Source organism: Callorhinchus milii, unplaced genomic scaffold (genome assembly GCF_018977255.1).
Source record: "Callorhinchus milii isolate IMCB2004 unplaced genomic scaffold, IMCB_Cmil_1.0 Scaffold18, whole genome shotgun sequence".
In the NCBI taxonomy this organism is placed as follows: domain Eukaryota; kingdom Metazoa; phylum Chordata; class Chondrichthyes; order Chimaeriformes; family Callorhinchidae; genus Callorhinchus; species Callorhinchus milii.
Genome location: NW_024704759.1, coordinates 4,259,434 through 4,331,522, shown reverse-complemented (window position 1 = coordinate 4,331,522; position 72,089 = coordinate 4,259,434). Strand labels below are relative to the sequence as shown.

At 40.4% G+C, this 72,089-nt stretch overlaps 2 protein-coding genes and 1 non-coding gene across 6 annotated transcripts; 2 read left to right on the top strand and 1 right to left on the bottom strand.

Annotated features, from left to right (window-relative positions):
• The first annotated feature begins 8,744 nt into the window (after nt 1-8,744).
• On the top strand, nt 8,745-8,816 carry trnag-ccc. Its single transcript has one exon. It is a non-coding gene; the product is annotated as a tRNA-Gly (tRNA).
• Nucleotides 8,817-18,650: 9,834 nt separating this feature from the next.
• On the top strand, nt 18,651-39,116 carry LOC103171935 (EMILIN-3). The gene is made up of 7 exons (XM_007884735.2): nt 18,651-19,212; nt 20,163-20,288; nt 26,129-26,292; nt 27,878-29,737; nt 34,746-34,826; nt 37,513-37,644; nt 38,337-39,116. Exons 1-7 carry the CDS (start codon nt 19,064-19,066, stop codon nt 38,672-38,674), a joined length of 2,850 nt encoding a protein of 949 aa, XP_007882926.1. The 5' UTR covers nt 18,651-19,063; the 3' UTR covers nt 38,675-39,116.
• Nucleotides 39,117-41,844: 2,728 nt separating this feature from the next.
• On the bottom strand, nt 41,845-69,351 carry LOC103171943 (phosphatidate phosphatase LPIN2). 4 transcript variants are annotated; one of them, XM_007884754.2, is made up of 20 exons: nt 69,275-69,351; nt 56,470-56,670; nt 55,576-55,671; nt 54,879-55,183; nt 54,118-54,225; nt 53,913-54,033; nt 53,117-53,624; nt 52,410-52,509; nt 51,677-51,864; nt 51,373-51,466; nt 50,746-50,815; nt 50,180-50,272; nt 49,739-49,818; nt 49,328-49,472; nt 48,646-48,794; nt 48,373-48,459; nt 47,675-47,827; nt 46,749-46,863; nt 45,921-46,024; nt 41,845-44,711 (listed from the first exon to the last, which is right to left on the bottom strand). In XM_007884754.2, the coding sequence occupies exons 2-20, from the start codon at nt 56,659-56,661 to the stop codon at nt 44,546-44,548; spliced, it is 2,874 nt and encodes a 957-aa protein (XP_007882945.2). In that variant the 5' UTR covers nt 56,662-56,670; nt 69,275-69,351; the 3' UTR covers nt 41,845-44,545. The 4 variants fall into 4 exon arrangements, with proteins under 4 accessions (XP_007882945.2, XP_007882935.2, XP_042197686.1 ...); XM_007884744.2 differs by lacking the exon at nt 69,275-69,351 and adding an exon at nt 60,916-60,960; XM_042341752.1 differs by lacking the exon at nt 69,275-69,351 and adding an exon at nt 60,916-60,960 and having other exon boundaries at nt 48,646-48,791.
• Between the last annotated feature and the right edge of the window lie 2,738 nt (nt 69,352-72,089).

The window sequence follows — 72,089 nt, the reverse complement described above, 5'->3', positions numbered from 1 at the left end:
TTCCACATCCCCACCACTCTCTGGGTAAAGAAGTTTCTTCTGACTTCCCTATTTGATTTATTGGTGACTAATTTATATCGATGGCCCCTGGTTTTGGTCTCCCTCACAAGTGGAAACATCTTCCCTATGTCTACCCTATCAAAATAATTTTAATAACCTCTATTAAGTTAACTCTCACCCTTCTCTTTTCATGAGAAAAGAGTTTAAACTTGTTCAGCTTTCCTGATAGGTATAACCTCGCAGTTCCGGTATCATCCTTGTAAATCTCCTTTGCCTCGCAATCAAGCCATGGAGTGAGTGACCATTTTATCTGGGGGACTTCTGGCTATGATATGTAGAGAGAAACTCCCTTCTCTTTTCCAATAGTGCAGCAGTCACCTGAACAGATGCTGCAAGTGCTAAAGAGATGCTATTGTAATAGACTTCCTTGGTGGAAAGAGAGTGAGATTTTCTGCTCAGTCTTCAACCACTGCTCAGGTGATTGGGCCAAAGTGGCTTTATACAAGGGTGGACTCTGAGTAAGTATTCGTTGATGTGTGTATAATTTCTAAGTGTATCGAATAATACAGTGCACATACGAACCCACAAGTTAAATGTTATGTAAATTATGCATGAAAATCAGCTGCATCAGCTGCAGACTGATGTATGCCAAGACGCAAGTGAAATAATGTACAGGTTCCATTAATTAACAGGCTTCAGTTCTGCCATAGAATACTTTAAAAGTATTTATTCCGATTTCTAAATATTTTGTAACATTTTCTGAGACATCTGGCTCGTGCGCTTGATTTGTTGCCTGTGGCAGCACAGATGAGACAAGCAAACAGGCTGTTCCTATGGAGTTGTCACAAGGCTTTCCGTCTCCGTCAGTCACTCAGTCAGTCTGTCAGTTGGGCTCAGCCATGTGTTGTTGCTACTCTCCGTTACTAGGCTCTAAACACCTCCCCTCCCTGTCATGCTCACTGGATGCCATGTCTCAGGCTCCACACTCAAACAACAGGGCTCTGTACATTCATCTGAACATCCATCACCCAAATTACAGAAAGTACTTCTGGAAATGTTTCAAGATTAGCAAGCGTCTGTGTTTCTAAGACGCCAAGCGAGCCAGTCAGTCCTCAGAGAGGGCTTGCACCACTTCACGCAGTTGCTGGCTGGGCAGCAGAGGCTGAAATTGCATTTGCTCCTGAAGGAAACAGGGAAGTTTAATATTTTTTTTGTGGAAAAATTGCTATGAGCAAGCAGATCACGCAAAGAAAGAAATGAAACCTGATGTCTGTTCAGGTGGATGTTAAAGATCCCCAGCGCTGTTGGGAAAGGGAATGGAGTTTCTCTCTCTCTCTCTCTCCCGGTGTCCTGGCCAATGATCCCCCGGATAAAATCAGTCAACCTCTTCAAAGCTTCATTGCGATACATTGCTGTACGCAAAATTGGCTGCTGGATTTGCTTACCAAAATACACTTTTAAGATGCTTTTCAAACTTTATTAAACAAGTTTGAGAAGCCCAAATGGCGGACTTTAGAAAAGCGACTTTTTGCCTGTGATTGTCCCCTTCTTATAGATTTACATTGATTCCACCGTACAGAAACAGGCCGATCAGCCCAACCAGTGTTTATGTGTTTATACTCCACACGACCTCCCACCCTCTCCTTACTCCCTCCCATCCCCTTTCTTAATTTCCAGATCAGCTTCCCATGTCATTTTTTTCCACAAGCACAAATCACAGGTATATCATGGCAAGAACATACCCGCGTTCCCCCCCATATAAATAGGCCTGAGTCAGCCAGCAATAAATCTCTTTCCCACTTAATGCATACTTGCCCTTGACGTGCACATTTTTAAAGAAAAAAACAAGATTAACTGAAATACAAATTTAAGAGACAGTTTGCCTTTTGTTTCTCCTACGAAGTCTGTTTTTATCAAGATTGCCGTAAATAAGCCCACACAACATACTCATGAAATTCCAAAATAATTTGTTCAAAATTTATCTTTCAAGTGAGTTCCCCCCAAGAAATTTGTTACATTCCCAGTAAACAACACAAATCATTTTTTTTAATGGGGGGGGTATTTCGAAACTCTTTTCTGGGACACTCTGAGAAAACAGGTAGATTTACTCTTGCTTGAGAGGCACTCGCAAGTTTCCTTGCTCCACATGCCTCTGTTTACCGAGCAATAAGTAGGAGGTTGGCGGATCACTTTTCCGGGTGTGTTTTTTCCTGTGTGTTTCGCCCACAAAATATATTCAATTCACTTTAGAGCATTTTCTGTGAAGCGCTATGATTCATCTCAAAGACGTGATAAGGCACTATATCAAATGAAAGGATTATTATTATTATTATTATTTCTTTAGCATCCCGGATCGATCAGAATATGGCCATTACATACAGCCTTAATTGCATTTGCATTTGCTGCTGAAGGAAACGAAAATTTAATGGTTCTTTTGTATGGGAAGAAATGGTACAAGAAATCATTTTTCTCAAATTTTCTCTTAAAACCCACAGAAAACAGCTCCAAAGTTAAAGACCGAAATTCAACAATTTTGTTAAGCGCTCGACACTGTGAAACGCTAAAGAAATAGAGTGAAACTAAACCCAAGTGCAATTTTCCCTCAAAAGGTCTGTAACAGAGCAATACCCAAGGCAGCTGCCTTCGGCATCTTATGTCCACATTTGCTACAAAAACTTGGTCACTCACTCCATGGCTGTTTGTGGGACACTGCTGTAAGCAACCTGGCATCCACGATCGCCTACAAATGCACAGTCACTTCACTTTATAGCAAATCCTGTGAAGTGCTTTGAGCCGTTTTGACGAGGTGGTAAGGAGCTGTATCAGGTGCAAGAATTATTACTATTAATAAGGCACATCATACAAAATCATTCAAATTATCCTCAATTTTAACTTGAGCTCAGCAAATGTCATTCTAAACATCAAACTCAAAACACCTTAACCTAACACGATTGAAAGACCCCTAGAAGCAGAGAGCATTAAAAGGCTTTGTGAAAAAACGTTTTGGGCTTATGTACCATAAAATTAAGTGCCTAGTTCACATCAAACTAAGCCTTTTATGATCTGCAAATGACTTGCAAACCCGAGAATGCAGTTTATACAATAGTTCAAATGATATTTCCAACCACTTGTGCATAAATGTCACAAAAAGCACTATTGCACTGGTAAGACCAATACAGCAGACACTATGGGAATATGTTTTATTCCTCTTTACGTATATCAAAAAAATAAAAACAAGTCATACAACAACAAATTGCATTTATATAGCGCCTTTCATGTCGGTAGGATGTCCCAAGGAACGGGACAGTGAAGGGTTTGTACCCGAGGGGTGCAGGGCAAGGGGGTGGAGGTGGGAAGATGACCGAAGACGCAATCAATGAGGAAAGTCTTGAGATTTAAGCTGATCGAGGCAGAATACACAGCCATCAATAAAAGATGAAACTGATGTATCTTTTAGCGACTTCAGGACGTGCTGCGTGATAGTAAAAAGATGTATTTTATTGGAATGACCAATGAAAGAACATTTATTTTACTCTGAAATAAGGGGCACGTTACATGCGAATCTGAGAGAGTGCCTACTTTGTTTAGATCGAATGCAAAAGGTCTGATAACGGATGTTTTAATCATCAAGTTAGTGCCTGATACAAAAGAGAAATTGATAATTTGGTGGGTGTTTAAGTGCCTGAGCAACGATTTTATGCAAAAAGTTTGCAAGAGATCGAAAAACATTTTTGGGCAGGAATCAGACACCCTTGTAAAGTTCTTGTTGGAATAAAAACACAGAAACCGTTTGATCGAATCTGAAGAGCCCAGTGACTATTTAGCCCCATTAAAAACAGAGAGGAAAGCATTGGAGAAGGGAACCATCAGAGACACTTTGGTTTATTTGAACGAGAATTGCTTTAGCTTGTGCGGCAGCCTCCCATTAATGGAGATGTTGAAGGCGTCGACCAAATTCTAGGGCAGACGAGCAGGTTTAATTAGATAGGTCGCAAAATATAAGTTTATGATATCTCAAATGGAAACCATCTGTGAGAATTGAGGTGGCACACTATCCCACACACGTTGTGACAAATGCACTGATCTCACAAGAGGGCTCATTCCAGGGCTCAGCATCTCCAGTCTGAGCGTTAAATCGTCGAGCTGTGTTTTACCCTAATTTTGGAATGAGTTGTAATAGGTTGAAGTAAAATCCGTAATAGCTTCTAAAAAGAGAATTGGACAAATGAATGAAAAGGGAAGATACTAAAAGGGTGCTGGGATTAATAAACTTTATAATACTTGCATTTGATATCGTGCCTTATCACATACTTGAGACACCGCAAAGCAATTCATAGGGAATACTGTAAAGTAGATTGACTGTGCATTTTGTGGGTGAAACTCTAAGAGGGTGCAGGGAAGAGAGTAGGGAGCAAGCGTGGATGCATTGAGTTCTGTATTAAATGTATTGTTATTGTTATTCTTTTTAAAGAAAGCAATGAAATATGATGGTGCTGATGATCTGATGTCAATAAACATACTCAGACACAGATGTATCATGTTTTACTTTGGTGAGTGTTTCAGCACTCATCTTTGCCAAGTACAGAACAATTACTGTAACAGTAAAGCTTCCACCACACCCGTTGTTCACTGCTATCTATTGTATCATACAATAATCCTTACATTTGACATAACACCCTATCATGTCATTGAGACGTCTCGACAACAACAACTTATATAGCAATTATATAGCGTCCAACAAACCGTGCAAACCCAGTTGGACTGGGTTGCTTTGAAACTCCACATACTCCCGAGTCCCCAGCTAGCTAACAGAGGGCTTCATGCCTTTTTAGTCTGAACTGGAAAAGCTTTCACCAGGTTTCTCGGATACTTTAATTACGCTCTGCAGTTCCACAGTGGTACAATTACACCTCATTTGGAGTTACATTGCGAACCATCTCCAGGGCCAAAGTGACGTCACAGCAAGCAAATCTTTACTTCCATTGCCCATTCTGAGAAACCCCTTGTGTGCTCGTAAAGTAAAGGGTTGACCTTGTTAGAAAGCTGTGTGCATGTAAATGATGTGCATTAGCCCAGCTAACAGCAAGCAAGGGACATCAGGCCTTTGTAAAGCAATGATGGATTTGGGAGGGTGGGGAATGAGGAATTACAATACACCAGTCAAGTGCTTATTCACAAATGATGCAAATATGACATACATTTCTTATAAAAACTTGCCATAATAAAAACCGATATGGCATGAAATTCATTTTAAAACGCATAACGGTATTTTAAAATCCAGCGCGAGCGTGGTTTGGGAAACAGTGAAGCCTTTGTCAGACCACTGAGGCCACAATTAAAACTGAAAGGCAAAAAAAACACAGCTCCTTAGATTTTTCCCCCCAGATTTTATAAGTCTGTAACACAACCTATCATAGTACAGTATGTTGTACCATGCCCATATTACGAACATATTTAGTCTCACTCAGTTTTAAAAGGTAATACATTGGCCGCGCTGGAACAATCATAGTATCATAGGATTATACAGCACAGGAGGAGGCCATTCGGCCCATTGTGTCTGTGCCGGCTCTTTGAAAAGAGCTCTCCGAATCAATCCCACTCCCCCGCTTTCTCCCCATAGCGCTGCAAACTTGTCCTCCCCAAATAATTATCTACTTCTCTCTTAAAAGTTGTTATCGAATCGGCTTCCACTGCCCTTTCAGGCAATGCATTCCAGATCCCAACAACTCGCTGTGTGAAAATATTTCTCCTCACTTCCCTCTGTTGCTTTTAACAACTATTTTAAATCGGTGTCCTCGGGTTACCAACCCACCCATCAATGGAAATAGTTGCTCCTTGTTCACCCTATCGAATCCCCTCATAATTTTGAAAACTTCTATTAAGTCTCCTCTTAACCTTCTCTGCACCAGGGGAATAATCCCGGCTTCTCTAGCCTTTCCTCATAACTGAAGTCTCTCATTCCTGGTACCATCCTGGTAAATCTCCTTCACACCGTCTCCAATGCCTTGACATCTTTCCTAAAGTGTGGGGCCCAGAACCGAACGCAATCATTTTCTTTGCTTTCGTTTTTAAACTGAAAATGAACAGATGATATAAAGTGGAACTGCACTAAGTGGGTCATTTTTTTCCCTTAAGGATCACTGATCAAGCCGCTTTACTCAATACTGGCAAATCGCTTTGCCGGGGGTAATAATCTCTTCCAAAAAAAATAATAACAATAATTCGATCCCTCAATCCACAGCTGTTTGTGGAACACTGCTGTGTGCAATTTGCTGCCACGTTTCGCCCACAAAAATACAATCAATTCACTTTACAGTAATTCTGTTAAGCGCTGTGCATAACTTTGGTCAGTCGATTGCCTGACACATGCGGAAACCCAGCACTGTGGCTTAAGAGTATCCAAACCAGACAGAGTTCCATGTATGCCACCAAGATATGGAAATTTACTTGTCTGGAAATGGAAAGTGTCCCCTGCTTGTCCAATCCTGGAATAGTATTAGACGCAGGTTGGTGAGAGCCAAGGCTTGGCCACCCCAAGACATAAGAACATAAGAAATAGGAGCAGGAGTAGGCCATTTGGCCCCTCGAGCCTGCCCTGCCATTTAATAACATCCTGGCTGGTCTTCTAACCTAATTCCATTTACCCCCCCTTTCCCCATGTCCCTCAATCCCTTTAGTTTTTAAAAATCTATCGATCTCAGTCTTGAATATGTTCAATGACTGAGCATCCACAGCCTTCTGGGTTAGAGAATTCCATAAATTCACTACCCTCTGAGTGAAGAAATATTTTCTCAACTCAGTTCTGAAAGGCTGATCTTTAATCCTGAGACTATGACCCCTATTTTTAGATTCTCCAACCAGGGGAAACAGTCTCACACTATCTACCCTGTCAGAATCCTTAAGAAGCTTATAGGTTTCTGTAAAATCACCTCTAATTCTTCTATATTCTAGAGAATATAGGCCTAGTCTACTCAAACTCTCCTCATAGGTCAACCCTCTCATCCCAGGAACCAACCTAGTGAACTTACGTTATACCCCCTCTAAGGCCAGTATATTCTTTCTGAGATACGGAGACCAAAACTGCACACAATATTCCAGGTGCGGTCTCACCAAAGCCCTATACAATTGTAGCAAGACAAGACTTCCCTACTCTTGTACGTTAACCCCTTGGCAATAAACGCTACATGCTATTAGCCTTCCTAATTGCTTGCTGTACCTGCATCCTAACTTTCTGTGATTGGTGTACAAGGACACCTAAATCCCTCTGAATACTAACACTGTCTAGTCTCTCCCCCTCTAGAAAATAATCTGCTTTTCTATTTTTTCTACACTGCACTGTAAAAAACACTTTTTTAAAAAAGACACTGCGTGCTGGGGTAATTGCTGGAATTTAACCAACTAAAACTGCTTAGCTTCTCATTGAACTTCCCAGTCTGAGAGCTGCATCATTTTGTTGCACAGAAATAACCTGACCAACATCTTTTCAGTGGAATGGTCACACCCTTTCGGTACATATTGAGCGCTCTGGGACGCAACCCTGAGTAAGAGGCGCTATATAAATGCAAGTTGTTGTTGTTTTGGAATTTTCCCCCCAACCCCATTCATACCCAAAGCAGGATATTCCCTGGTGAAAAAAGTGACACTAAACCACAAATTCAAACCATCTCTCCAAACATTCTGTCAGGCCAGCATTCTATTTCCTCGGCTGTGTGCGTCCATTTAATTTAAACAAATGTGGGTTTGTTTACGACAGCTTGGCGATCTGTTTGCGCAACAGTTCAATTTGCCTGTGCCTAAAATCTGCTTCCCATGTGTGTCAATTCCAGTTAGGGTTGAGTAGGGAAGGGACATTAAGCACAATAAATAGCTTGATCAAATGCAACCAAACTTCAGCTACTTTTGGGTCATAATAATGAGAAACTTTGCATTTTGGATTTCATCTTTCATGTCAGGCGAATGTGTCGCAGTGTTGTAGACTGTAAAACACAGCTACCGTATTTTGTAGACAAATATAGGAGGCGAATAGCACTGAAATAAATTGCTTCATTAAAGCAGTCGGAGCAGAAATAAATGTGAACGAGCGGTCCTTAACTCTACCTGAAAGCGTGAAAGCGTCCACAAAAGCTTTGAGTCACAGTCTCCAAATTAAAATACGTTATTCAGGTGACTGGTATTTCCATTTTATTACAATAATTTGCTCCCTCTAATAGATTTTCACCACCATTCGCTTCACTTATGTTTTGTTGCCTTTCCAGGTGATATATTGGCCTAAAAGGATTGAGTGAAAGATCTGGTTTTACTATCTAGTTTGAACAGGCATTCTGTTATCATGCACTGACCTTATGGGTGTCAGTCTGGCTAAGTTGGCAGCACTTGTCTCTGAGTCAGAAGCCACATGAGGATTTGGGGCTCGCAGTCCAAATCAGTCCAGTTCTTTCTTCAAACTAAATGTTAAGAAATCATTGAATACAATTACTCACCCTCTGGGGAAGAGGAGGTAAAATTGAACTTTCAGCCCTCCCCACACATGATCTTGGGATTTCAGGAAATTGTGTTGAGTTGGTAAATCTATGAATTGTCAGGTAAAAATCTATTAAAAAAATGCGAAATCCAAGGATCTACCAGAGGACATTTTTTTTAAAATACTTGGAGGTGGGGGATAGGGTAGAGGAGAGAAAAGAAAATGCCTACATTTTATTTTAACCTGTTGGCATTTGGGTTGTGCCTTGTATCCCAGCAATAGGAGTCCTGTGGCTCAGTGGTTAGAGCACTCGCCTCCCAAGCAAGAGACCTGGGTTTGATTCCCAGCAGGATGAAACTTTGGGCAAGTTTCTTTACTCCACACACCTGATAATAATCCCTCAAGAAAAAAAACAATAATAAATTGGTTATTTCGATCCACGACTGTTTGTGGGACGCTGCTGTGTGCAATTGGCTGCCACATTTCGCCCACAAATATGCAGTCAATTCACTTTACAGTATATCTAGAAGATGTGAAAAGCACTATATCAAATGCAAGGATTATTATTATTATAGTCTGAAACCAAACCTGACACTGCTGGGAGATAAAAAGGCATCTTTCCACCCTTTGGCACCACTTTTACTGAGGAAACTCCATTCCCTTCTGGCCACCTGAAATGAGTTTTGCCTGTTTAGTTCAGTGCTGGGAAAATGAGCTGTATTTTCATACACAGTGATAGCAATTGTGTGACACAGAGTTCAAATCTCTTCAAGAATCACAAACACCAGTGGCAGTTGAACTAGACAAAAAAAGGTTACTAATTCATTATTAGATCAGTCCTTGGTTCCCCTGGAAGAGTTTCTGCAGCCAATCCCCATCTGGAAGTCATTTGACTTTTTCATTCTCTCTCCTGTCTCTCTCTATTGCCTGTAGGCAACAGCACAAGAGATGTTATTCTATTGCTGCAGGATTCAAACCCTGAGGCAGTCTCCCAATAATTTCCTATCCTTTCTGGGCCATATTGGCAATCAAACTTTTAGTAACTATTTAGCCAGTTTCCATTACTTTACAAAACTTCTGTGAGGGCAAGTGAAAAAAAGATATCCTGGAAAAAAAATGGAACCAATGAGGCTTTCGCCTTTGAGTTTTCTCGTGTAAAAGGGCAGCTTTGTTTTGGACAGAGTGGGACTGCGTTCTGCACATTATGAGGCAGACAGACTTTCTTGTTTCTAACAATTCGAACCTTGTTATAATCCTTAACAGCGGTTTGAATTCTGCACTCATTTACTTCAAAGCAGCTTCACGATGTGTAATGTTTGTGCAAATTCAGCCAGGCTGGTCCGTGCCCAGATTGTGGTTGTGTGTGAAAAAAGGGGGGGAAAGGGAAAATAAACAGGTAGAATGACCTTTTTTAAAAAAAAGCCATTTCTTACATGTTTTCGCTGGAATGGTGTGCTACAGAAAGACACCGTTGTCAAATATTGCATTATTTGTTTTATTTTATTAATTTGTAAGAGTTTTACGAAAGTGGCAGAGACCAGTGGGCTGTGTAAGTTGCTGTCTGTTTTGAAGAAACACTTGCTGTTCAAGAGAATTGCTCTGCTGAAGCATTCAATCCAACTGGAGGAATCGACCCCAAATCAGTGTAAAGACAGTGCAACACACCTACAGGGATTCCATTCATATTTCTTCTCTCATTCATCCATCACTTCTAATTATTAACTTAACACAAAATTAAGCACTCTGAGACACTACCCTGAGTGGAGGGCACTATATAAGTGCAAGTTGTTGTTGTTGTACCTCAACGCATAGAGTCCCACGTGCAAACTAATGAGACTCTCCACAGGTGGTTATAATAATAATTAATACATTCTTCCATTTATATAGTGTCTTTCACGTGGGAGGATGTTCTCCCAGGATTTAAAACGAAGTGACCGTGTATTTTGTGGGCGAGTGCAGCAGCCAATTTGCACACAGCAATGACTCACAAACATCCATGAAGTGAAGTGACCAGTCTTTATTGGTGGAGGATTGTTATCCAGGACACTGGGAGACAGAAACACACTTCTCAGTTCACCTGAACAGGCATTTGGAACCTCAGTTGAATGACTCATCAAGGATACCACCTCCAACAATGCAACTCTCCACAGGTGGCAATAATAATTAATAAATCCTTGCATTTATACAGTGCCTTTCACGTCATTCCCTTCTACACTGCATTGGAGCTTCAGACTAGACTATGTGAGGTCAAAGTCCTGATGTGGGATTTGAACCCACAAACTTCTGACTTAGAGGCGAAAGTATTTCTGACTCAGCCAGGTACACCCAGGTGGGGGGTGGGTGTGGGGGGGGGGAATGACCTCATAACATCCTGACCTACGACCATCCTGATACACGAGTGTAAGTCCTTACCGCTGTTGAACTGGGTTAATTCCCTCCATTGAGATGCTCAGTACCAGGGGCTCTTTGCTGCAATGTGCAACTGAGCTGCTGTCCTGTCCAAACAGATGCTCTCATTTCTTAAGCAAGCCAACTCAGACCAGATCCAAAGGCACATTGGGTCCAGATTGGCAGTCTGAAGGATTACTTGTTTTTTTATGGACTCTGGCAATTCCATTAATTCTCCTTCATGGCTATCCCCTGACACTCCTTTGTATTATTTCCAGCTGTTGAAAATGAATGATCAAAAATCAGAACTCACTGAATCTTTTGAGCAATTTTCAGGATTTTTTTCTTAAGTCAGAGATAAAGGTTTGTGCTAGCAAACTTCAAGCTATCTGTTTCCATTATTGTTTGCTGTGTTTGTAACTGTATCACCATTCACTCCCCGGTTCCATCAACCTCCTCCCCAGCCAAGAGAATAAGATCATCCTTTCAATAGGCAACTACATAAATATTTTAAATATGAACTAGGATTTTGCAGACTTCTAGAATTACCCATTACAGTGGTTATGAATGTATTAAAATGCTTGTCAGTTTTGCTGTAACTCCAGTGTTTTAAGACATTTAAGGAATACTACGTTATATATAAAATATACAACCTTGAGCATTTGTAACCGATACACACCCTATTAATATGCCAAATGGTGATCAGGTAATGCGTATGCATAGCAATGTGTAAATGAGAACCTGCTCAATCAGAGAGGGACATTATACCCTGTTAGGAAATCTGGAGAAGCAGTTATTACATATTTCTTGGATAATGGGAGTAAAATTTCTTCTGTCGGACACTACAGATTTGCTGCGTTCACATTGGCCTTGCTGTGCAATGTCCCTACTCTGTATAGACATCAGCAGTTCAGTCGATTGCCCACTGAAAATCATTAGCCAAGCTGATCTTCGGTCAGGTGGGATAAGGTGAATTGGAAATGCTGGAGATTTTTGTACCGAGCCAAAGGGTGATAGGCACATGAAACAACTTCCAGGTAGCGGAAACAGAAACTCTGTGTGTATATGTGGATGGGTTTGGGGGGGAGATTTTCTTTTGGTGGGGGGGGTGGGGGGATGATGTTATAATTATCATTGGTTATTGCATCATGAACTATTAATTCCTCTCCTCCCATAAAGGGTTTAAAAAAGAAATGAAACAAGTCCCTGGAAACAGAAAGGATTGAAAACTAAGTCAGATGACAAGGTAGAGGTTTCAGAAGGGATTGTTTAGGGATGTTGGTTGGGTAGATGTGATGGAGCAATTTTCTATTTCTGCCTGAAACTGTTACTTTGTAAGAAATACATCAGTCAGGAACCAAAGAGATCCCATTCCCTGCTCTTTACCATCCAGTTTACAGATACTTCAGACAACACTTGTGATGAACTTTTGGAAGCACGATGGGCAGAAGCTTTGGAAAAGAAATGGCATTTTGGTGTTTTTTTATAAACAAGTAACTTGCTTCTTTTCATCACAATTCCTTTCTGAGCAACAGACGATTTATCCATCACGCTTACAGAACTGTGTCATCAGTGTTTAAAGCGCTGTGTGACGCTGCCCTGGTGAAGGGCACTGTACAACTGCAAGTTATCGTTGTTGCCGAAAAACATTTAAATACCTCAATATTATTATTTCACAATGCTAAAGTTTCCCACACAACATACACGGTCAATCCACTTTACCATATATTCTGTGAAGAGCTTTGAGATGACTCACTGACGTGATAAGAAGCTCCAGGATGAAAGGCACTATATAAATGCAAGTTGTTGTTGTTGCTGTAGATCAAATGCAAGGATTATTAGTATTATTATTAGTAGTAATATTATTATTATTATTTTTATTATACACCCTGAAATAAAATGTGATTCTTGACTGCACTGTAGGATATTTTAACTTTTACATTTCGATACAAAGAATGTGGTAATGTAATTGCACAATTCTGATTTGTGAGAACAATCATATTTTCTCCCAGAAGTTTACAGTCTGGATTGTCATGTATCACTGGTGAAGAAGTCCCGTAGTCTGAAGTGTTGTAATTATTATGAAGAGCTATTTAATACGTTTTTCACATGCGAGTTTCATTTTGTGCTTTTACTGGTACAATGAACTAGTGATAGATTCCATTCATCTCCTGATTTATAACCGACTGCCACAAGGTTTTTTTTTCCACCCCAAAGGCTTCTTGTACCACTTCCAACACTTTGACAAAATGAGACACTTTTGGTTTATTCGAGGAGAACTATTAATCTTCTCTTGTTGTCGTCTTTTTTTTCTTTTTCTTTTAGTTTCAATGCTCCTTGTCGGGACATTTCGGACTGAATTCCTGAAAACAAGGCAAATCGGCTGAAGGATTCCTGAAAACTATTCAGAGTTGTGAGTTTGCAAGACCTGGTTTGTCACTGTACACTCGTGGTTTGATTTTAAACTGTCCTGCCGTATTTAATTTACGCTTACAAGACCAGTTTGCTCGAATAGACGACCGCCTTAATACCGTCATAGCAAATGGAAGCCTACTTAACTATTTAGCCAAAAAGCTCTGAGGAAGTAACAGCATCCTGCCTCTCGCACAGTGTCAGATGAAGTGAAAGCTTTGGTACTAGCACCTCTTACAATACTACTATTACAAAGAGCTCTGCCCACGGGACCCGCTGCCAACACCACGTAAATAAAAGGCCGCTGTCTACCACAGCGGATGTTCGCCTCTTCCGTTCAGCGCCAGGCAACAAGGGATGCCTGTGTTGATGCTACTTCACTGCACCAGCGTTCGATCTGCAGTCGTGAGCGTTCAGGTAACTTTCAGTTCTTGGGATTTGAAATGATCCGAAATGCGGGCTTGATTGTATTTTACCCGCACTCCAACCAGATCATTAAGAACTTAGGATGTGCACTTTTTATTGCACTAATAATAAAAATAATCCTTGCATTGATATAACGCCTGATCACTTCGTTGAGACATCTCAAAGTATTTCACAGACTATACTGTAAAGTGAATTGACTATATTTTGTGGATTGAAACAAAAGGTCAATTTTTAATGATCTTCAACAGATCACCACATTGCATATCATAGAATTATACAGTACAGGAGGAGGCCATTCGGCCCATCGTGTCTGTGCCAGCTCTTTGAAAAGAGCTTCCAATTCAACCCCACTCTCCGCTCTCTCCCCATAGCCCTGCAAACTTGTCCTCCCCAAATAATGATCTACTTCGCTCTTAAAAGTTGTTATCGAATCAGCTTCACCAACCTTTCAGGCAATGCATTCCAAATCCAAATAACTCGCTGTGTGAAAAAAAACTCACTCCCCTTTTCAGCACTAATATGGACACTTACTTTTTTCTGACTCCAGTGGATCCTTATTTGTTGGTCATCAGCTGGGCCAATAGAAAAGTGCGGAAATATTTGCCAAGAATTGCGGGGGAATTTGCAACATTGTGGGGCGATTTGCCAAATTTTGTGGAAACTTGCAAGGAGTTGATTGGCGCTATTGAGGTACATTTTACTCCCAACCCATCCACAGTAAACAGCCGGGAGACCCAGAGTCAGAAACTCCATTGTTTAGCGGTTTTATAGAGGAAGGCGCTGTCATTAGCGGATTCCACGGAAAAATTGCGGGCACACTTTTCTATTGGCCCAGGTCATCAGGATTCATTCCCACCGTAAGATTATTTCTCTCCAAATTAAAGTAGCTACCCACCATTCAATACCAGCTTTCGCCTCTTGATTTTTTAAATAAATAATTAGCACATCGTTTCCCCACTGAAGGTGATGGTCGTGACCCTTTGTCACCGAGGCTTCATTTATTGATTCTAATTAATTACGAGTGTTAAACCTTTTCATTTCAAGACGAGTTCAATGTCATTCCCACGGTCGGTGCAGCTAATGTTTCACAGACACAAAAAAGTGGGAATAACACAAGTTAGAAAAGCTAAACGTGTGTTTCTTTGTACAGAAGCGCTCCAAGATGTTCTCCAACATGAAGTGCAGGTTGTAGACGCAAGTCCTTATCATTGTCTCTAGCCGTGTGATGTCCAGAATATTGGAAGTTGATCGATATAGCTGACGTCTTGGTCTCAGGAACTCCTGAATACACTTTTAAGTTATTAACTTTTAAAGAACAAGCCATGTGCCAAATCTACAGCTTATTACAGACCACAGTTCAGAAACAGGACCTTAAAATAACACTTAACCTCTTGTATGAAATTTTCTATTAAAAAGTTCTATAAAATTTCACATTTTACAATGTTAAATCATTTTCAGCTTTCCCTGCCTTCCACCCTCACCGCCAACCCTCACATGTACATAGTAACAGACCTATCATCCTGTAATTGAAATCTGGCAATTCCAGCAGATTACTGGGTGGATGCTTCATGTAACCAAACATTGCTGCGATTTCTGCTATTGGCACTCAAGTGAGGGTCTGTGGCCCACTCGCACTGTGTGTGGCGCTGATCTTGCTCAGCCTTGCACACATTCAGCTGGAAAAGGGAGGGTCAGGTTCATGCTGGGAACCACATTGATTAGAATTCATTTAATAATAATAATAATCTTTTCATTTGATGTAGAGTCTTATCACATTGTTGAGGTGTCTCAAAGCGCTTCACATAGGTATACTGTAAAGTGAATTGTGCTTTTTGGGGGCTAAACTCGGCAGCCAATTTCGCACAGCAGTGCCCCACAAACAGCCATGGAGTGAGTTACCAATTTTATCTGGGGAATGTTGGCCAGGACACCAGGGGAAATTTCCTTCTCTTTTCGAATAGCGCCATTGAATCTTTAACGTTCACCTGAACAGACAGACGGGACCTTGGGTTAACATCTCAACTGAAGGACGACACTGCCGACAATACAACACACCCCCTCATCACTGCATTGGAGCGTCATCTTAGACAATGTGATTCCAAGTCCCGACATGGGGCTTGAACCCACAACCTTGTGACTCAGAGGCGAGAGTGCTACCACCGCTTGGGAACATTTTAAATCTCGCTTGATGTTCGCAAGTCTCCTTTGCACCATTTGCGTTTACACTTACAGCGAAGCCAAGGTGACACAACATTACCTCTCTGATGTGGTCTCACACACTTGTCTGTAGTCAAGTGAGTAGGGACCACAAAACTGCGAGTTAAACTGGAATGAGGGAGGGAGGGTTGGGAATCAATCCAACATATGAATCACATCAAATCCTTGCAAACTGTGTACTATAATTGATCCATTCATGAAAACACCAATGTAATTGCAGTTAAAAGGTAGGGTGTTGACGAGGTAAGATTTTGAAACAGTGAGGTATTATTTATTTATGGGTGATTAACGCATTCTCAGTCACCACTGATGTTCGTATCCCTTAAGGAAGCTTGCGTTTTCTTGCATTCAACCTTGACAGGAATGATTAATGGATCTATAAACATGACATGAATGTGCGTTATTAACTTGAAGTCACAGAATGCATCAAATTTCTCAGTAATCCAGATTATTTCTCGATAGATGTACTGTACAGTCTGCTGGCACAGTCTACTGTTAATCACGTGCGAGATCCCAATGCTTTAAAAACATGGAGTAAACAACACAATATTCCTCCAACACATGCGCATACCACATACACACACACGTATATATAAATATATACTAATTGAAGCAATATTCATTAAAGAAATAACATATAATAAAACTATTTTAAGCCTATAAATCTTACCTCGGCTTTAAGAAGCCGGATATAAATCAGTCAAATTCACTCCCTCAGTTTATGACCTTATCTGAGCCCTTTTGATTAGATTACTGCCCAATAATTACTCCCAGTTGTCTTCAGACCAGAGATTTATTTTTGTCGCAATTACTTTTGGGGGTTTTAATGATCATTTGTGAAATGCAAACTGAAAATTGCAGCTTTAAAGACAGTGTGGATATTGGAGCACTGTGTTAATAGGCACAGCATAAACACCACAGTCTTGTGGAAGTGTGAGTGTGTGTGTTGTTGCGTTCTCTAGCTCCTATATTCTATGCTGCATCTGCACAAGTTATGCTGCTGTCTGCCTGATACACGTCAAAATGTCACAAATGAGGCATTTCCCCTAGGCTATGCAAAACTTGGCTGTTTTTTTTTAAAATGATGGACTTTAAATGCACATCTGCAGTAACTCTGCCTAGCACGGATTCAGTGGAATGCACATTGATCAACCCAACGTAAATCAACCCTTGCACCTTAGAAAGAAAACGAGCTTGTAGTTTTATAGCACCCTGTTGCATCAAAAAAAACATCTCAAAGGGCTTCGCGGGTAACTATTGTTAAGCGTAGGGTCTGTTTTTGTGGGCAACTGGACAGCTCTGTTTTTTTTTTGCGCACAACAAGTTGTCAACAGATTAGGTGACCAGTTTGTTTGTTGGCGCCTTCTCCTTATTAATTGCATCTGAAGAACAGACAGAAGGAGGTTTGCATTCAAACCAACTTAGAAACGTTTGGACCACAATAATAGTAATAATAATAATAATCCTTGCATGTGATCTAGCGCCTTATCACATAGTCGATACCTCGCAAAGCACTTTACGGATATTCTGTAAAGTGGAGTGACTGTGTTATTTCATGGGCAAAATGCGAGCAGCCAGTTTGCATGCACACAGAATGTCCCACAAACAGCTATATAGTGAGTGAGTGGCCAATTTGTTTGTGGATGATTAGTGTAGGATAAATCTTCCCAATATCTGGGAGAAACGTTGGCAAAATTGGATGGTGGAGGTGGGGGGATGGGGGAGAGAGAGAAGAGGAAAGATTATAATTGAGCGCATTCCTTCCATTCTTTGCACCAGGAAAGTTCAAAGTCTGTCTGACTATGTCTGTCAGCAGCGCTGTGTGACCACAAGCACTGTATTGAGTTCCCCTCCGCTGTAACGCTGGCACAGAGTGAGTGTGTGTAGCATTCACACGGCACTGAGCCAGGGAGGGAGGGTGGTGGAGTGGGGAGAGAGAGAGAGAGTCTGCTCTGAAAACCAGCGCAAAATCAAAGCTTTTCTTTGAATAAGAGTGGCTTTGAACGCTCCGTTCTGACCTATTCGTATCTGCGTAACTTTTTTTTATTAAATATATAGATACACACACACGCAAACATATATATATATATTTATTTATTACACAATGAATTGAAAATGTGTTACCTGGAATAAACCTATAAAAGACCTAATTGCCTTCTTCGATTTCCCCTGTTTTATATTAGCCCCACCAGCTCCCATTTCAATAGCCACCCATTTCTTGCACCCACATGGCACCCGCACAGAGCCCCAGGTTGGTAAGAGAGAGAGAGACACACACACACACACACACATAGAGAGAGACAACACTGATCTGCTAAATTCAGTCTGTGCAGTGATGGGTCAACCCAATCTACAGTAATACATCTCTTCCTCACTAACACAGCTCTAACTGATACTGAGCTCTGGATCTGAAGTGATGGGCACAAAAAATGGTTCACAAAAAATCAGTGGTGGTGGGGGTGGGTGGAGGGGGGGGGAGTCAGGCTCCCCCTCACCCACCCCCCAACCCATTGGCAAATGGATTTTGGCCAACAAGGGTTTGCTGTGTGTTAATGATGGGCAGGGGAAGAGGGGGAGAGAGGGGGCTCTTCATTGCCTGATTGGCAGTGCTGCTGTTTCCTCTACTAGGAGCTGATGTTATGCTAATACGAATGAAACGCCCCCCCTCACTCACACACACACACACACCCACCCACCCTCCCACCCACCCACCCACACACACACACACACACCCCTCGCAGGGATCTGCAAAGTACTGGGAGGTTGGAGTTGGAGGAGACAGACATATAGAGCTGGATCTGCACTGTGAATGGATCAGCAATTGCCTCAGGAAAGCACAGGCATCTCAGCTCTGCTTTAACCTCGAGGAGAGAGAGAAAGAGAGAGAGAGAGAAAGAAAGAGAGAAGGAGAAAGAAAACTCTATTCAAGTTTCCACTTGGCTGGGTTGTTGGCACAGTGGCACTGGGTTGAGGTTTCACTGTTCAACTGGTGATACAGCTCTCACTCAGTTAGAGAGAGAGAGAGAGAGAGAGTAACAGGGACCAAGATAGCACCAGCCCTTTAAACCAGGCAGAGAAGGGTGGGGGGGGGACTGAGCTCCAGCTGATTGATACCCATTTAAAGGGCTGTGGGTCTGTCTGTCGTGTCTGTCTGTCACTATGTTGGCTTCTGTCTCAGTGCTGGTGGCTCTCTTAGCCCTGATCGATGCTAAGGGCAATTTCTACCACCATCCTTACAGATACAACCTCTTCACCTCAGGATCGACTCCCAGCTTGAAAGGAGTGGGGAGAGTCACTAGCAGACACAAGTGAGTTGATTTGACTTTACTTTTTTTTCTCTCTCTCTCTCTCTCTCCTGACAACCAGCCCCAGCGAGACGTGTGCTCAATAAAGAAGTATACTGTACATATGTGTGTGTGTGTGTGTGTGTGTGTTGCAATTATTTAAAACTGCAATTCAGAAATAAATGATAATGCTAACTTTTCGTGTGTTTCATATAACACTCCCACAGGGTGGGTCGATGTGTAAAACAGCCTTACAACAGTGTGTGTAAAATCTCCTTGCAAATTTTTTTTTTTTTCCATTTTTTTCTATTGCATTCCTAATCGTACTGTAATTATTATTGGGGAGGGCATGTGAAACGCAGGGGATAGCCATGCACAGACCTTAGACCTCTGCATCGAGCACCAGGCAACAGGTAATGTTGTCCCAAAGTTTTAAATAAGAATACCACAGCAACAACTTTCCTCTGAAATGGGAATCATTTACACCCCTTTACCTTCTCCCCCACTAAACTTGCCCCCCCCCCCCACACTCCAAGTTAGAGCACCAGAAGTTAACTTTTTAACTCAACCCTTTAAACTTTTTTTAAAAAAAACTCATTATTTTTAAAAAAAGCTCATTTTTTAAAAAACTTTTAAATAAAAAAAACGAACTTATTAATTTTTAAAAAAGGCTGTGTGGTGGCGGGGAGTGGGCTGATGGTTTTTTTTTTGGGGGGGGGGGGGAAGTAACGTTTCAGAAATGTTCCAAACAGAGAGAATGGTATCCCCACTTTGTCAGTGTGGAAGTTTGCAATACCGTACAACAAAAACTTGCATTTATATAGCGCCCCTCATGCGGGGTAGCGTCCCAGAGCGCTTGAACAGGTTTTCAGTAAGACTGAAAGGGTTAAGAAAGTGGAAAACACTTGCTTGTTCCCCTCCGTCCCTCCCTGCCTTGTTACGGAAGGTGATGTGTTATTGGGTTTTCCTCGCAGGAACTATTGCGCCTACATTGTGAAAAAGAACATCACTTGCACCATGCAGGATGGCACCGACACTTATGTGAAAGCCGAGTATCACCAGTGCTCCTGGGGGCAGCTCAAATGTCCAGGAGTCGTGATGTAAGTTTCTCGCCCCTTTTATTATTGCACACATCCACACTGGGAGGGAGGGAGGGAGTAGCACACCAGACAATAAGTTGTTAACGTGTAATTGCCGCTGTGTTTTTGTATGTTACCATTTTCTCTCTTCTAGGGGCTGGGCGGCGGGACGGGTGGGGAGCGGGCGGGGGAAATTGAACATTTCATACAATAATAATATTAATAATCCTTGCATTTGATATAGCACCTTATCACATTGTTGAGACATCTCAAAGCGCTTCACTGAATATACTGTATTGCAAGATGACTATGTATTTTGTGGGCAATAAGTCCTAGCATTTTAAATATAGTGCCTTTCCCAGAGTTGGGAGGACGTCTCAAAGCGTTTCACAGGACTTTACTCGCACAACCCCTCCTCGCCCCAATTCCCCACCCTTCGGCTCCCACCCCCAGCTCGTGTCAAGAGCTTTGACAACAACAACAAGATTGCATTTACAGAGCACCTTTCACTTTGAGAAGTCCTCCTGTGACTGTGTATTGGTGACAACCATACAGTGAGATGTACACTCTAGACATTTTTTTTTTATTTACATTTTTTTAAAAAAATAAGCCATTCATCCATCCGTTTGGAAATTAGGCTTTCTTTATTTGAAAAAATCCAGGTCAGAACACTAAAACTGGGGGGTGAGTTTGTAAATTGGCAGACATGCTCTGCTGCCTGTTTGCTTCATTGCATGCAAGCACCAACCAAAACAATTTGCATGGTTTAAAGTTAAATCTAGAATCTCATCACACGCACACACAAGGAAGGGCAAGATAGATTTTTTTTGTGTGCAGCGTTCAGTAGGAAACTGCACCGAACGGGTTGAGCAGACATAAAAATTTGGAGGTTGCATGTTTCTGGCTATTATTTGCTATTTCTAGATTAAAAATCATAAAATTAACTTGATAAATGCACTTCTATCACATGTTCACACGCATTGATACAATATGAGAGTTGCCTTCAGCTGATAGAAGCAAACTATAATAAAATACTAAACCAAACCACTCTACTGCACTGTACTTTCTGGGTCATTTTAGGTCCCGGTAAACTGTGGCATTACTGTGCCCCCTAGTGGAACGGAAAGGAAGCATCCAAATATCCTATCAGTGACCCACTTGGAGGAAACCACAGTTTTTCCCCGTTTATCATGGAAAAAAGAAACCTTAGATTGCTTAAACGAATTGTAAATGACCAGAATTATTTGCATTGTCAAGTCAAATGTAGTACTGATTCTCTCCTAGTGTAAAACAGTGAAACCACTACCGAGTAGTTTTAAACCTGCAAAATCCAGCCGGAGATTAATTATTCTCACAGAACAATTGGGGGGAACCAAAGCTTTACTTCTATGATTCAGTCATTAAGTGGCGTATCAGTAGAATATGGTTTGATAAGGGAGGATGTTTTTCATTTAGTTCTGTGCGTTTTAAAGGCAGTGAGCTACTGTGTGGCTACTGCACTAGAACCCTTTTAGAAGAGTCCTCTCAACATGCAGCCCACAAGATTGGCGTCAATGCCAACACGTGGCTTCTGGTGCTGTGGCCAGCCAACATTTTTGAAGCCGACTAAATTTTTGCATGTGCGTTAGTCGGCAGCGATAACGCCTCTGTGACCTGCTAACCCCATATCAACCTGTCCACTCCCTCCGCTCAGCAGGCTCTGGGCTGCATCTCGTTCCCCGCCCGGCCAAGCTCACCAATGGCGGTTGGGTCTTCAGAATCTCTGCCCCCACCCTTTGGAACTCCATCCCACATTCCCTCAGTTCTCTCCTTAAGGCACATCTCAAGACCCTCCTCTTCGACTGCACCTTTGGCCACCCTCCTACCCCTACTCTCTCTGCCCTTCACCCAGCTGATCCAATCCCCCCCAACTCCCTCCCCCTCACCACCGCTCAGGTCCAAATCCCTGACTGTCCAGGGCCTTGGGACATCCTCCCGATGTGAAAGGCGCTATCCAAATGTAATTTTATATTATATTGTTATACCGCTGGTTGGGAGTTTACAGACCCCCAACTACTGCATTATAACAGGGCTTTACTGTATGTGCATCGCAGTCGGGGTCCTTGTGCTGTTAAGATTTCAGGGTTTTAAAGGCTGCAGTAACTAACATGCAGAACCTTGAATGGGTCCTAAATGCCAATCATCCAAGTAATGAAATACACTGTGTCCTAAATACTGTCTGTATGTGTGTGTGCTGGAAGGAGGTCCTGTGCCTTTGGGCATGCTTTGGCCCAGACTTCAGCTTCTCAAATAACCTGATCCAAAAGTTCAGTTCAGATGTCATCGGGCTAGCCAGTAACCCAAAAAATAAAGACAGCTGTTTTGCTAAAGCAGGTCAGCTGGGAGGAAAGCTTCTCCACAGATGTTACATCTGCTAAACGATGAACTTGTGCAATGCAGATTTTTGGGGGGTTTATCACTTTTTATTGCTCCAGTTTTTAAAAAAATTGATGGGTTATGTCAAGCACTTGGCACCACAAGGCTATGTCTTAAATAGCCCCCTATCATGTTACTCTGAACATCAAGCATGTACCATGGCAATGATGCCCCTTAAACTCACACTTCTCATAATAGTAACCTTTCTACGTGAGACCGTGTGAATACAGTACATTAGAACCTTACATTTATACAGCACCTTTCAGGTCAGGAGGACATCCCAAGGCCTTTAACAATCCTGGCTTAGCACCCGAGCTGGGGGTGGGACACGAGGGAGTTGAGGGCGGAGGAAAGATGACCAGAGACATCATAGGTCTTGAGACGGAGGGAGGGATCAAGTAGGAGGAACTTCGGGATGGAGTTTCAGAGTGCGGGGGAGATAGGCTGTAAGATTGTGAAACATTTCTTATGAAAAATATGCTTGTTACTTGTGCTAACCAATTCAAAGACACTGCGTTTTTTTCCAGCATTAATTGTTGTTGGTAACATGTGATTTGTGCACTCAACCCGCTGACTGTCCCTGCTCATCCAGATCCTAGTTTGGAAACATGTAAATATCCTAGATGCAAAGAGCAGAGTTCGGTGCTACAAACACTCAGTCTCTGTTATACTCATCTCAATTTTTTCTCTCGATTTAAATTTTTATGATGCTTCAACACACTGGTAACTGATGGCATTCTCTCTTTCGAATTGTGCTATGGGGATCTTTAGCATCCACCTGAACAGGCAGATAACAGTGAAGGCCTATAGCATACACAGTATAAAGAAGAGGTTCCCTGCAGAAAACAGGGTGCTCAATGAGAAGACCCAGGCTTGCAGTACAGTTCTTCTGATATTGTGCCTTTTTCTTTCCTCACGCTGCTGATCCCATGAAACACTTGTAATTTCCTATCATCAAGAGCACATCAGAACACACACACACCTTTTATATAAAAATATTGATTTGATCATTCATTCCAAGATTTGTGGGACACTGCTGTGCGCAATTGGCTGCTGCGTTTCGGCCACAAAATATACAGTCACTACACTTTACAGTATATCCTGTGAAGCGCTTTGAGACGTCTCAAAGACGTGATATGGCGCTATATGAAATGCAAAGATTATTATTATAATAAAGGAACACAATATTCTACAAGTACGGCATTAGTGCAGCCCTAGCCTGTGAAATAACCTTTGTCCTCATCACAATAATATGAAAGTTGCATGAGAGAATTCAAAACAACCCACTAGATATTTCTTTGGGACGTGTCGCAACCAAAGTTCACCAAAGCCAACGTTTTATAAATTGCAAAAATGTACTTTAGCGTTATTCGGGCAGGACAAAGTATCTTTAAGAAAGTCCCTTCAGAAAGTGTTGGCGAGCAGTTCAGCCCACGCAATCCTCTCCACAGCACAGCTTAGGCAGCTGTTCATGAGCCAAGCATTTACTAACCCTTTTTGGCATTCAACTCATTTTGATTTCATAATGATTCATATTAAACACTTGTGGTAGAGGTCATTATTAGCCTTTGATACATGAAACACTATTACTGTGACCGCTATGTTTGTTGTCAATAGACAAAAATACCATCTGACCAAATTCCAAAATTGCTTGGGATGAGGATACTGTGATTAATCTGACAGTCACATTTATGCACAACAATCTTTGCTTTAGGAAAGACAACATGATCTAAGAGCTGTGTTACTCATAGGGCTTCCCTACTGTAAACTACTCCATTAAGAAAAAAATACTACCTTAGTACATATCAGGAAATTGGCTTTGTCAAAAGAATTCAAATTAATTTTTAGCTCTAGCAGTACGCCAACGCACACTTTGCTCTTGCCAACCTGCGCCTAATACTTTCCGGAATTGGGTAAGCAGAAGAGAGGAAGAGAGTGTGCGTTCCATTCAAACAATTTATTCCTGGAATTTCCATGTATAGGTCAAATGCATGGAATTCTCAGATTGGTTCGGATAGTTTTAAGCACGGTGGTGGGTTTCCGCACATGTCAGACAGTTCCACCCCCCCACCCCAATCAAATTTCGAGTTTCTGTGACTGTGACCAAAAAAAAGCATATTTTTTGGTTGGTTCTTGCCACCTATATTGAAACGAACGACAGAACAGTAGCAAGATCACTTTGTCGTGAGAACACATCTCTTACGTGATTTTCTACTACTACTGGAATCCACAGTGACATCCAGTGCAGTTTTGAAAGTGGAAACACACAGCCAGTGATGATTTGGGCATATGTAAATAGAAGACCGAATGTGGGAAATCGAGGCCTTTGGCATATTTTCCACATGGGCGTAATTACAATCCCATCTCAGTTTCCTTCGAGTTTTCTGCTTTACTGCACCCTGGATTTAATTTTGATGAAGAACAGATTACTTGATTGAAGTGGCTGTTTTTCCAGTCGTTAGGAACAAACTTTTGAGGGACGAGTGGGTTTAGTGAGTTTAAGACTTATTTTGATGATTGAAAGTTCCAGCTGTCCTTAGCTGCAATATGTGCAAATATATGGTTGCAATTAGCCGAATATTCCACGTTGAAAGTCAACTGAGGATAACAGGACAGATAGAGGACACTTGGATAAGATATTCTTACTTCAGTTGCGGTGTCAAAGTCTCCTTTGCATGTCCAAAAAAAAGGAAGCTTTACAACAGTGACAAATTGCATTTATGCAGAAGGCCTTCACAATGACAGGTTTGAATGCCGAGCAAGGGAGAGGGGAAAGGATCTGTGAAAACCTTTTTGAAAATCAGTAAACTAAGTTGAACTGTAGAGGAAAGGGTGACTGATAATTTATTTTTAAAAAATACTTAAATTGTGCATTTTATACTGTAGCATAGGGATTGTCTGGAGAAGTATTTAATAATAATCCTTGCATTTGATATAGCACCTTATCACGTCTTCGAGATGTCTCAAAGCACTTAACAGAATATACTATAAAGTGAATTGACTGTATGTTTTGTGGGCGAAACACAGCAGACAATTGCGCAATCCAAATCTATTGACTAAAACACTCAATTAGCTCACAAAGCTTATTACACAAAAGCCCATGTTGTGAACAGTAAATGTATTTGATTTGGTTTTATGGTTATTTCAGGTTAGGATAGGCTTGTACACTGCCACCGCTACCCTTGTTATGAACAGAATTGAACGGATGCAATGACACCGAATAATAGGTTCCCAATTCAGTATCAGACATTGACATTTGCGTGAATCATTTTAGATGGACTTTCACTTTGACGAGGTGAAAGGGAGTGCATTCATAAGCAGTTTTTGTCCTTCATGTTTGCATTGTAGCAATGCGTCCATTGGCTCACATCTAAGTACTTTTGAAGGTCGGGAAATGAACATTCACTGAGGGGGGAAAAAAAAACGAACATCATTTCTTTACACAGGTATCGAACCTTTTTCAAACCAAAATATAAAATTGGATACAAGACTGTCACAGAGTTAGAGTGGAGATGCTGTCCAGGATTTTCTGGTGAAGCTTGCCAAGAAGGTCCCACAGGGCTGCCTGAACTTATACCATCACATCCTGGTCCCAGGAAAGGTTACTTTGGTAAGTTTGAGTTTCAGTCGGCAACTTTTTTTTTCCTTTCCATACACGTGTGTTAAGAGCGGGTTTAATTCCAAAGCAAGCTCTAATCTTTAAGAACAGTCTGCTCGTTGCTGCGGTGATTTGAAATGAGACAAGTGGCAAGAATAATTGAGGCTCTTCCTGTAAACTAGAAGGTTTTGGTGAACCTGGATTAATTTTTGAAGCCAAGCAATGTGGTAAACCTATTAAAAACATCTGCGATTTGGCTCTTTCAATGCATTGAATGTTGGCACGGGAGGTGGGATAAACGTGACAGTATTCGAAGTTCTCTCACAACAGTTGTGCTTTGAAATGAAAATCAATACAATAGTAATCGTTGATATAACTCTTCATCATGTTGTCGAGATGTCTCAAAGTGCTTTACGGGGTTTGACTGTGAAGTGTAGTAAATTGTGTATTATTTGTAGGCAATGCAGCCACCAATTTGCGCACAGCAATGTCCGACAAAAAGCCATGATCGATTTTATCTGGGGGATTGTTGGCCAGAACACTGAGAGATCTTTTAGCCCCATCTTAACAGGCAGATGGGACCTCGATTTAACGCCTCATCCAAAGGTTGGCACATGCAACAACAATGAAGCACACCCCCAGCAGTGCATAGAACTGTGAGCTCAAAGTACCGATGTGGGGCTTGAACCCAAAGGTTTATTTTAAAAATATCGTGCATAGAGAGATATTCTGAAGTCCAATTCTTTTCAGATAAATTCTATAGGATATCTTGTTCAGAAAAGGGCTAAAGGAGGTAATTCCCGAGAGGGGAGCTACCCACTATCGGGGTGGAGTCAATGGAACAAATATAATAGAAAGTAACAAAGGAAATGTGTTTTCTTCAGAATTGAGTTAAACGTTAGTTTATACTGCAACAATCTGTGTTTTTGTGCTCTTTCATGGAAACGTGCATTTGCTTGTTAATGTATTTAGTCATGCTGCCACTTGGTTGTGAATGTTTAACCACCGAACAAAAGGCAGGCAAAACTTCAATCAATAATATATTGGGGCAATGAAGGTCATATGCTTTTCTGAAACATTTACTGAGCAATAGCTGAACCACATTTCCACAATCTCGCTGCCAGAGTTATCTTCCTGCATGCTTTAAATTTCAATTTTCAATCAACTAATGAGAAACATAATTCCAAATGTCTGATTAAATCTATTGAGTGTAAGAGAGAAGCTCACGATTGCCAGATTATGCTGTCACGGGGAATTCTTTCAGAGTTAAAAAAAAAACCTTTCCTGTTGGAACAGACATACTGATTTTCTGTTTGCGAGGTCCTAATTCTCATATGCAGCAAACCTTTTAAAGTATTTGCAACAGCTTTACTAATTTATCTCATTTAAAAATATAAATGCCACTTGATCTTAGTTACTGTAGGAGACAATCTTTCTGAGATGGAACACAACTCCTTGCAGAAAGTAAATACAAAATAAACTGTAGGTAATTTTTCGATAGCTGTATTGATTCCCACTTCCAATTTTGCCTGAACAATGAATTTACTGCTTCTGTAATTCACTTTTGTTTTTCTCTCTCTCTCTCTCTCATTCCTAGGTCCCAAAGCTCCAGATCTACATGGTGAACGAATAGACCGAGTGGAGGATGAAATGCGTCGTCTGTCACAATCGTTTGAGAGACTCCAGTCCATGGTGAGTGGCATCAGTGACAGTCTCAGGCTGTCAATTCAGGAAGACACCAACAAAATGATTGTATCCTTATTGAACAATCTCAAATACCCTGATGGTGCAGTGGGCTTTGGATATATATCCCATGGCCTGGAGAGCATTGGAAAAGGAGAAGTAACATATCCACCGGCAATGGGGGATCTTATGGCCAAAGTCACTGAAGTTAAAGAGGTCTTGAAAACAAAGAGCGATTTGCTGGATGAAGTACATGGGATGGTTATTGACCACAATGGTCAACTCAGGCAGCTCCTGGAGACTAAGATACCTTCACCTTTGGCAACAGTAGATCTTCTGGATGATTACATAGAAACTAAACTCACCAAATTGAGGGCCGACCTACTCGACGGCTTTGAGAACAAACTTACGGATGTTCAGAACATCTGCGATTACAAGGTACAGCTGATCCAGCAGCAGTGCGAAGAGCAGAAGAACACCAACCAAAGACTCGAAGAGACATTGGACGGCAAAGAAACCAATCTGAAAAAGGATCTCAGTAATCTGCAAACTCAAATCGAGGGATTAACTCTGTCTGGAGATTGTTGCGACACTGTAAACTACCTCTCGGAGAGAATCAATGGCCTGGAAAAGAACCTCCATGGAATCTCAGACTACCAAAGGACATTAACTACCAGGTTTGACAGCGAACTTCCCCAGTTTGCCAATATCCAGGTAGAAAATGTGTATGATAGCAGGCTGGAGGATATTGAAACTAAAATCAACCAAACAGAGAGGATTGTGGAGGAAAACTGTTTACACATAGAAGATAACATGAGGGGTATTTTTGGCACCGAGATGGACGGTATTAAAACCCTGCTGTACAATAAGATGAAGACCTTGGAGGACAAGTTTACAATTATTGTGGAGGAGCTCAGCAATGCCACTGTTCCAGCAACCATAGATGGAGAGGTGATCCCAATGCTGGAAACTGAGCTTATGACGATCAGAAATCAAGCCAACGAGGGCCTGGGCCATCTGGAGGGGAGGCTACTTGCTTTGGAGAATCTCTGTTCCGCAGGTTGTAGCTCAGTGACTGACAGCATCGACACACTTCAAACAGACCTTGACAACTGCCGAAAACATTATGAGGATCTTGTGACCAAACTGGACAAGAATTCCGGTCTCCTTAAGACACTGAACAGCTCCATGTACGAAATACACCGAAGAATTACCGAGGAAGAAGATTCAAGCGCGGTGCAGGGAGAAATCACCTTGCTGAAGATCAACATCCACTCTGTTAATAGATCATTGAAAGGACTGAAAGATTCCGTCAACAAATACGCTGATGAGGTGGTGGCTGCCAATTCCACCTGGGAGGATCACGAGCGCAAGTTGACAGACGAAGTCCATTTGATACAAAGGCTGGTGAACAACCAAGGCTCCCAGCTCATGTTTAATGACAAACGCGTGCGAGATCTCAAGGGAGACCTGCAACGGATTAACAGCAGGATTATTTCCGATCTCCAGAACTGCAAACACAATGCCCACGACATCCAGATGGAAGTGTCCCAAGTCGACAAGCGAGTCTCTGAGATGCAGAGCCTATGCAGCAAGCTAAGCGCAGTGTCGGGCAGCCTGGATTTTATCAAGGACGGACTGGATAAACATGTCGGCGACGTATGGAATTACTTAGAACAGATGAACGAAACTCTCATGGCACACACTCAAGAAATCATTGGCCTAAAAGACAAGTCCAAGATTACAGATGACCATGAACAAGGGGCATTAGATGGTAAGTACCACTAATACTGTGCACTCATCAAAATCACCCACAGGATAGATTTTGGAAATCATATTCCACATTGTTATTAACCCATTGAGTGAAACAACAACAACTTGCGCTCAGTATCATACTATTCATGTTGGGAGGAAGTCTCAAAGAGTTTCACAGAGTTGGTCGTAAAGAGTTGTGACTGTTCATTTTGTAGGCGAGCATTACATTGAAGTGTCAGCCTAGACTATGTGAGTTCAAAGTTCTGATGTAGGACTTCAAGCCACAACTCAAAGTTGAGAGCGCTACTGAATGAGTCAGCTTGACCCATGTGCTTCTGAGTAAAAGTTAAGGGTTTTCTTGGCTGGATTCTTTCAGAGGAATTCTTTGAATGCAGAAGTGGCCTCCAGTCTGGCCTGTTAATTTCATGCGGATGTTTGCCTTGGCTTGATAGTCAAAGTGATCCTGTGTGATGTGGGACAAAGACGTTTTTATCTTAGGTCAGGGCACCTGGAGAAGTGGCAGGTCAGGTGGCCAAGACTGTCAGGGCATTGCCCACTGGAGGTTTAAAGGACACTTTAGTCTCCGACTTGCAGTAAATGCACGTGAATGCTATCTCGGGGAAATACAGAATCAATATTTGCACACAGGGAATTTATTAAAATAGTTTTTCTCAATTAGGCTTTCAGTTTGGTCTCTGCGCAGATGCAGAAAATCATAGTCAACAGCAGCTCAACACCCCCTCCCCTTCCCCTCTTTCGACCCACATTCTAAACTTAATAACCAGTGTACACAAACTATAATAAAATGGTAGCAGACACACCCTGGATGAGGTAAGCCCTTCAGCCCATCTGATCTTTCTTGAGATCGGACACGTCGTGCTGTGCCACTGTCAAGCCCTCTGGGACGCCATCCTGCGTGAGGATATAAATATATAAATATATAAATGCAAGTTGTTGTTGATCTCATCCTTACAGAACACCCCATCAACAGCATCAAGCTCAGATGCATAATTTATAATCCAATATAATTCATATAATCCAATATTGGATGCCAATAAATTACTGACTTAACTGTAATTGGGGGAAATGAATACAACATAATTGTACATTGTCCAGGCAGCATTTTTCTTCAAATACCTATCAGTAGAGAATGTGACTTCTTGTGATGTTTGTCCCATGTTAACATTTTACTTTTACTCCTTTCATTTCCTGCACATAATGTGATTGCTGGGGTCACGCCAACTCGGAATTCACTCATTACCATCAATGCGACATAATTGCTTTCAGAAAACGATTGAAATGATGGCATTAAACTATCAAAGGCCCCATTACCGCATGCTAAATTGCGATGAATTATTTCATGCATTCACCAGCGGCCATAACATTATTGTTAAATTAAGCACCAAATTGTCACTTTTGTGGAGTGCTTGTTACATCTGAAACAAGTGTCAGACTAGATTTAAATTTCATTTATGGGAGCGAGTTGAGTCTCGACAGAAGACTCCAATCACTGCAATCACTTGGAATGCAGTTTGCTTCACAGAAGGAAAATCTGACATGTTTTTTTTCAGCTAGAAATGTAACATGGCCCAAAATTGTTCACCTCACCAGAGGACACCAAGGGATATTTTGACGTGGTTTAAAGCACGAAAATAGGCTTTGTTACAGGCACCAAATTATAGCAGTTCTGCGTCAAACGCTTCAGAATAGTTAACTCGTTAGTGTAAGGGGGGGAAAAAAGTCGACATGATCTTTTCCAGTAGTTATTGTTCACGTTAAATACTGGAAATCTGCACTGAAGAGATGAATGACCAGGAGGCTCCTGATGAAACGATATACAGTAAATCTCACATAAGTCGTACCAGTTGAGACCATACATTTAATACCACTTATACAAACCATGAGTTATTTCAAACTTGCATAGAATATAAACTCTTGAACGGGAGTTGGGCATATATATGCATGAGTTAGGCGATTATGTGATGTATACAGATCAGACTTAGAATCATAGAATCTTACAGCAAAGAAGGAGGCCACTCAGAGCATGGTACCTGTGCCGGTTCGTTGAAAGAGCTATCCAATTAGTCCCATTCCCCCCTCTCTTAACCCAAAGCCTTGCAATTCTAGTCCGTACATCTCGGCAGAAATGCAGAACAAGCCCAGGATTTCCTTACATGCTGGGATGTGGCCAGACCAATTTAGCAACTCCCCATCAGTGGTTTGCACAGGAAAGTCCAATGGGATAATATCTTACCTTGTTCGGGAAATAAATGATATAAGTGAACGCAGTGGGTGTAGTAGAAAATAAAAATCCATACCTCGATAGAATAAAGAATTAACAGCATTGCATCTCGATCATTCTCTCCTCCCTCCAGCTCTATGGAAAACAACAAAAACAGTATTTACGAGTAACCCGTTGGTGAAAATATAGTAGAAAGTTTTAAGAAGTGCCATAAAATGAATGGAAATAAAATCTCAGTCGGGTGTCTCCCTCCCAAATACTTCCAGTATTCGGCTGGTTCCTTAAACTTAATTATTTCCTTTCAAAAATGTCTTTTTTTTAAAAAAAAAATTATTTTTATTTGAGCCTGCGGCGTCTTTGTTTTATAAACTTTTTATTTGACATCATTTGCACTGTGCATATAATGGTGTCATTGAAGAAACAATAGGACAACAAAATGCTTCTACCAGGGTTGGAATTGAAATATTTCCTCTGCGGTTGTCTTGGTCAGCAATCTTCAGATGCAATCTTTAATTTCCACTGAAAAACAAGCTCCGGATCTCAGATTCCATCTAAATAAGTTGCTGGTCCCCTGCCCACTTCAAGCTCTGCTTTTAATCGACATTGCCACTGTAGAGGGAGATGCTTTCTCGGCAGATGAGCATGTGCGCAATACTTTACTACAGGCCATTGAACAATGTACGTACAATATAAAGAGGTTTTAAAGATTTCCACAGGAAATGGAATGAACACTTTGTGGGAAATAACTTCTCTTTCATTTAAAAGAAAATTATTTCTATACTTAGGAATACATTGGAGTCCTGCAGCTCAGTGGTTAGAGCACTCGCTTTGCAAGTGAGAGACCTGAGTTCAATTCCAGACAGGGCGAAACCTTGGGCAAGTTTCCTTACTCCACACGCCTAATAATAATCCCTCCAAAAAACAAAACAATAATAAATTGGTCATTTTCAATCTACGACTGTTTGTGGGACATTGCTGTGCGCAATTGGCTGCCGCGTTTGCCCACAAATATATAGTCAATTCACTTTACAGTGTGTTCTGTGAAGCGCTTTGGGACGTCCTCCTGACGTGAAAAGCGCTATATCAAATGCAAGGATTATTATTATTATTATTATTATTATAATCTTCTGGAAGATTACAGCTGCATAATGGATTTGGGGTTGAGATGATATTTTACCCTCTGAATGATCCGTATGGTGTGGGGGTGGGTGAAGAGAACACAGAAGAGGGGAAAATATTCAACCTCTCTCAATGACTTGGCACACTGAGTTTCTTGTGGACAAGTTGTTCTTAAAGCCCGAATAGTCAATGCTTCATGTAAAGACTTTAGGGTTTCAGGCAGCTTTTTCTGATAAACAATATGCACTTTGAAAACGCTAGTGTTTTGGAAATGACCTCATCGGCAATTTCGGAAAAGGTTGGTACCTTTTTAGGGTATTACAAGAAAGGGCTTTACTCCGGTTGGTTTTCGTAGCAAAACATTATTCACAACAGACGTCACGTCACGCACAGTTGCAAGCAGCACACTGGGTCTTGTTTTGTGCAGTAATTATGAACGTAAGCATGGCCAAGCATAATTATACCAGACCTTTGCTATGCATTTTGCTTAATTGGTAGTTGGCTTTCTGTAGGAAACTCATTTAATGAGGAAAATGGATTTTTAATCCAAAGCTAAATGTCTTTCTTACGTCTGAAACAAATGCCTTGCTTTCAGATGCAGGTAATTAAAATCCTGCGGATAGCTTTGTACATGGCATTTCTTCTGAAACAGATCATCCAGAACTCTGCAGTCCATGTTCTCTCCCTCACCAGGCTCCGCGACTCTATCACCCCCATCCTCACCTGACTCCACTGGCTTCCCATCACACAGAGGATACAGTTCAAGATCTGGTCCTCACTTTCAAAGCCCTCCATAGTCTTGCTTTCTTCTACCTCTGCAACCTCCTAACTCCCTACGAACCTGCCCGCTCCCTCCACTCAGCGCGCTCCAGCCTGCTTCCCATCCCCTGCATCGCCCACCCCACAATTGACGGACGGGCCTTCAGCCACTCTGCCCCCACCCTCTGGAACTCCATCCCACAGTCCCACCACCCTGCCCCCTCCAAGACACATTTCAAGACCCTCCTCTTCAACTGTGCGTTCGATCACCCTCCTTCCCACCCTGCCCTCCACCCTCCCCAATCCGGACCCCCAGCTCGGGCCCAAAACACTGAAAGGGGTTTTAAAATGTAATTCTTGTTGTTTGTTTGTTGAATTTTTGTTTTCATAGCACGCTGTCCATTCAATCCCACCGCCCAGGCCCCTGTACTTACCTGTTTTTTTCAATTTAATGTAGTACTTCCATCAAATTTCAGATTTCAATTAGAAGATTGTTAAATGTTTAAGGCGTACTATCTAGAACTGCACCTGACAGGGTGGCTTTCAGCCACTACGCCCCAAAGCTGTTGAACTCTCTCCCTCAATCCCTTCACCTTGCCCCCTCTCTCCCCAATTTCAGGTTGCGCTTGAAGACCTTCCTTTTTGACCATGCCTACCTACGGTCACCTTCCCCCACCCCTGGCTCAGCATTGGGCTCCGCCAAGGTTATATACCATAAAGGGTGCTATATAAATGCAAGTTGTTGTTGGCTAGCATAAGTATTAGCAAATTGGTTGCCAGTGTACAATCACTGGATTTCACTGTAAAAACCCTGTGACAGCCTTTGAGGCATTTCAGTGACATAAGGAGCTATATGAAATGCAAGATTATTTTATCACAATCTCAAATTAATTTTTTTTCATTAAAGGAAAAACAAGTTCATCACAACTGCTCGCTGCCCATGGGGCACCTCTTACAGATCGTTCACACTTACTTCCTGTGTCACCAGGTAAGTTCGTTTATATTTAGTTAAATATTTTACTTTTTTTTCCCCCTTACCTGTCCTTTCACTTCAAATTTTCTCTTCTACTTTCCTCTGCTGAATGTTGCCATCCTGTAGCTCACTGGTCATTCATGTGCAAGCCCCAACTTTGTGCATCGCCATAATCCATAATCCTTCAATGGTCAATTTCCACAGATGCACTCTTACTCTACTCTCAACCCAGAGGCACCGAAGCTAACTGTTGAATTTGCGAGTCCCAAAATGTTTTAACTTTGTTTTGCTACATTGAAATAAATAAATACTTTCCATCCTATCTGGAGAAGGGAAAACCTCAGCAAATGAGAAACACCAGAATAAACACAAAAGGGATTGCATTGAAAACCAACTCATTGAAATGGCAGAAATCCAATGATTCCATCAGTCTTGTGGCAGAATCGTAGTCAAATTGTTTTGTTTTAAACGTTGGGTCTTTAAGAACCCATTGGCCCTCCGGGACCATCAGGTGTAAAGAGTTTGCGTGGACTTTGTGAGAATCGATGGTGAAATTTACTCTGACAATAAAATATCACAAAGCAATAAAAATATCACACAATAAAACATCACACTTCCTGAAAAACATGAAAGGATCCAAATCAAGCAACGCTACGAGCACTTAGTAAAACACCTACACCCCACCATTGACAACATTTACATTCTTGTTAATAATGAAAGTGCCAAATAAACAAGTTGTTAAAAAATATTGAACAGGTTACTAAATGCGGCAGTTTTGCAACACCTGCCCACAAGCCTCTTCAATGGCACTGGGTACTTGACAGTGTGGACAGATGGAGAAAAACAAGCAAAAAGAAACGATAAAGCCCATTTGTCATTGCTAAGCAAACCAACGTCAATCATGCTTTAGGCAGCATTCGTTCTATATCTTTAGCTCCCAAGAATCGGAACATTTAAAACAATTTTAAACATTTTTGTCATTTTTTTCTAAAATGTAACATTTAAACATTTAAAAAAATGTGTTTTTAAAATAAAAAAAGCTTTTCTGGGGATAATAATCCTTGAAAAAAAAATTTGTTCACTCAATCCACGACTGTTTGTGGGACACTGCTGTGCGCAATTGGCTGCCACGTTTCAGCGACGAATATAGTGTCAATTCACTTTACAGTTTATTCTATGAAGCGCTTTGAGACGTCTCAAAGACTTGAAAAACGCTATATCAAATGCAAGGATTATTATTATTGTTATTATATTTACTTTGAGCTATATAGAAATGAGCCATTACCAGCGCCAATAGAAAAGTGCGGAAATATTTGCGAAGAGTTTTGATGCCCTTTACGGAAAATTGCTGGGAAATTTTACAAATTTTGCAGAAAATTGCAGGGAGTTAATTGGTGCTATTGAGGTACATTTGACTGCCAACTTACACTTTTTCACTTTGTTGATAAAAACAAGAAGAAATAACACATATTAGATTGCTACAAAAATGATTAATTTTTTTTATTTAACAAAAACTGGATGGCCCATTTGGGAGGTGGGGGATGGGGTGGGAGTTGACACCAACGCAAGCCCAAAGGGGCTGGAGATCCGCCAAAAAAACATTGCTCGCCCAGCTCGCTAGTGTCCACTTCCTGCCTCTCAGCCCGCCACCACACACAGACACTCAGAGAGGGACAGAGAAGAGACACACACACACAGAAAGAAATTCACACAAACACAGAGAGAGCGACACACACAGAGATGCACACACAAACAGAGAGAGAGAGAGAGAGACACACACACAGATGCACACACAAACACACACAGAGATGCACACACAGACACACACAGAGACAGCGAGAGACACACACACACTCACAGAAAGAGACACACACATACATACAGACACTCACACAACTCACAGAGACACACACACACCCACACTCACTCACAGGACACACACATTCACAAACACAGACTGACGCACACTCACAGACATACACTCAGACGCAGACGCACACACATACAAACAGAGGAGAGAGATACACATACAGACAGGAGAGAGAGAGAGAGACACACACAGACACATTCACAGAGACCGGAGACACTCACAACTTGCACACACATAGAGAGGAGAGAGACACACAGTAGCATCAGGTAAACAACCGGCAGAGGTGCAGACATTTGTTTTAGCGGAGGGCACTGTTTATAGCGGATTCCACGGAAAAATTGCGGCCGCATCTTTCTATGGGCCCAGGTCATTAGTTACAAGTCCACTTTAAATTGCATTATTTCAACCTCAGATGTAAAAGGTGAAGGGCATCCCATGGTAATTAAGGTCATTTGTATTTCAGTTTGGGTTTACATTCAATTAGGGAAAGCATAACTTTCCAAAAAAAAGTTGAAGTGCAATAGAACAGATTCTTTCAATCAAAGAGGCTTCCTGTGCTGGCAACAGTCATCTGGCCAGATTTTTTCCCTCCCCTCCCTGATAAAAATCAGCAGCTTTTATTTATCCCATGACTGCCTTCACTAAATAGATTCAATATGCCTGCATGCTTTATATTATTGAGCACAGCTATCAGTATTTAGTAGTGAATTATGTCATTGGCCTTCATGTGGATTTTCAATTAAACCAGTACAGTACATTGAACTTGTTCCAAGTTTTTTTTCCACTATGTAAATGCGTAAATTGTTTTACAAGAAGTGTTTTAATTTCCAGAAAACGGAGCCTTTGTAAAGCAAGTTGCCTTTTCTGCGGGTCTGACTGAAAAGCCTCCCGCTGCCGATATTGGAGTCGTAAGATTCAACAAAATTCTGATCAATGAGGGAGGTCACTACGAAGCACGCACAGGTAAGATATGGTCTTAGGGTCATATGTAAGCAGTAGTTGCATTGTAATTCAAACAGGCAAAACTATTGTACACTATATATTGCACAACACTTGTATTCAACTTCACACAGCTGACTTAAATTTACACCAAATGCCCTTTCTGCATTTTCTCCCCTTTCCTTCATTCATGTATTCTGCGCTATACATCATTCTCCAACCAAAGCAACAGGCAGTCAGTCCTACGCATTAGCTGCAAACAAATGCATAAAAGCAGCTCAGCAACAATTACCCTCAGATTTTTTTTTAACTTACACGCAAATGTGCCATTATCAGGAAAGTTTACTTTCAGACCCATATTCCTATCAGTCTGCGGGACAGTATATTGAAGCGAATCTTTTTTTTAAAAAAGATGAAACTGCATTTTCACACACTAAATGCATTATTTTCTCGTTTTGAGTTCAAAACTTTGTGCCCAAACAATATTTACAATTTTATAAACATATCAACATTGTGATTTATTTATACCGTTTGCATATTGTATAAAGTGCAAAAAACCTGTTAAAATGTCAGAAATTCATGCATTTAAAATTGCCATGTTTCAAATTGTATGAACACTATTATAATTACAAATTGATGAATCTCCTCGACTGCAAGGTATAAAAACCAAATTTAAAAAAACGCAATTACATAATTTCTACCGCTTTCGTTTCTAGGAATCTTCACGGTTCCTTACAGCGGGCAGTATCTTATTACCTCAGTGCTGACCCCACAGAGGAATGAACGGATCGAGGCTGTGCTGACGGTGTCCAACGTGAGCATCGCGCAGGTGGATACGGCTGGCTACAGGACTGAACTGCTGGAGATTGGGATGGACAGAATCGAACATCATCCTGGAGGCGGCCCGGCCGTCTTCAGCCTAATCCTCCGTCTGCGCGCGGGCGATGAAGTGAGCGTGGTGGTCACGTCGGGGAGCCTGGCTTACGCGGAGACCGAGGAGCTATACTCCACGTTCAGCGGAGTCCTGCTGCACCAGTCGCTCGTGCACAGTTGACGAACGTGACAGGCAATTTGCGAGTGGCCAGTAACCAAGTGAACTGGATTCCGTCTGATGTTTTTTCTCTGCAGGTCTCAACGGTGAACTGGAAAATATTAATTTCCCTTTCGAACAAACGTTCCGTTCATTAGTTAGCGGAGCCAAAAAAAGGGTCACTGTCAATCCACATTGTGTTTTTTTTTGTTTAAAACTATGACCACTGAACACCAAAACTTTAAATGGATTTTGCCGTTTATTCAAATCAAAGACTGTCACACCTACAAAAAGACGAGGGTTCTAGGTTAGCATTTTATATTTTCTAATTAACCCTTTGAGAATTACTTTAATATTTCTGCAACAAACAAGATTATATTTTTTATTCACTATTTTGAATTTTAAAAAAAGGTTCTTCGGCTTTTGTACATACAGTATATCTAATTTCATTATATAACTTCCGAGCAGTCTTATATAGCTCACACAAAGGTGCACATTTTGAAAGCTGAAAATCTCAGTACTCAAAGGGTTAAAAGTCTGTTTTTTTTAATAAACTCGTAGATGAGTTCAGGTCAGCACCTAATGTAATCACCAGATAAAAAAATAAGCTATGTTAAAATGCTTCATTATTAGAACATAATGCAGCTGATACTGAACAGCATCAACCACTTAGGTTAATGCAAACTTTGGACAAATCTGAACTGTCTTAGTTCCAGCGGAAATATCTATCTGTTGCAAACTGGCCTGTTCTCTTATGTTTATCAGGACTTAAGCTGTTACTACTTAATTTAGTTAAACAAAGCTGACACGGGAACTTGATCCAAAATAATTGTTATTCGGAATTCAGAATCGCAAAAACGCAAACTCAGGTGATTTATAAATGCCACATGAATGCGATTTTTTTTAAAAAATGTACTTTCAATGAACTATTTTCTGTAAACCTATTAATTTCTAAACTTTGACTTTCAACCAAAATCCTGGGTTAGACAACTTGCGCATTCATGTGAAACTTATGTATGCAAACCTACGTTATGTAGGCAAATATATTTCAACAATCTTTTTGGTTTGCTTCAATATCCAAAGATTCGGGCAGCATCTGTATAGAGATGAATAGCAAGGACCTCCCATGTCTTAGCCCCAGCCTACGTCAATCACACTGAGGCAAGGGAACTTTGCTCAGTTTGTGTATGTATGTTATTGTTTTCTATAGTTAGGAAAACTCAGCTTAGTTAGCTAACTATGGATTCTGGGTTAGTTATCTATAATCTTGCAATGAGATGATGCTCAGCATTTAGTCAAAAATGACAGTCTTCATACATTTTTGAACTCGTTACCAAATCCTCACTATGTCTTCAGAATATTTTACAATCTGGATCTAGAAATATTTTTTGTCCCGACCGGCAAAACATTTCTCTAAACCACGGTAGTTTTTATTACATCTGTAGAACTGACTAATGGTTCTGCAAAGGGAACTAAACCTAAAAATAAAAGATTTTACAATACTTATTGGTTTTAAGATTCGATGAATGTTTGTGAAAGCACACAATTTGCTTTGTGGGCGAGTCTATTTAACTGAAAATAGCTGCATTGAGAGAAATATTTCACATGCAACAAAAGGAAATGGTTTAACAGGTAAATGTGTTCTGCCATATTTTTAAACCAAGTGCCTGTATTTGGGGTAAGGTTACAGTTCTGCAATATAAAATATCAGACTGCCAGGAAATCTGCAGTAATTTCCTTTTTTTTTGAAAATACAATTGTTCATCTTCAAGTTAAAACGAATGGTAGGGTTACATTGCAATACGCTCATGTTTTAAAACTGATGCTGAAAAGAAATGTTCAATATACATATGAACTTGAAGTCCTCCTGTTTTGTATATTAGTGTACCTCTTTGAACATACGGAACTAAACTTTGTGAACATGCAAGTTATGGTGCTATTTTCTGTAAATTAAATACCCATTTTCTACAGTTTAATTTAATGTTTGCAATAAACAGATTGTTTGAAATTATGATGAGACTGTGTTGCAGTTTGTAAAGCACATCTTCCAATGTTGTAGAGGAGACTGGAGTAGGAGTTACAATTTGGCCACTGAGCAGAGGAACAATTATAACATACAAAAGCTAGTGAATGGTCTATATTTATGCAGTAAATGTATCTGAATCTTCCTCTATTCAAGCAGTGCTGTACACCCTCCCTTGCCTCATTCAAAACCAGTCTCAAGACCTTATTCTTCGACCGCTCCTTCCTCGTAGACCGCACCCTCTCGGCCCTGCACCCCTCCTGCTCCTATCCCCCAGCTCGTGTACAAAACCTTGACTGTCCAGGACCTTGGGACATCGTCCCAACGTGAAAGGCGCTATACAAATGTAAGTTGTTGTTGCAACAACAAAACAAATCCCAGTTCTTTGCAGAAGAGGCATCTCGCAGGTAGAGTGCTTAATACAAAGACGTGAGCAAGGTAAATGAAGCATTAACATCAAAAAANTGAAGATAACTTTGCCAACAAGAAGGGCAATCTAAATTCTTCTGTGGTACTCCACCACTTAAGGATAACAACACACAAAAAAAAACTTACTTTGACTCACTCGAACAACTTAATATCAACCTTAATGTCTGAAATATTGGGAGTTTACTGAGCTAGCAGTAACTTCAACCCTTGATGACAATCATCGTTTCGTCCACAAAATACAGTGAATTCACTTTACAGTATATTCTGTGAAGCACTTTGAGACATCTCGAGGGTGTGATAAAGCGCTATATCAAAATGCAAGGATTATTATTCTGGCCAAACAGGAAAACAATTGAAGTAATCTGTTTCAGCACCAACAAATACATACTGCTAAAATTCTGCATACGATTCGAAATGTTGAACCGCAAAACAAAAAATAAACAAAAGATTTAAAGCAAACAAAATAAATGCTTAAATGATTTTTTCCACCAGAAGTGAAATTAATCATTTTCTGATCGCCTTTTAGAAAATGGCAAAAATAAATTATGCATGTCCATAATTTAAGTTCAAATCTTTTTTAATTACTCCAAATTATGTTTAACATTCTTCAACAGCAACTTTTGATATGCAATTACTTGGGCAAATATATAAATAAGAAGTTCAGTTCTGTAATTAACTACATTAAAGAATTCTGTTACTTTTTTCAATTTATAATAGTTTCTCGGAAGAATAACTCTTTAGATTTGCATGCAAGACATTTTTTTATTAAAATGCACTCAATAGAAAAACAGTCTTCCATAGATCACTTATTAAATGCCCTTTTAATAAATCTGAAAATTGAGAATTCTGTAGGTTACATAGCATTTTAGGGTCTAATTCAATCAGCATAACCCAAAAACATCTCAACAGATCAGAACTTCTACTATTTAATAAATATTTTACAGTACACCACCGTGTAGAAGCCAAAAACTTAGTCAATAAAGACGGTTCTTATTTGTAAGCAATGGGTTCTACACTAGCATTGCGTTTTGACTGTAATCCAAAGCAGGACTATGTGAAACAATCATTTGCTTTATCCCAAAAAGCTCAATCCTTAAAAAAAAAACTCATTTCACAAAGTAACACCATTTAGAAATGAACAAGTGAGCTTGAAAGGTCCAATTTGATGGAAGCATCAGTTATGAAAGAACGAAAGTTCATTTCAAATACTTTGCTTCATTAGTAACCAATTTGTAGTTGTTGAATGTTAAAAAATATTATTTCTACAAATAGACCAAAATGACAACTTTTTTTTGTCACTGTTGCAGTTATAGTGGCACATCACAGAAAGTGCATTAATTGTTAGAACCTGCTCTAAAATAACAAATTGTTCTCGTTTTGAGATTTACTCTCTAACCTCCTTAAAAGGCTTCTCACTACATTGCCCTGCTTCCCTCCCAACAACGTTTGGAAGTAAGTTGCAGCATCTCTGACAAATGCCAGCTGTCAACCAACAACTTGCATTTACATAGCGCCCTTCATGTGGGGTAGTGTCCCGGAGCGCAAGAGAAGGCAGGATTCTGGCTCTTCAGCTTAAGATCAAGCGCAGTTTCACAAAATCCTCCGACCAGCAGTTTCTTGCAGAATGGGCAAGTCACCCAATTTGAGTTTGGGAACTGAAAGACTTACTTCATTGTGCAACAAGCCTTCTTATTGGGAGCCACATGCTGGTTAACTCGAAACTACCCGACAGTTCCAGATCTCTCTGTGGCATTTCTGTTGTAAGGTTTTTCGGGGGCTGGGATCACAATCCATTCACACCATTAAACTCACAGACTGTGATGTGGTCCAGCACATTTATTAAAAGTTGTAGTGTTCTCCTGTGTACAATCTTTGACGTGGGCAGCCATGTTTAAAGACTAAATACTGATTTACACTACAGGAATATTCTGATGGAACTTCACTACATTTCAGTATCAGAGCATGTGTTGTAAAAATTCCAGAATTTTGATTCTGGAGTCAAAATTGTCAGAAAAACGTTCCTTCAACCATTTTTTCTTATGGTGAATAAAGTACACCTTTTATAGTAGCAAATAGGAGCTAAATCAACAAACAGTTGAATTACTAGTATCCATCCCATCTGCAGCTATAAACTTTAGAAAAGTCAAGATAAACAAAAGTATCTTTGATTATGCTGAACCTTACAGCAATACAAATGGACGCAAGCATAAGTTGCAAATTTGCAAGTGCAAATTAACCTTGACTGCTCACTGCCCCTTTCCTTCAGTCAGGACTCCGGGCAGCAAGCCGCTTGAAAGGCAACAGACTGATGTGTTTTTTCCTTCTGGTCCTTTGTGCTGTTTGGAATCTGTTATTTTTTTTCTCTCTATTTTTTTTGTGCTACAATACTGCAACAACTCCGGTTCCATATCTTTATGTCGCTCGCTCTCGTGATCTGTTTCAATCTCTCCCACTTTTGTTAACAAATCTCAAACTCCCTCTGCTTCAGCTTCCGCTCTGGCTGATTGTCTTACTCTCTGATTTCAACTCTCCCCACTCCCCTCCACCACAACCAGATTTCTGTCACTCTCACTCCAGATTCCCAATTCAGTTAGGGAGAGTAAATCACAACCAAACTTCTTAAAAACATCTCAAATTACTGCTGGAGTAACGGATGGGTGAATTCCTCTCAGGTGATCAGTGACTCTCATTTGCTCCGACTGGCCAAGGGCTTTTTTCCTGTTACCCATTTCCCACCATACAGGCACTATTTGGCAGTGAGGCCGTCTCAGAATCTCTTTTTCTGAGAAAAGCCTCTATAACTTTCGTTACACTTTGATCTAAGGGTATGTAGACAAGGACTTGCAGCCCTTTGACAAAGGAGGCGTGTAGTATCATTTCATTATTGGACCCAACAAGCTGGGTGATTTTTTGGCCAATCTATCCTCTCAGCAGAAATTGCACAAATAAAGGGATTCCCCATAGGTACGAGAATTGCAGTGTATTAGCCAGAAATACTTGCTAGTCAGAATCTATATTCATCTAGAATCCACCGCTGCTCAATAACATCAAGACAGCAATAATCTGATGTATATTCATAGGCATGTTTCCTCCAAAAGCTACATCAGCATGAAAAATGTCTTAATCTTGATTGAATTGAACTGAACAAATATAGGCAGAGGCATAAATAGAAAAATTACAATATAAGCGACAAGTTGCATCCACTCACTACTGGAGTGGTATGTAGCTGTTGGGAGTTATTGAATGAATGTTCAACTCCACTTGAATTTATTCAAATGAATACTTGTGACCAGTATGATAACTGTTAACCAAGATATAGATTTTCTAAGCCATTAGACATTAATCAGAAGTTGCAGATCACATCTAAAATTGTGCATTATTGTAGTACATGAATAGGCAATGATATATGCCAGCATTGATCCTGCTGTGCTAATGGCGTAGTATTATTCTTTGGTTATTTTAAATTCATTGATCTCATCCAGATTTAACTCAGGAAGTGTTTCTCTCCAAAAAGCGAAATGGCTGAACTCCGGATAAAGAAAAGCTGAACTCCGTTCTTGTGTTATTAGTGGAAATACATGTTCCACCAGCTCACCCAGTCGTGGGTACCTGAGGGAAAAGAAAACAAGTTGTTAACACAGTTACAAGGTACTAATATTGAGCATAGCAAGTTGAACTGTAGAGAAAAGGGTGTCTGATACTTTATTTTTTTTAAAAAAAATTGTTCATTTTATACTGTAGCATTGAGATTGTCTGGAGAAGTATTTAATAATAATAATCCTTGGATTTGATATAGCGCTTATCACGTCTTCAAGACGTCTCAAATCGCTTCACAGAATATACTGTAAAGTTAATTGACTGTATATTATGTGGGCAAAGATGTATTTAGTGTACATCTCATCCTTGAGATGTAAAAAACATTATACAAGATGACACGAGACCTGGGGAAAGGGCAGGGGTTAAATTCCTCATACTGCTATCAAGTGTTCCGGGACGCTACTCAGCCGGTAAGGCGCTTCATCAAATGCAAGGATTATTATTAATTTATTAATTGAACAATTCCATTTTAAGTGCACAGTCAAAATTGCTACACGTAGGCAGAATATTTTTACCCAGAGGTTCAAAATAAAACGCGGCAAATACACAAGAGAAACGGGTCCCCCTGGCAAGTTACTGGCTCTTTTGGTGGGAATTTTCTTGCGTCCTTGGCTCGATGGTTCCATTGTAGTTAAAATACTCTGGAGTTTCTAATTGTTTGGGTTTGTTAAACCTCGTATTAGGTTAGTGGATGGCTGTGACATGCCTGAGGGAACCTCAATAGAACATTGTTAAGATGTTTTGTGGTCCCAGTAACCAACTTGCATTTACATAGCGCCGGATAGCATCCCAGAGCGCTCGACAGTAGCAGAGCACAGTGCCAAGCCAGGGGGAGGTGACCATAGGCATGGTCGAAGGTCTTTAGGAGCAACCTGAAGATGAGGAAGGGGGGGGGGGGGGGGCAAGACATATATATATTTATATATTGGATATGTATTTGAAAAGGGAAAAAATTGCAAGGATATGGGGAAAGAGTGGGGCAGTGGGACTGATTGAGTAGCTCTTCCAAAGACCAGGCTAGGCACGATGGGCCGAATGGCCTCCTTCTGTGCTGTAATATTCTATGATTCTATAAGACGGAGAGACAGAGAAAGAGTGTTCCAGAGTTTCAACCAACTTGCATATCCTTATTACAGTTCTGTCGATTTGCATCTCACCGTAGAATACACCTCCAGGTGAAGTTAAGAAGAATTTTTGGGTTAAGACAGTCCGGCTACTTACGATGACTTGTTGCTTTTGGTTTGCTCCTGAATTAATTCTCCTTTGGGATTCACAGTGAAGATTCGGCTTTGCTGCACTCCCACTTCTTTATATGCATAAGCGTCCTGTAATGGATCAATAAAGCAACAGAAGAAAAATAACCACCAACAATAAGAAATTTAAGAAGTTTTGCTTCAATGTTTCAGTTCACAAAGCAGATCTCAAAAATATTCTCCACCGTGATTGGCAATGTTGTGTAGCAGTCAACACAATACAGGGCTAAATCCTATATTATTCATTGACAGATGAATCTCAGTCAGTCAATCATCAGGTGAACTACCCAATGAACAACATTTACCATTGCAGTACTGAGGGAAAAAAGTCTGTTCCCTATTGCTACAAGCCACCAGTCAGCTAACTGTGAGGTGACTATAGTGATATAAATCTGACAGCCAGGGCTTTGCTCCTCTACCCTCGTGGCTCAAACATCCTCCAGTGATTCAAGCAGTTTGGGGGGTAGGAAAAAGAATGGCAAAGCTAGATTTAAAAGCCTCTTTAAATAGCAAAGCCGTTTCATCCCATGCCCAACACCACCTTTTTAAAACAAATAAAAATTACTTAACTTTTTATTTTGCGTTTCGCTCACAAAATGCAGTCAATTCACTTTACAGTACATTCTATGAGGCACTTTGAGACGTCTAGAAGATGTGATAAGGCGCTATATCAAATGCTAGGATTATTATAATATATAGATTCACTACATTTTACAGTGTATCCTGTGAAGCGTTTTGAGACGTCTCAAAGACGTGATAAAGTGCTGTATCAAATGCTAGAATTATTATTACTTACGTTGGTTCTATTTCCAAAAGCAGCATAGAACGGACGGCGATGTGGATTAAATAGATTTTTAATGTCGTTCAAACATTCGATTTTAAACAATTCCGGCTTCTTCTCAATTACTTCCCTGGAACATAGAAAAAGCAACTAAGCTTTTGGCTTTTTGTCTTTAAGTGCATTATTAAGCAAATATCTCTTCCATTTCCTTACTGATTTTGGCATTAAAAATACATTTGAAAACTTTAGGGAAATAAAATGCAAAAATGAAGGAAGCAGGTATTTTAACTTCAGAACAATTTCCCATAGGTCTTGATTTTTAAACAAAATACATGGACTATACATAATATATTAATAACTGCAAAATGAATCATCACTTTTATTACTTGTAGTACAGGCCACTATTCACAAAGATCTTGCCCTCAGGAGTATTTTGCAGCCAATTTGAGAAACTCTACTGACTGAAGGGCTCTATCATTGTTCTAGTTCTGAAGATGAGAGGTTCTAGTGAAGAAGGCCCTTTGGCTCATTTTAATCTCATCTTTCCAGCTCTTGGACGCTGATCCAAACCTGTCACCAAATAACTCAGTTGTCCATTACAGTTTTATATAGTGACTGGCAACACGAAAAGGAAGCAACCAATGTTGAATCAACAAAGGTGTTGCTAAGCCTGCGCCTGTCTCCTCATCTCAAGTGTCAGGTTATAAAACACTTCATATAATGGTGAATTTGCCAAACAGAAGGGAGATCTTTTGTACGATACACTGTAAAAGTAACAAGTATCTTGCATTGGAAGCATTTTCATATAGAATATCTTTCTTCTGTAAACGTTTGTGGTTCTTTGTCTCGACATGAAGAAAGGCATCTCAAAACAGTTATCGTTACAGCTACAGCTGAATGTCGGTAACTCTGCACAAATGAATAAAACTGAGAATCATCACCTGTGTAAAGCCGAAATCAAGCTGTTGGGAGCGAGCAGCAAGGGGCCTTTGGGCAATACAGTCCCTCGATCGTTAACCCAGTGCAAGTATCCTCTGGTTATATCTGCCATTCCTATTGCACGGGCGGAGCAGTAAAGAAATTTATAGCCGTTCCTGCACAAAAAGTCACAAAGTGCCATCAATGGTAACGTTATTATCCATCTCGGTTTTATATCATTTCTACTTTAAGGACTGCGGACATTTGGTTCTTTAATGTGAATGTAGCATATGAAATAAACCATAGCACCACCTGGTGGACTTAGGTTGTAACATAAATAGCTTGGTACAAAATAGGCTTTTACAACACAGAAAAACATTCACAACAACCTGAATCTAGTTGTAAGTGGGCGCTAAAATATAACGTACAATCGTATAGAGTTAGGCAACAACTTTGTACAATTTTGCGTGAATGTGCTGGACTGGCACTCAAAACTTCCCTCCATTCACACCACATCTAACATTACACGCCTTACAAATAACCGGCTTCAATTTTTAATGAAAGAAAAATCTCCTTAGCAAATCCCACCTTCCACTATATATTTCTATTTTTTTTCCCAGTTTATTTGTGCCTGTGACGCTTCTTTGAAAGTTTTATATAGGCCTAAGTAAACAATACTGTAGCTCACATCATAATTTACTTTATAAGTTTTAGTACATACTGGTGTATTTTGTGGTATAGTTTTGCAATCCCCTGATGGGTCCAATCCTTTCCCAGTTGTGGCAAAATGTGTCCTAAAGCATCGGATCTAAAAAAAAACCACAAAAATTCAATGGTTAAACAAATGAACTCAATAACTCACTGAATGGAGAAATATATTTCAGTAATATCATAGAAACAAAAATCATGTTTAAATTAAAAAGGTATTAATGTGACTGCACAAGTGTTAGTGCAATGAACAGTTTTAATCGGGGAAAAAAAAGTGACCACTTACTTAGTTATTGTCCCATCGATGTCTGATATAATAACCTTATCATCCCAGTTCCAGAGGTAGATAGTACCTTCACAACGGCAGGTTCCCTGATATTGAGTGGTTACACTGAATACTGCATTATTTGGACCATCTTTCAGATTTAGACTCTTCTGAAAGGGGATTAAGAAAATAAATGTCTTTCTGGAATTATTCCACACCGAAAGAGGTAACATTGGTGCTCAGTTTTGAATGATAAGTTTTCAGCTATGGAACAAAAATCTGGGTAACTGATCTAAGGAACGCCTTGATTATACTGTACCACTTAAACAAATCCATTTTCAAAACAATGGTATTTTGTTTAAATATAAAATCAGAAAGCATTGGAAACCGACTAAGAATGGGCACTCATAGTGCTCTAAGAGACACCAAATCGGCTTCAAATTAGAATGGCTTGCGAATCACTCCCCAAAAGATCAATCAATCGAGATCAAATGGTATATTCATTCATTTTCCACTGTAAACATTGTGGGCAGTGATGCACACTCTTCCTCTCATATATGTATACAGATAGGGTAATATATCCACATTTTCAAAATCAGTCATTTTAAAACCAATAAAAACTGCATGTGACAATTTATCTATAAATGTATTTCATGCTTCACACCAATGTGATGTGTGTTCAAGTTAATAGCAATGTACTTACCAGTTTTTCTGATGACAGTCTCAAGGATTTCTTGAATGTAATTGTGGTGCATTGACCAGGTGAATCTTGATATTTAGACCCTGGCTTTGGACGCTCCTTCATGTTACCAAAGTCATCATCACTAGAAGTAAATTCATCCTTCGGCCTGCATGGCACACACAAGGAACAGTACAGATAACATTTGAAGTTTTAACAATGCAAGTTAACTTCAAAGTACGTCGGTGATTTCAGAGGGTGAAGTGAACAGTTTCTGGTAGTTAACAGTAAATGATTTGGCAACTATTGGAATTGGCATCTTTCCAAGTCTGATGCTTCAAAATAAAATCAGCTGCCACAGTCTTTGTTAAAAAGCAAGTAATAATAATCTTTGTACTGCAAAGGGTGTGATAAACATAAATGCTTGAATGTTACCTTGAACTCTCTAGTGAAGTAGATTGTTTAATTTCATTGGTTTCATTCTGTTCCTCATCTATTTTGTTCTTGGCGTCTGGCTGTAAGCAAAGGTACTGAATCAATGCATTATATACACATCAAATAATACCACATACTAGCAAACGCCTTGATGGAGAATTACTTAACTGTGCCTTAAAATATCAGAAAAATTAAATCTTCAAATATGTTGAAAGAAGTTTTTCTAGAATTTCTCATACTTTACTTGTATGGCAAACAAAAGTTCCATTTAAACTGATATGCAGTCGGAGTCTTTTTATGAATCGCAGTACTATGGCCATCTAGTCTGTTCATCTTCATTTAGTTTCATAAAGAATCATAGAACATTAAAGCACAGCAGGCCATTTGGCCCATCGGGCCTGTGCCAAACTAATGGTAACAGCTGGAAAGAAGAAAGCACACCTCTGTTGTTGTAGAGTTCTTCCTTCGCCAAGAGAACCACCACCTGCCAGTCTTTTTTGGCATCTTTTCCTTCACAAGCTTATCAATCGTCGCCTGCAGTGAAGAGCATCCTTTTAAGACTAAATAAGATTTGTACGTACCCACAAATCAATTTACATCTTCTATCTTTCTCTCCCTGAAAGAACAAGGTCCCAAACCGATGACTTGGGAACAGTACTTTGTTACACCAACTTGAAGGAGTTTGCTACTCGTGTGTCAGTATTCTTTCCCCTCACACTTCATGCCTCACCGCCCCCATGGTCAAATAATTGAAGAGCTTCGATACCCAGGCTCGCACGTGAAAACCAACGACTTTGGCGAGGGAACCCACCCAAACAGAAGTGACTGCTGCCAGGAGATGAGTAAGAGGAGACATGGGACAGAGGAGAAACGTTCAGTACTGTTTCCAAAATAAAGTAGGAAATGCATTTCAATTAAACTTCATAATTCAACTTTAAAACTATCCAACAAATCAGTAGACACAAGCTCTTCGCTGAAGCAATACTCATCAAATGTACAATTTATACCTTAGGTAAATTCTTCTGAAAAGCTTGCATGCAGAGAATCATAGGAGCAGCGACTGCCCAGTTGTAATACCTATCAAACATACAAAGTCCACGTGTTTCATACACTGTAAACAGGCCTACATTCTAATCTTAAAAGAAACTTAAGATTTGCCCAAATAGTTCTCAATTTTCATTCAAGTAAAATCAGCCAAACAGTAATGCAAGTGGGATCAACAGCAAACTATCCCGAATAGGATTTGAAAATCTTCAGAAAATGATCCATTCAATAGTCCACTGGACTTTAGTTGTGAATTATCATAGAACGGGAGGGGGAAAAAAATCAATATTTTGGAATCCTAGGTCAAGAATGGATTACAAAAGAGTCTGATAAAGAAACAAGCACAATAATAACTGCAGGAATCGCAAATCAGGAACAGAGATCTGGTGAAAAACGTTTTGTCGAAATTATGCGTTCAACTTTTCGTTGGATTTGTTAAGCAACAATTTACAAAAGTAAAACATTTAAGGTTCTTTGTAAAACGTCAACCTCAGTGGAAGAAAAATTGCAACTCTTTTGAATTTGCTTTGAATTTAAAATGTCAGGGAAAATAAATGACTTCTCCAATACTCTGGAGGTCAGGAACTTACTTCTTGTTGATTCCAATAACTAGATTTGGATCATCAATAAGCCCAGGATTTTCAACCAACTCCTGATATTTGATCCTGTGCTGCAGGAACTTCCCTGTGATCAAAGACAATTACAAAAAAATCAATATTCTTAGGGATACACTGGGAGTTTAGTGCGCTAGCCAGTCGTATCACAGATCTGATATTGTAGCCAGTAATCCCAATAACATTTAACTTTTTCCAATCACTGAACTCAGAGATTAGTGGCAAAGTTTTGTTAGAATATTTTCATTTCAGCTGTTGTGCCCCATTTAGTTAAGTGTACCTTGAGAAATCTCATTGTTATCACTGAGACCACCGCACAGAGACAGGTTGACATCAGGCAGATCACAAGCTGAATCCGACAGATATTCTGTGCCACTGTCAACAGCTGCGCTTCCAACTGATTGCGGAGACTGAGACTCTGAGTGTGTACCAGGCTCATTCAATTGCTTAGAAACCGAATCTTGTTCACTGAAAAAGAAATACCATGCAAAATAAAACATTACACAACAAATGGCAAATCACACAGTACATCACAGAGGAGTTCGTCATTGTATATGATGAGGAATATCCTTCACTGGCAACTGAAGCAATTCAAAAAGCACAAATGAGAGACATCGTTCGTGGGAGACATTTTACCAAACGATTGTAAAAAAAAACATTTTCAATTATTTTTCTTGTCATTAGAGGTGGGGGTTTAAATATACGCAATGAAGCTTAACATCCCATTTCTCTTTTGTTCTTCCTGTTCATTCCTACACCTCCTTGGCAATCCATTTTTGCATGTTGATGCAAAATGAATCTTGCCACCCAACCTCACAACTCCAAAATCCTACACTACACTCAAATAATCTGGAAGGGCCAGAAAGGAGAAGATCATAACATAATATTTAGCTTTTAAGAAAACTTAACAGCACGAATTTCAAAAGTATTCATTTGAAAAAAAGGTCAAACACAGTCCGAATTGAGTTGTAGTTATCTGCATATACTTGGATCAAAAGTACTAACGTACGTACCTCTTTGGAAAATACAGAGCTGCGACATTAGGATCCAACTTTTGGAGGTCATCCAAATAGATATCACAAGGACCCAGGTGTTGACTTCTTTTAGATCCACCTATTTCAAACCAAAAAAAAATCAGTTTGTTTTCATAACTTTTTCCAAAATAATTTTTTTAAATATGTACATCAGACTCATTGCTTAAGTGGTACACTTTATTGGTATGTGAATCTGTGTGCTTGGATTCTGAAAGCAAAATATCTCATTGAGATAGGAGTTGCAATTCTAGGTAGAGTGCAGAACAAAATATGAAAATAGCCATGCAAACTGAGAAAAACAAAAGCAGCTGGTGGAAATTAAAAATCTGTCAACGATACTTTTCTTCCCCAGTTTTCAACGATGATCTGATAAACATTCTATGGTAGGATAAACAAGGGCGTGATGAATTGAACGTGTGATGTGAACAAGAGCAGTGCAAGACATTGAATGCAGCAATTCTTCAATAATGCAAAGATTTAGACCTCAATTTCCTGAAGGTGGTTAACAATAGAAGTTGAAAGGAAACAGAAGTTAAATAAGCCACAAATGAAGACAGAAAAAGGCACGATTTCTGCAGAGAAAACCAAGATGTAGAGAAACAGCATAAGCGACAATCACATAATTGCAATCAGTACTGTAACTGGCAAACAAGAAAAAGTAATTGTACTTTTAGTCTTATAGTTACCTTTCTTTTTATCTTTATCCTCAGTTTTTCCACTGGTTTCTTCTGGCGACATCTGCTGTGCTGTACTGATACTACTTTCTGAAGTGCCTGGGTCTATTTGTTTATTGGATTCGGGGTCTGGCTGCACTATGGGCTTGAAGACTTCGTCAGTTGGCTGTTCTGATGAACCATTTTCAGTGGTTTGGAGTTGTAATGTTTGAAGCGAGATATCCGTAACAGCATCCTCTTTCACTTCTGCTTCAGGCAGTTGCCAAGGCGTGGCTTCAGGAAAATCTGGCTCAGTTACTGCCGCAGTTTCTTTTTCCATGGATTTCTCCAGCGATGTAAGGCTTGTTTGGGTTAGCGGCTGAGGCTGAGGCCGTAAAACAGTTATGATATTGTTGACCGCAGAGGAATTCAATGCAACTGATTCTATTGCATCGTCGTCCTTGATCACTCGGAAATGCGTATGCTCACAAGGTGTAATGGTAGCTGTTCTTGGCTGTTCAGATCTTCCCATTTTACTAACCTGCAAGACAAAAGCCATTTTACAGAACATTCGACCTTCAGTTTAAGTCTTCATGAAGGTGATGATTTCTTTACGTCTGTAGCATCATTACAAGGACAGAAATTCTTAGAACATTTAAAACAGGAAACCATCTTTTATAAGACCCTAGCTCTAAAGAGGGAAGCATTTCTCAAGATAGAAATACACCAAGTACTGCAAAAAGATGGACGATGCCTAAAGAATTATTTTAGAGCAGTTTACAATCTGCCTTGAACTCAATAACTGACCCATTTAGCACAGTTCCCCTACCTGTGGAAATCCTCCCCAAGACCACTGCATTCGAGGCTCCGTCCCTGCAAACGGTCCATCGTGCAATTTTACAACCAATTCGGAGTCACTTTTTGGTGATGGAGGTCGGTTATAGGAATGGCTTCAAAAGAAATTTTAAATAAGTTTATGAAGCGTCAGATTAAAAAAAAGTTTAAACATTTCGTTAATTTCACATCAATCATACCTTTCACCAGAAGACCATTCTCCATCTGAATATGGATAGATTGCTCGTGAATGAAACGTGCTTGAATGCTCACTTCGTAGTTCAGAATATAAATGGTACATCTCAGTGCTGCATGAAACAAAAACAAATGAACACTTAAAAAGATGATTATCTGCACACTATACAGTCTCAATACAACAGTAACAACGCACAATAATAATAAGTTTTTGTGTCATAAAAAGGCATCATCTGAGATAATTTTGCCCACAAAAAAAACAGTCAATTCACTTTACAGTAATTCTGTGAAACTCTTTGAGACGTCTCGAAAATGTGATAAGGCGCTATATCAAATGCAAGGATTAGTATCAGATTATTATAATGATAGATTCATTCCACCCATAATCGTTATTATTGAATGACATGAAAACGTTTGAACACTATTTTCTCCCATTTCACAATGTGTTCACTGAACATGCTCCTTCAGCATTAAACCCCTTTAACTGCCATCTAAACACATCAGACATAAACCATCATAAAACATCCAGGGGCCCTCTACCACGATACGCCCCAGGGCAAAAAAAGTCATTAATATGGTCTTAGACCATATACACTAAACATCTGGTTGACATAAGGGGCGAGCCAGATACACAATGGTACAGTTTATGAAAAATAAATCAATTGTGATTCAGACATCACTCATTGGTTTATATCCTGACAAACCATCAATAAAATCGCATGGCCGAAACGAATCGCAATATCAATCCATTTAGAAAATGAACAACCTTGTCGCCACATATCTGACTTCTTCTGAGCTGATGTCCAGCTCGGGCACATCCTGTTCATCTGAAGAGGATTCTTGGTCTTCTTTCTTGGCACTCCCTTGTTTGTATTTCCTCCTACGACGTCTTTTCTTTTTGGTTGAAGTGGTAACTGTACTATTCTCAATTTCTGGGATGTTAAATGGACTTGGCAAATTCTGATTTTCAACTGATTCAGCACTGGCCCCTAACAAATCGGTCTCCTTTATGTAATAAGTCTGCTCTTCAATCGGAATTGGTGATGTCGCTAAGTGTGTCGGAACAGTGCCCTGCCCAAAAAACAAACACACATGAATAATCTGCAACATCGACTTCATGCTTCAATCAAATCTAGCAGCAGTATAGATATCCAAGCCTCTCAGATATATTTTTGACAAACTTGGTTTTAATTGTTTCTGGATCATCTCTTAAAATATACAGTCAATCCACTTTACAGTATATCCTGTAAAGCATTTTAAGATATCTCATCAACGTGATAAGGTGCTACATCAATTGCAAGGATTATTATTTTAGTTATTATTGTTATAAATGGTCTCTAAATTCTTTGAACAGCATAAATTTCAGCTCCACAAATAAAAGTGATTTGTGCAAAAAAAAATGTATATAGAAACGATAACGTGCTAGATCAAATGCAAGGATTAGTATTATTTTATTATTATACCTCATCTTCCTCTGTTATTTCCACAAAGAAAGCCTCCCCTGTGTCCCCTAGTTTCATCTGCAGCTCGACTGGTTCCCCATTGATTTCAATATCGACCTGAAATAAACAGAAATATTGCATACAGTGTTAAATCAATTATTTTACCCAAACTCTGGTCAGTCAAAATATACATCTGCATTAAGAGCCGCGATCACAGACACCATTCATGGGATTTCAAATCAATCCAGCATGTCAAGTGTTAGAACATTCTTCCCTTTCATTCCTCAACGATTATGATCATAGGGTGTGGCTAATTATACGCGCACTGTGGTTACATACAAAGTCGAACAAAGTGAGATACTGTTTGAAAAAGTATGAAATCTGATCCTTTTGTCTAATCACAAATTTTTATCTGCTCCTCATTTTAATCTCCTGTACCATATCTGATCCAACACCATTTCTATTCCACTCTCAGTGCTTTCGACAAGTCCCAGATCCACTATCAACATCCGACTGAGAGACACAAAACCCCAGAATAAAAATTTACTAGAATTTCATTTGACAAAAATATTCCCAACACAACCTACCAAAAGTCTCAAACGAAATTCACCATAACAAAAACTGCACAATGATAAAGTTCAGCTCTGCTTCCAAATTAAACGAGCACCTGTATGTCAGAAGTGGACAAACTAGACTATTGATTTATGGTGTCTAGGATTTACCTACTGGAAAAATATCTATTAAAAATATTATTTTCGATCCAAAAAAAGGTCAGTCACAAACAAATTAATGTTTCTGCAAAAGCAGAAGAAATTGTTTTCTTGTAATGCATAAAACGTTTCATAGGCGTGTCTACTTCAAATATTAAGGTGTGTCATGACAGAAATGAATGGAAGCGAAACTGAAGAAACTTACCACTTTTTCTTTTGATCGTAATACCCCAAGCTTACCAAAGCGGACGTGGAATGGCGAACACTGATATGAACCATCTGGCTGTCTCACTACAATGACATCGATGCATCCTGTCAAGGTGGCTGGATTTAATCCTTTGTACAGTTCTTTCACTGTGACGAACACCTGCTCGGCCAACTGCCCAACATAATTCATGGTTTGCGACTGCAACGAAGAGAGAAGATTTTTTTTTTTTTTTACAATCACAAAGTGTACAGCTTCCCTTTTTGGTCAATGAACACCAAAAAAAAAAATTACATTGATGTAGTGCGTTTCACGTCCTAATTAAATAAGTTATACATTGGTTGTCACGCTATTAAATATTGCCCTCAAGAGAATAGACTAAAATCAGTTTATTCTTTTTAAAAAAAGATTATTTGTCAGGATCAGACTTTAGTTTTCACTTCCCTACTCATCCCCATTATTAATCTGTCATGAAATTAGCTGATACAAAAAGGAGTCAGATTTCAGTCAGTCTCCATAGAAGGAACACAAAGAGAGCATATAGCTAATCATAGCTATTGGAAGACAATTAATATCATATGCCTTAATGGTTGCTTTTGATCAAAATATAGTTCTGAATGTCATTTTCCATACTTGTGGGTTTGTCAAACTGTGACAAAGTTTGCGACAAAGGTACAAAACTGTGACAAAGTTATGAGCTACTCAGCAATGAGTAGTTCACAAAACCTGCAGAATGATAACCTTACCCTCATCTCAATCAGCACTTTTATACAATATACAATAATGGAAACCTAAAAGTATTTCAGCAAAGAGTTTCATTATTCTATAGAAAAGCAAATTCCGGCAAAAATGACAAACTGACTGCTGTAGTGCTGTTTAGTTTGCTTGGAAGTAAATACTCCACAATATACGGACCTATTGCTACATGAAAATCAGTCAAATCTCACTCACTTTCAGAGACTGATTTGATTTTGTCAGAGAAATATAACTAGTTTCTTGGCAACTGTACGTTAAGTTATAAATTTATAATACTGAACCAATTACATTCTAAATATACCTTTACCGCATTCAACTCACAGTCACGTAAACTGCCGTCCACATTTTTTTGAATCTGATAACTTAAAACACTGTAGAAATGCACAGGTCACAGCAATTTACTCCCCCATTGCCATTCGTCTTGCATTTATCCTTTGTAGCAAGATTTCTTAAGTTTTCCAACTTCACATACTACAGCAGTACACACACAGTACACAACAGGAAAGAGGATTACTGGAATTAAATGGCTTTGAGATTGAGCAAGACCTCTTTCAGTTTCTATGGTTCATATTCGGGAATGGCAAAAGATTCAATGATAACAGGGCGATAATTTCATAACTTCCAATCACAGTTGGCCCGGCATCTGAAATGACTGGCAATAAAACACATTTAGAAAGCAAAACACCTCAATACAATGAGGGGAGGGGAAGGTCCTAAGGTAAGTTTTATGTGGGATCTAAAGAGAGAAAAGGAGAGGTTGTGAGACCATAGTGTAGAAGGAGTTCCAAGGGTTTGGAGCAAAATTGTTGAAGGAGAGGGAGGCAGTGGGAGTGGGAGAATGTGCAGCAGGTCAGAGTTTGCTGAAATGAGGGGGAGACAAAAGAATGGAGTTAGAGAAGATCACGGATATGGGGAGGAATTTATAGGTGAGAGAGAGGACCTTTAAGTCAATCCATTGGATAATGTTGAAAACAAGTTGAATATATTTATAAAATAAAAGGATGTAGCAAATAAAAAATGGGATGTTTTAGAAAATAATATTTTGGAAGAGAGCAATTTATACATGACGTAATAATAATAATAAATAATAATCCTTGCATTTGATGTAGCGCTTTTCACGCCTTCTAGACGTCTCGAAGCGCTTCACAGAATATACTGTAAAGCGAATTGACTGTATATTTGTGGGCGAAACGTGGCAGCCAATTGCGCACAGCAGTGTCTCACAAACAGCCGTGGTAGAAAGTGTGTCATGGTTCTTCCGAGCAATTTTGCATCTAAGGTTCCCAAAGCTTTCCACTCTGTTGTAAATTAATCCACACAGAATTAGCTGCTATCAACATCTCCATTACTGCTGCATGCGATTACCAGGATGATACAAGACAAACTAGATAGACCTTGGTCTTTTTCGTCTAGCAATTCCTATATTGCTATGTTCCTATGGATCAAACCTGGGAGTCTGTAAATGATTACAGCTCAACTACTTAACTCACTGGATGAATTCGGTAAGACAAATTATACATTTGAATTATTTTTGAAAAGAACTTGTCCTTCGCCTTGGTACGTCCTCCCGACATGAAAGGCGCGATACAAATGTAATCTTGTAGTTGTTTAAATTTCTATCTACATTGCTCAATGGACTTGTTTTTTTTTAAAAAATCTACATCACATTATTACCAGCAACCAGGACAACCCTTGTTTCAGTTCTGCATTCAGGAGGTCAGGATAGATGTTTCACCATCACTAGCACAAAATAACCCAATGATGCTTATGTTTTTAAACTTTTTAAACTCTCAAAAAGTAGAGAACTTAAAATTTAAAGCAACAATTTGTAATAAATTAAATAGGTTCGGTATTCTGAAAGGATGAGACGAAGTTGGCTGAAGGGCTTCCTTCATTAGAACCGCTCTTGTGATTAAAATTGAGCATTTTGGCGACTCTTGTGTTAAACTTAATCCATCCAAACCGGTCAGATTTTCAAATTTTGTAATCAAACCCTTCTGACTGAATATGAAATAAGTCTTACGTGAAAGAATAGGAAACATTAAACTGCACTCTGCTGTTATAACAGTTCATATTAAGACTATCCACAATGCATACAAAAATAAATACTAGATCATGTATTATGCTAGACTTGTCGCATGTATGTAGAGTTTAGAGTTCAATAAAGTTTTAATCCAACCGAAAGAGCTCCAATTTGAGGGATAAATTTTGTAGTAAACTTTGCAACAAGTTTTGCTCATTTTTTTGGAGGTAGTAGAGATATATCTGAGATAAATAGTAGATATCTGTTTGCCTCGAAGTAAGTAGGAACTCAGTCATCAGTTGATTGGCTGATCACTATTCCAGGGTTAATAATCCCTTCAAAGAAATTATCCTGTAGCTCAGTGGTCCAAGCACTCGCAAGCAAGAAACCTGGGTTTGATTCCCGGCAGGGCAAAACCTTGGGCAAGTTTCCTTGCTCCACACGCCTGATAATAATCCCTCAAGAAAAAAAATCAATAAATTGGTCACTTCGATCCACAGCTGTTTGTGGGACATGGCTGTGCACAATTGACTGTTACGTTTTACCCACAAATATATAGTCAATTCACTTTACAGTATATTCTGTGAAGCGCTTTGAAACGTCTAGAAGACGTGGAAAAACTCTTTACCAAATGCAAGGATTATTATTATTATAATGATAATAATTTGATCACTTAATCGATGAGTGTTTGTGGGACACTGCTGTGCACAAATGGCTGCCACGTTTCGCCCACAAAACATATAGCAATTCGCTTTACAGTACATTCTGAAATTGCTTTGAGACATCTAGAAGACGTGATAAGGTGCTATATTAAATGCAAGGAGTATTATTATATAAAAACAATACCAGAGAATGTATATGTTATAGAAACCAGGAGAGTGAATAAATACCACCTTTGTAGCACATGATGGTACCAGGGATTGTTCCTGTTCTGTTAATTTGCTGAGTAAGATGATCTCAAACAGACAACAGAGAAGGGTGCTACAAATCAACATCAGTTTCCTGGACTAGCCTGCATCTTTTTGCTATAAAGTGCATGAGTGTAATGTGGGGTGAAGAATGTGGAACGAGGCTGATAAGTGATGCCAGCTTACAGTCAAAAACCTACTGACACACTTTCTGTGCTCACTTGTGATAAGTAAATCTTGTGGTCGATATAGTACCAAAACATCAAACCATGGTAAAGTGCTCCACAGATAAGTGTAATGACTGCGTACTTCCAAGTGTTAGAAAAAAAATTTCACCCACAAAATATACAGTGAATTCACTTCACGGTGTATTCTATGAAGCGGTTTGATATGTCTCGAACAACAACAACAACAAGATTACATTTGTATAGCGCCTTTCACGTCGTGAGGACGTCCCAAGATGTGATATGGTGCTTTATCAAAAGCAAGGATTATTATTATATTGAAATGCTGTTGGCATCTTTTCAACACAATTTCAGAGTTAATGAGCAGCAGTGCCACTTTCATTTAATGATTTTATTCTAAAATACAGCACAAACAAAAAACAATTGTACTGCATTACTGGAATTTGAAACCTGTATCATTAGATCAAAAGCAATCAAGGACAATTTTTGGCCAGATTATAGAATACATAAATCATAAAATATCTGTCCATGAAATCAGTTCAGTTATTTGCAAGACATTTAAATTTTGGCTTACCCAAATAGAAGGCGTCAAAAGAACTGGCAGATCCTTGCCATAGATGCTTCTTGTCATTGATCTAAGCTGATATTTTGAAAACTGTTCATCACAGGACCCATTTCTTTTCACAGACATTTTGTTCAATCTCTGACCATCTTCTTAACATCTTAACAGCTTAACATCTTCTGACACAGGGGTCATGCCACCTCAAACACTACTACCATTTCCAATATGCTTATCTCCAGAATGATCTCCATTTGCTATGTACTGTACAACTGCACTGGAATCGAGGAACGCTGCAAACTCAAACAAGCTACACTGACTGCCAACGTACAGAAAGCTCCCCACTCAAATGAACTTCCCATCAATCTTCACATACGTCAATCAGTCTAATGCACTGTTTCACTTTCCAAATGAGCAGACTTGCTTTCTTGCAGCACAATTAGCATTTACAGTAATAGTATTGGTCTATCTGACTTCCTGATACGGTAGAATGTTGTGTAAACTGTGTAACATAACATACACTTAAATTTCAACGCTGTTACCGTAGTTTTCTAAACAGTTAACTACAGCACTTTCCCAATTACAACCAAATACAGTATTTTAAAATGCACCACAAAATTGGAACAACAAACTTCTGTGGCTGGTATCGCCCATAAGCAGAGTTGTGCAATTGTTTACAACTGTCCACTCAGGATTTTTCAATTTGTTTCAAAATTAACTTTGAATGCAACTTCATTACTGTGCACTTTTCCAGCGCTGATGTTCATAAAGGCTTCAAATGAATTGTTGAGCAACAGCTATTATGTGCACAGTGCTAGAACATTAGAAATGGTGCATTTATCAACAGAAAATTCTTACGTTTCTGTACAATTTATGTACTGTTATTGGAATATATTAAAAGATAAGTAAAGCGTAAAGCACAATTTGGAACGTTACTGGGATTCTCACTTTTACACGTGGTGTAATGGATTATTGGAGAAATCAAAGAGATGCCATCAAATTTGATCACAAATATTGCTTTTACTTGCAAATTCGTTAAACCCATTATGTATCCCCTTCACACCAAAGCGGGTGGGCAAGCAACATGCTCTGAGGCTCCTCTTCAGCAAGCCACAAAAGGGGAAAATCTTTCCACTTTTCCCTCTCCTTAAAAGTCTGACCTCAGCACAAAGTCTCCTTAAGAAGCAAGCTTCGGGAACCTTGGCATACAATCTAGCAGCGTACAATTGCCATAAACTGTGTGATTTGGGGAGGTCCTTCCGATTTGAAAGGCGCTTTACAAATGTAATCTGTTGCTGTTGTTTGCCCCTGGGCACTCTTGCCTCCATTGTGAGTTGAATAAAATGAGCGCTTTGAGAAAGCAGCAGCATAGAGTTGTCTGTTCAAGTGTTCTGAACACCTCTGCAATCTATCAAGGTTAACGGCACATAAAACAATGTTTTTATGCACAGATGTTTAAAAGCGGGTCGGAGAAAGTAATGAAACTGGACTAAAAGACTAATTTTCTAATAGTAAAGCCCAGAAACATATTAGTGGATCATGAATTAATTAAAACTTTGGAGAAAGCACCTGTCCATGAAGCTGGCAGGAGTCTACAAGGTGATCGTTAGAGCCACATTACCGTAACGTTTTTCATGCAAATTTTCAATAATTTTCATCTTTGGTCTACTACATTGAAACTACCATTGCAATTTGAGATGCTGTTTCATAGTGTACCACTTGAAAACAACATTTATATAGAGTCCTTCACCCGGGGTAGCGTTCCAGAGCGCTTGCAATGGTGGAGTCTGATACAGAGCCAGCGGGAGAGAGAAGGGGGAAGTGACGAAAGCATGATCAGAAAGGAAAGTCTCTAGGCAGGATTTGAAAGGGAGAGGGTGGGGCAGGACAGAGGGATTGACTGAGAGATGTTTCAGAGTTAAATCAGGTTTCTGCATGACATACGGGTTTGTGAGCTGAACAACTAAGAGAAAAAGCTAAGTCGCCACAAAACAAGACCATGTTATCTTGGACAAAGGCAGGTTCCGAAGGCTGTCTCTACGCGGGGAAATATCACTGAGGGCACGAGCCAGGTACAACCTTCCTACACAGGTATGTGCTGATAACAATAATCATAATAATAATCCTTGCATTTGATATAGCGCCTTGTGTCTTCGAGATATCTCAGAGGAAAAAANGTTACGAACAACACCTAGTCTCACCATCCTAACCCAAAGGGAGGCATTTTTATTTTTTGTTTCATATCATTCTATGCCGGTTTTTAATTTTGCTATTTCTCATTTTTTTTTATTGCTCTCAATTTCATCAAAATAAAACAATACGGTGCACAATTCATGTATTTAATTGACCATCCTTTGTTGTTCTTTAACTTTTGCGTTTTCTAGAATGATTTTCAATTGAAGTCAAATCAGAAAGTTGATAAACTGAGCACAAAAATGTTGGGAAGCACATTTGGTATCTGGGACAGAGGAATCTAAAGATTACAGGCTGTGTTAAATTTGTAGGGAAGACTTTTGATACAAAATATCTCCCGTATGATAAAATATTGGTCATCCTCTCACGCTCATTTCCTGTAACAGCAAGTAATGCAGCCTGCTTCACGTCCCCCGCTTCGCCTGCCCGCCCCACCATTGGCGGGAGGACCTTCAGCCCCTTTGCCACATCCTCTGGAACTCCATCCTACAGTCTCCTTCAAGACCCATCTCAAGACCATCCTCTTTGACCATTCCTTCGATCACCCTACCTCCCCCTCCCCGATCCCGACCCCCAGCTCGGGTCTGAAGCACTGATTGTCCAGCACCTTGGGACGTCCTCCTGACATGAAAGGTGCTATACAAATTAATTTTGTTGTTGTAATGTGAATCTAGAGAAACCTAGTTCTCATATGAAAATGTACTGTAATTGACTGCAATTGACCAAACTACATCCTCAGTTGACGTTCTCAGACACAGAACTTTTGGAACCAGCTTGAAATTACGGGCCGAACAAGTATAGCAGGCAGGATTCAACTAAATACAAATTACTACATTTTAATTACAAATATTGCTTTTAATGTATACCTTTTGAAAGACTGGGAAACATTTATTCTCTAATTGTCCTCTTTCCATCTGGTTATTTTTGCTTTCAACATTTCAATACTTTGATTGCTTTATTTGAAGCGCTCAGGATGCTACAACATGTGAAGGGTGCTATATATCAATGCAAGTTCTTGTTGTTCCTGGTCTTGTCTATTTCTTTGTTTCCCTTACCTATATTTTTCTTTCAAATTATTCGTCTTGTTTAATTCTTTTCATTAAATCTCATTTTCTTATTACAAGTTGGCAATCTTTTCCAACTATCTTGTGTCAAATTATGAGGCAATGTTCTACCTTACCATCAACAGTAAGGCCTTTATCTATCCATCTATTCGACCTCTCCCCTTCACATGTAAAACATGTGATAATTATTTTATTTCATTATTTGGGGAGGACAAGTTTGCAAGTATATGGAGTGAGAGCGGGGGAGTGGGATTGATTTTGATAGCTCTTTTCAAAGAGCCGGACAGAAACAATGGGCCAAATGGCCTCCTTCTGTGCTGTATAATTCTATGGTTCTATGAAGACTCATAAATTTCCCTTCTGTTGTAATTGGTGAATCTCTTCAACCACCTGTTACACTGATAGGTTATTCAACGTACTAAGCTGTCCAGTGTAACTTTTGTTTTAATAACGCTATGAATTTTCACTTCAAGGGCCTGTGCACATCATCCAAGGGTCCACTTCAGAGCACACACCTATGGAAAAACTCAGCAGACTTTACAGGGAACAGTAACGCAACTTTTACTTCCTATGGATTGCCACCGCTCTTTTAGACCAGCAGAACAAGCATTGGGTACATAGATGTAAAACTCCAAGGAGAAAATTGTATCTGAGGAAAGTTGTGCACCGGGCCTGAATATTGTACCTGGGATAAAAGCAATGTAATGGGAGATTAAAGCTCTCACAGGAGGCAATTATTATATTATTATATTGCATATTGCATCAGATCCCACGAGTGTCTCCTCTAGACAAGTACTACTCGGCTTGTTCCTATTAAGGCCACAGGTGCACTGATTGTTTTTTTGCTACTGGCTTATAATAATCAGTCGGTGATGTAGAAAGCATTTATAAATATACAAAGTCCATCTGCAATTACACCATGACTGATTCAATGTTGCAGAAGGATGGCAGGCTCATCAATTTCCGTGAGAGGTGTGCAGTTCTCACCTCCTCCACCTACCCAACCTGCCCCTAAATCTCTCTGAACAACCTAGGCGTCAGGTTCAACCTCCAAGTATCCTTCCTCCCCGACATCCGGTCCCTCACCAACACCGCTTTCTTCCACCTCCAACGCATCGCCCGACTCCACCAATATCTCACCCCAAAAGCCACTGAAACCCTGGTCCATGCCTTTGTCATCCCTCTATTAGACTATTCAAATGCCCTCCTCACTGGTCTCCCCTCCACTACCATTCACAAAATCCAGATCATCCAGAATTCTGCCGCCTGCATTCTTACCCGAACCAAACTCCGCTCCCCGATTAACCCAGTCCTTGCCAGACTGTACTGGCTGCCTGTCCCAGAGATGATCGATTTCAAGATCCTCATGCTTGTTTTCAAATCCCTCCACTCCTCTGCACCCCCCCTACCTCTCTGACCTCCTCTCTCCTCACAACAGGGCCCATTGCCTTCGCTCCACCGGTCTGGCCTCTCCTTGTCCCCCGAATCCTCTGCTCCACCAAGGGCGGCCGTGCCTTCTGCCTCTATGCCCCTGAGGCTCTTGAACTCCCTTCCTCACTCCCTTCACCTCGGCCCTTTTTTCCTACTTTCAAGTCTCGGCTAAAGACCTTTCTTTTCAACCGCGCCTTTGGTCACCTTCTTCCCCCTCGGATCTGTTATTGTGAAGCACTCTGAGACGCCGTTTGGCGTGGAGGGCGCTATATAAATCCAAGTTGTTGTTGCTGCAAAACACTTGAATAGATAACTCTATGCTGCTGCTTTCCCAAAAGGCATGTTTCATTCAACTCACAATGGAGACAAGAGTACCCAGTGGCAATCACACAGTGCACAGTAACTGCACTGCTTCTATTCAAGCAAGTTACAAGTGATCTTGTGAAAGCGCTTTGGGACGCTATCCCGCGTGAAGGGGCTACATAAATGCAAGTTGTTGTTGTTCTACAATGAAATTAGGTTTCACAGGTGAAAGATCTTCGCAGTCAGTTATCACCAAGGTGTGGTGTTAAGGGTAATGGTCTGGAGCCTGAAAACAGTGCTCCATTTTGGAAACACCAACTTTCAAATGTCAGTTTGGCTTGTTTGGTAAGTGTGGGACGTCGCTGGTCACAACAGCTGTCATGTTTACCAATAAAAGTCAATATATTTTACACTAATTACTCTTAAAATCCATCAAGCTGTTTCAATTCAATAAGGTGCTATAAAACTGCATGCTCTTCATGACTCATTACACTGAATATTGGTGGATGTTGTTTCAGCTCTGTACATACACCAGTAATTTAACACACCATGTTTTTGATTTAATACACTATAGCTGGATTAGTGACCTATTAGTTTCTCACAGGGGTCAGGAGGTTCATTCAATTCCTATTTGATAGGGTGCTAAACTGTGAAATCAACAGCTCACCACTGATTGATTCGCTAACCTTCAAGAGTAGCCGGTATCACAGGAATAACTGCAGAGTTCTCATGTGTTCATAAATTGTTCATCGAGCATTAATAATTGCTAAATGAATCTATTCTGCCAATAGACAGTATTGTTTTCTATGATAGTGTACAGGTAGGTCCGTACGTATGTTATTGATAGAGTAACAATTGAAGCTCAACTGATAAACAGATACTGCCACCTATGGGCTCTTTGAGGAAACTAAAGACCTTTTTTTAATAAACCCAATAATAATGCAAAGTTGCACAATATGCAATTCCAAATCTACTGGGAAATAATGCATCTGTCTGTCTCTGTAAAGAGATGTCTCAATGACGTGATAAGGCACTATATCAAATGCAAGAATTATTATTATTATGTTTCAAGTTACTTAAAATTCTGGACTATTTCAAGAACTTTCAAACCAATACTTTGGTTGTTTTGTATCACAGCCCTGACAACAAACATAATTTCTCTGGGAAATGGCCTGAACCTGATGCCAATTCAGATTAATATGGATTACAACAACAATAACTTGCATTTATATAGCGCCATTGACGCAGAGTAGCGTCCTGGTGAACTGCTAGATGGACATAAGTTAGACAGACACAGTATATTTTCTCACAGCCTTGATGTCCGTACCAAATATGTATGTGCACAGACACATCACTGGATAGCAATCAAACCCTAGCTGATTGCTTCTCTACTCAGCAATTCATGCCCTAACCTAGATCAGCTAATCAAGCATAAAACACGGAAATGAACTTGGAACCTTCCCAGTCTGTATTGTACTTAGCAACAAACAGTAAATGAAGTAAAACTTGTGACATAGGAAGTGTAGGCCACTCAGCCCTTCGAGCCTGTTCCGTTTGGACAGCCTCGAAGGGCAGAATGGGAATGCTACGTATTGTGCTTGTCAAGAGAATGCTATGTATTGTTCTTGTTCAGTAATAGTTTTAAAACTTTGACCGAATTATGATAATTACTCTGTAAAGGATACAGTTTACCAGAGCTTTACCAGCTTTGGTTTTAACATTCAACAACAAATTACATTTGTAAAGCGCCTTTCACGTCCAAGACGCTGGACGGTCAGGGATCTGCACCCTTTTGCAAAGTAATCGCTGGCAACGTTCCAAACTAAACAGTAATGCAAGTACTGCTTCCTGTTCCTTGTGGTACGTTTTGAAGGGAGCAAAACAAAACATCACACACCCAAAACAAAACTACCAGATGATCAAAAGAAAATTCAGAAGAAATCACTTTCCTGTTTACTGCAGAGCTATAAATAGCACACAGCTCATTAACAACTCAATACCAAGAGTTTAAAGGTTATTAATTAGACCAGCAGCATCTCTCGAGACCACCGGTACGTGTCAATCGATGCCCAGCTCCTGGAGCCACCAATCAAATATAGTTCACTTGCCCTGTCGCTGAAACCCCCACTTACATATTGTCAGTGTGTCAGGCCCTGAGAACATCGATACCTGAGCTAGTTGTCAGACCGCTTCAGTAGCACTCACACTCTGAGTGAAAGCATTGTAGGTTCAAGTCCCATGTCGGGGCTTTGAATTTACATAGTCCAGGCTGACCCTGTGTGCAAAGTGGCCATCAGATTCGCCTACAAAATACAGACACTATGCTTTACAGTAAATTATGTGAAACCCTTTGAGACAATAATTATATTAGTGTCTCAAAGGGTATATATAATATATATACTTGCCCCCTCCTTCATCTCTATCAACTTGTCCACTCCCTCCACTCAGCAGGCTCCAGCCTGCTCCATGTCTCCCGCCCGTCCCGCTCTACCATCGGCGGCCGGGCTTTCAGCCTCTCTGCCCGCACCCTTTGGAACTCCATCCCACAATCCCTTCGCCTTGCTCCCTCCCTTGGCACCTTCAAGGCACAACTCAAGACCCTCCTTTTCGACCGTGCCTTCAGACGCCCTCCTACCTCTCTGCCCGCCCCGCGCACAGGTCCTGATCCCCGACTGTCCAGCACCTTGGGACGTCCTCCCGACCTGAAAGCTGCCTTACAAAATGTAATTTTGTTGTTGCCGTTGTCAGCACGTCCAGTTACCGGGACCGCACACGCTGGGCACGCGCGAGGAATCAATGGGATCACCAGCGATGCTGGCAACCTGTGTGAGGACCCCCCCCCCACTCCGACCCCAACAGTGTTCACACTGACCCTTTAGCCCAACAACCTTAGAGAACAAGTTTCTCCGGGTAATCGTCCCCTCCAAAAAAAAAAAAGAATCGGGTCTCAATCAGAACCGTGTGGGACACTGCCGTGCGCCATTGGCTCCCGCGTTCCCCCCCACAAAATACAGTCAATCCACTCGACAGTATATTCTGCGAAGCGCTTCGAGACGTCTCCTCTCGGCGACGTGATAAGGCGCTCGATCAAACGCAAGGATTACTGTCATTAACCCCCCCCCCACCTTGACCATCCCCACATACCCTCACACCCCCTCACAACCCCACCTCACCCCCACCTCACCCCCTTCCCCGATGCCCCTCAGGGCCAGGCCCAGCGCCAGGGGCTCTGCCCCCAACAACATGACACACAGGAGCCAGACTTACCCCCCCCCCGCCAGCCTCCCCCGCCCCTCAGGAGAAGGCGGCCCAGCCAGAGACGGGGAGAAAGGAGACACTCGCCGGTCGCTGGGAGGGAAGTAACGGGTGAGAAGCCGCTTTACCGCACGGACATCACGTCCCTCTCTCCCGGCGGCGGCGGCGGCTCCACACCAACTGACTGCCCCGGTCCCAGCCTCAGCACCAGCGCGCGTGCGCGCGCGCACTCACTCACTCACTCACGCACGCACGCCACCGCGCAACGTCCTCAACGGCTGCCCGCCGCGTGGCCCTCTGCGTCATCACGCAACGAGTCAACCACCACCGCCCACCTCGGTCGGTGCGCTGACGTCACCCTGTCAATCAAAGGCAGCCCCGCCTCCTCATTGTGTCAGCTCCATCCTGATTCGAACTACAGTCGTTTGCATTTGTATACAACAACAACTTGTTTTTATATACAGCAACAACAACAACAACAGTTTGTATTTATATACAGCGACAACAACAACAATTTGCATTTGTATACAACAATAGTTTGTATTTATATACAGCAACAACAACAATTTGCATTTATATACAACAACAATTTGTATATATATACAGCAACAAGAACAGCAACAACAGCAACAACAACAATTTGCATTTGTACATAACAATTTGCATTTATATGCAACAACAATTTGTATTTATATACAGCAACTTCAGCCACTCTGCCCCCACCCTCTGGAACTCCATCCCGCAGTCACCCCCTCACTTGCCTCCTTCAAGACCCATCTGAAGACCCTCTTCTTCGACCGTGCCTTCGATCACCCTCCTTCCCCGCCTGCCCTCCACCCCCCCTGATCCCGACCCCCAGCTCGGGTTCAAAACGCTGATTGTCCAGTACCTTGGGACATTCTCCCGGTGTGAAAGACAGCATACAAATGTAATTTTGTTGTTGTTGAAACATCTCTAAGCGCTTCACAGGATATACTGTAAAGTGAATCGACTGTATTTTGTGGATGAAACCCGGCAGCCAATTGCGCACAACAGTTTCCCACAAACAAGTCGCAATCCCACTGCGTTGGCTAGTGTGAGACATAAACCAAACCAAAGTCCTGTCCTTGTCTGCCCAGTCAAGGCGACAGCTTTATTGGAACAGAGAAGGGAGGTTTCTCCCATTTTCCCGGACAGCAAATCCTCCATTTAAATTGGTCATTTGACTCCTGGCTGTTTGTGGGACACTAATGTGTGCAAGTTAGCTACTGAGTTTTCTTATAAATACACTTGACAGTAATTACCTTGAAGCGTTTCAATATGAAAAGCTGCTATATCAAATGCAAGCATTTGGATGACAGACCAATTTATTCTGAAATGTTGCTGCTAGCAATCACTATTGGGGTACAGGCTGATGTATAATGTGGTATTTATAATCAAAACATGTACGGATTTGAAACTCAAACACACTTAAGCAGTATTTTGAACCAAAATAGATTGCCACTCCCAAATAAAAATGAGTTTGTCCCATCTCATGAGGGAGGGACTTGGAGGACTGCTTGCACTATTTCAATAGAAACGAAAATCACTAGTTTCAGTTTAAAATGTGACTTATTTGGAAGTACGTGACCCGTAACAATTGGCACGACTGCATGTGTTTAAATGGGTTTAGAAGCGCAAACACCTTGAACATTCCCCCGAATGATGATACCACTTGTAGTAAAATAATGCCCATATTGACATATCACCCAACCCCCATAAACACTATTTCAGAAATAAGAACTTGGACATTTTCCAAACTAATATTCACAACTTGCTCGAAGATGACTGAGAAGCCATTTGTGCAGGCGGTGTGAGAGGTATGATCTGAACCAGTCAAGGACAGAGCCATGAAGGTTGAAGTGAGAGGGAAGGCGGTGGATGAGGATAGAATGGATGAACGCCCAGTATTTGGCAAATTCTTACCCACAGCTTTAAATTTGAAAGCAGTTGAATTTAAATTTGAAACTAGCTTCAAAGTTAAGACTAAATTCAGCAATTTGTTAAATTGTAGATGCTCTGAAATGCTAAGAAAATGGAGTAAATCTGTGCAAGAGTGGAATTTCTCAGGAATAGTTTATTTATCTCTCAATCTAGACCCAACTGTGTTGGCCACATCCTTCTCCAGCTCTTAACCTACCCAGAGCTGCCCTACCGACTTGAAAGGTGCTATACAAATGTAATTTTGTATTATATTACAACACATGAACACAACACGCAATTGGGATGATGTTCTGTATTGCTACGAGTTCATCAAAGTTAGATAACATTGCAGAACTTGTTATTAGTTTGAAACTAATGCTCACTTCAAGACATTCCTGTACGTTTGTTCTCTGGGTCACAATATATGTATGAACAATTGATGCTGCAACATAGAACATTTTCAAATTGCAAAATGGATGGAGACTGGCGTGGAGTATGAACGCTGGCAAGGGCTGGTTGGGTTGATTGGCCTGTTTCCGTGCTGCACAGTCTTTGTAAGTCTTTATAAAATATTCAATATATACTCCCCTCCGACCACACCTTTAGTCACCCTCCTTCCCCTACCCTCCCTGCATCCTGATCCCAACCCCCTGCTCGGGTTCAAATCCCTGACTGTTCAGTACTTTGAGTGTGAAAGGCACTATACAAATGTAATTTGTTGTGATTGTGCAGAAGGTGCAATTAACAGTTTCGGTTTAAACTTGATCTACTGCTGGAGATCTAGAACAACAATAATCTGCATTTCTATAACGCCCTTCATGTGGGTTAGCAGCCCGGAGCACTTAAAGTGGTTCGACTTAAAATTAGGTTAGTTTGTAACACGCTGATGGCCTTAACTGCGACATAAAGACAGGTTTTAGAATGATCTTTATTTCTTTTAATATAAAAATCCACATTTATTGGTTGATTAGAAATTGTGTTAAACTCAATTTTACTGAGTCA

What these genes read in the sequence shown, in the direction of transcription:
- LOC103171943 (XM_007884754.2), bottom strand. Translation starts at nt 56,661, where the DNA reads ATGAATTATGTTGGGCAGTTGGCCGAGCAGGTGTTCGTCACAGTGAAA. An exon ending in GTTATTGGAATCAACAAGAA is followed by an intron (nt 50,816 to 51,372) that starts GTAAGTTCCTGA and finishes TATGTTTGATAG; the next exon opens with GTATTACAACTGGGCAGTCG. An exon ending in ACTTCACTAGAGAGTTCAAG is followed by an intron (nt 49,473 to 49,738) that starts GTAACATTCAAG and finishes TGTGCCATGCAG; the next exon opens with GCCGAAGGATGAATTTACTT.
- LOC103171935 (XM_007884735.2), top strand. Translation starts at nt 19,064, where the DNA reads ATGTTGGCTTCTGTCTCAGTGCTGGTGGCTCTCTTAGCCCTGATCGAT. An exon ending in AAATGTCCAGGAGTCGTGAT is followed by an intron (nt 20,289 to 26,128) that starts GTAAGTTTCTCG and finishes TTCTTTACACAG; the next exon opens with GTATCGAACCTTTTTCAAAC. An exon ending in CTTACTTCCTGTGTCACCAG is followed by an intron (nt 34,827 to 37,512) that starts GTAAGTTCGTTT and finishes TTTAATTTCCAG; the next exon opens with AAAACGGAGCCTTTGTAAAG.